The 60,748-nt window shown below is 35.0% G+C and overlaps 1 protein-coding gene across 1 annotated transcript; it reads right to left on the bottom strand.

Annotated features, from left to right (window-relative positions):
* Nucleotides 1-14,883: 14,883 nt before the first annotated feature.
* On the bottom strand, nt 14,884-51,261 carry LOC104847991 (UDP-glucuronosyltransferase 2A1-like). Its single transcript, XM_010603657.1, is given in 7 exon segments — nt 14,884-15,163; nt 17,559-17,778; nt 19,094-19,181; nt 20,760-20,891; nt 28,146-28,294; nt 47,180-47,827; nt 51,195-51,261. Coding segments are annotated over 7 exon segments (1,584 nt in total).
* Between the last annotated feature and the right edge of the window lie 9,487 nt (nt 51,262-60,748).

The following is a 60,748-nucleotide window of genomic DNA, read 5'->3' as shown; positions in this document are numbered from 1 at the left end:
CGCGCAGGCCGGGAGCTCACGCGCACGCCGCCGGGTGATCGCAGACAGGCAGGTAGGCAGGCAGCTGAGAAAAACCCCCTCTGGGGTCCTTGGGTCCTTCCTGGGTCTGTTGTCGCGCAGGCCGGGAGCTCCCGCGCAGGCCGGGAGCTCACGCGCTTGCCTTTTCTTGACTTCATTTCCTCATATTTTCTTAAAGCAACCCTGAAATTTTGTTCATAAAACAATGAATCCCATTTATTCTTGTATAATACTATTCTTTCCTGTGCCTCAGGATAGCATTAGGGAAATTCATGTTCTTTACTGGATACTTGGCCCACGATTTTGGCAATCACAGTGAGGCCAACTGATTGCAGAGCTATTTTCAACCTTCTTCACATGTCTGAAAATTACTGTGCCTGTGACAAACCCTTGGATGCAGCTACGTCTCAAATGTGCACTCATGGACAGCAGGCACTTGGAAGACCATGTTAAGGAAATGGAAGTTTCTGGAATTCTTGAGACCCACTGTCACCTGTAATTGATGTAGTGAATCTTAAATTATTAAAAACACTAATCCATAATTAGGGAACCCATTAATATTTGTAACACAAAAATGGCTTTTTTTGAATATAGGAACTGTCCCTGTCACTAGAAATTATTTATTTTTTATTTATTAATTTTATTGAGTTTATTGGTACATTTTAGGGATACAGTACAGTTACATTCATTGTTGGGATCATGTACCTCTACATGGCAAGTCTTGATTATCATTTTTTTCCCCTTACCTCTGCCCTCCACTCACCCCCCTCCTCCCCTCCCCATCTACAAACACTTTATTTTCATCTTTTCATTCCCTCACATTTTTTTCTTTTCCCTTTTTGTTCTTCCCCTACCCATCACACCTTCCCTGCACCTTTAGCTCCTTTCGTCCCATTTCTAAATGTCTAATGTAATCTTATTAGAATCTTATGCATTGTTGCAGATTATTCACTAGAAATTATTTAAAGAAAGCACACTAAAGGAAAATTTCTAACATCCTAAAATCCTAAACCTTTCCTTTACTCTGATTCTCTCTATGATACAACTATAAAAGAGAACATAAAATTAAATACATATACTGAAATAAGTATATATAAGAAATACATATGAAACACTTTTAAGCATAAATACTGTATTCATATGAGTATGTACAATGATAAGAATGTACTTTAGAAGAGAATATATTGCAGTAATATAGACAGTATTGTTAAATGTATAATACTACAATTTTTTGTAGCATGGGTATTTATGTAATACAGTCAAAATTTTTCCTTATTTCTTGGCTGAATTAAATCCTTTAGATTTAATGAAGGCCTTCATGTGTCTACATGTAAAAATTTAAGAAAACTTCAGTTCCCAATTTTTGGGCATACTTCTTCCTATTTGACAGTATAAAATCTGGTGTTCCATTTTTATGTTTGAAGATTTTCTTCCTGTGTTAAATTCCCCAGCAGGTTGTTTCACCTTTTACACAAAGAAGAGTTGCCTGGGCAGAAAGACAGAAAATGTATAAGAGATGGCACATTCTAGCACTAGTAGGAAGAAACATCCACTTTGTAATGAATGACATAGTAATACAACTGCAGAAGATTGTTTTGGTGGAGAAGTTGGAAAAGTACAGTTGTGAACCTTAAAACATTTTCTTTGGTCTTTTTATTGGCTCATATGCTCCTCTGAGTGATATGAGCACTAATACTATTATTCCATTTTTTCTTCTGGCCTGAAGTAGTGATACTTTCTGCTTCTGTTTATTTGTCACTTTTGCTAGTCATTATTAGTATTTTTACATGAAAGTTTATTTTGCTGAGCAGTTTTAGGTTCTCAGAAAAATTTAGAATGTACAGAGATTTCTCCTGCACAAAATTTTCCACACATACATCCTTTATCAACATCTTCCACCAGAGTAGGGTGCTTGTTATAAGGATAAACTTGTTTACACTAATACAGTACAACCACCCAGAGACCACAGCTTATAATAAGACTTGCCACTTTTGATGCTGCACATTCTATAAGGTTGGACAAAAACTCAGTTAATGTTCTCACTAGAGTCCTCTAAGGAATATTCATTGCTCTAAAACTCATCTGTGATACAACTGATCATACTTCCTCTTTGTAGTTCCTAGTAACCACTAAACTAGTGTCTCTAAAATTTTTTCTGTTCCAGAATATCAAGTATGTGAAATCATAAATCAATAAGCATTTTTCAAATTGACTTTTTGACTTACTAATACATATTTAAGATTCCTCAATGTGTTATCATAGCTTGAAAGATTATACTTTTTAATGCTGAATAATATTCCATTGCTCAGCTTTATTGGGCTTTAGTTCTTCATTCACCTGCTGTTTCTTCTGAGGTTTGTGAAATTATGATTGAAGCTGCTATAAACATTTGAAAGAAAAAAATTGAGTTAAAAAAAGATCAACAGTAGGAAAAATTTAGATAGATCTTTATCATATGAAAAGGAAATGAGAAATGGGATATGGAAGTGAGGTTTTTAAAAAATAGAAATGTGATGTGTAATGTACAGGTACCAAGTTCCTATGAGGAATGTGATCATTATATCCTATAAAATGTATGAAAATGTGTACACACACACACACACACGCACACACACATATATGAATGAAAGAGTCCAAGAAATGCAAACAAGGAGAGGGGTGGATGGTATTAAAATAATGAAGAAGTGAAGAGAACCACCCACTGCTGAGCCATGCAGGGAGCTCGGCTCCTCTTGCTCTACCTACAACAGCCCAGGGCCTCAATCAGAACATAGAAAAGAGAACCACCCATTGCCCAGGGTGTGGATGCCTCTACAACATCCACTCTACACCCATCCCCACTCTTGGGCCATGCCAGTACCTGGATCCATACTGCAGAAACACAGATTGTCATAAGGGCCATATTACTCAGCTCCAGAAAATACAAGGGAGTGAACAACAGCAATAAATGCACATCAGACCTCCATAGTTGGTAAGTTGGAAGGATCACCACATTCCACCAGAACTTTGACTATCTTCTGAAAAAGGGAAGAGGGAACCTATAATAGAACCTTGCAGAGGTCAACCCTGCAGGGGGTCAGGAAGCCCAACGCGGACCTTGCAACCAGAATTCAGCCTGAATCTCAGGGGTCTGCCATTGGCTAGCAGAGACTAATTGCCTTAGTTCTGCACATTACTGCCCATATTGTGACAGCAGAGATATACCCTGAAAGAGGCTTTTCAAATATTTTTTTCTTTCTTTTCCTCTTTTTTATAATTTTTATTTTAAAATTTTTATTTTTTCCCATTGTGGAAATTTTCCTTTTTGCTTTCTTCTTTTTCCTGATTGGTCTCTTGCTCCTCTCAAATTATACTTCATCTCCCTTTTTGTTCCTGTTCTTGGCTAATTCAGGTTTCCTTTTTTTTTCTTTCCTTTTTTTTTTCTTCTCTCTTTTTTCTTCATTCAATGGTCATACTTTCAAAGGAAAATTATCAAAATTTATAGCTTCCTTAATTCTGCTAAAATGTTCTATTCTTCTGTTTGTTCTTGCACTTTATCTTTCCCTCTTGTCTTCAACAGTTTCCTAGAGTCTGTGTGATCATCCTGTGTTGTCTGGCCTCACTTGAAACCTTCACCTAATCTTTTACCTGTCTATTCCTCTCCTTCCAACTTCTTCTAAGTCCCCATCCTGATGGGTAAAGTTGCTATATTGAAGAGTTCATTCACATAAACATATTTTGGGCTGGTCCTCGATTTTTATTTAATTACATGGTTAAAGGTGATAGATTAATAACAACCAAGTGGTAAATTTCTAAGCTATGCTTGATGCTATTGTGTTGCCAATTGTGTAATTGTGCTAAAGGTTTGTGTCTGATTTGATGAGTTGTCCTTTCTGATATTATGAAAATAAGGGTGTCTTTGAGTCATTAGAGACTCAAAACCTAGAGAACAGCTATATCAGGAAGATCAAAGTACTAACCCAGGAATTAAACCTAGGACAGCCAAACAACAAAAATTAAAAAATGAGCAGAAATTTAAGCAAGGCACAGATACAGACTTTCCATTCACCAACAGCAAATTCCAGGGGAAATGAGGTGGAAAAGTCTGAGATTCACTCACCAGCACACCCTCAACTCATAGAACAGGAAGTATCAAAACAGATCAATCAGGATCTAGAAAAATTCAAAACAGAAATAATTTCACAGATAAATATAGAGATAGTGAGCATAATGAAAACAATGATTAAAAACTTTAGAACAGAAATAGACAAAAATATAGATGAGCTCAAGACCATAATAGAAGCCGTAAATGCCCATCATAGGAAAGAAATGGAATCCATGAAATGGATTCAAACAGATATCCAGGAGATTAAAAACTCCACTGAAAGATTTTGCAGTAGAATAAATGAATGCGAAGATAGAATTTCAGATATAGAAGACAGGATTCTAGTCAGTGACCATGAAAAGAAAGATCTCTTAAAAAAAAAGTAAGGGATAATGAGAAAGCAATCAAACAACTTCTAGATGATGCAAAAAAGAATAACATAAGACTGATAGGAACCCATGAAGTAACAGGACAAACAAAAAAAGACTTAAAAAAGCTGTTCACACAATTAATGACAGAAAACTCTCCAGAGGGGAAGAGTTTCACATAGAGATAATTGAGGCATATAGGACTCCAGCTAGCCATGATGAAAAATAATCTGCACTTAGACATACAATAGTCAAGATCCCGGAAACCCAACAGAAGAACAAAATACTGCAAGCAGTTAGAGAAAGAAACAAATTGCATACAAATGAAAGCCCATCAGAATCACAGCAGGCTTTTCAACACAAACCCTCAGGTCAAGGCCTGGAGTGAGGTATTTCAAGCCCTAAAAGAAAACAACCTCCAAACCAGACTGTTGTATCCTGAAAAATTCTCTTTTAAAATGGATGGGGAAATAAGACACTTCTACGACAAAGAACAACTGAGAAACTTACCAAACCAGCACTACAAAGAATTCTAATCAATATCTTAGAAAAAGACAATGAAGGTCACAACACCAGGAGGCCCAACACAACATGTTGTGATATGTGTACACTCATGTTCATAGCAGCACAGTTTGTAATAGCTAAAACTTGGCAACAGCCTAATTGCCCATCAGTTGGATACTGGATAAAGAAGATGTGGTTTTTCTATAATATGGAATACTACTCAGCCATAGAGAGTGAGAAACTAAAGTCATTCATAAGAAAACAGATGCATATTGAGGCCATACCCTTAAGTGAAATAAATGTCACATATGTGTAAATACCAAATAGTTACTCTGCTATAAGAAACTAAAAGTATAAATAAGATCCAAATTGTACAACTGATGATAATGTGAAATAGGAAGAAAAGGGCTAAAGGTGTAGGGGAAGTGTGAAGGGTAGGTGAAATGAAATAAGGGACAAGGAAAATTATGAGAAAAGGAAAATGGAAACAAAGTCTTGGTAAATAGAGGAGGGTGGAGGGGGTGAAGGGAGGGCAGGGAAATGGGGGAAAAATGAGAACCAAGACCTGACATGTATGGGTACAAGATCCCAATAATGTATGTAACTGTACTGTATACTTAAAAAAAAAAACAATAAACTCAACAAGATAAAGTGGAGAAGTTATCCCAATAATGTATGTAACTGTACTGTATACTTAAAAAAAAAAACAATAAACTCAACAAGATAAAAAGTGGAGAAGTATCATGCATACGTACCAATTCCCCATGATATATGTGATCATGTACTAAAAACATACCAATATAAAAATTTGGGTAGTAAAAAACATGCTAGTGCAGGTTATTGTGTGACCATAAGTTTTGACATTTTTTTGCTTTATTATTTTAAGACAAGATTTCTCTTTGTACTTCATGGTGGCCTGAAATGTACCATTTAGCAGGCAGGCCTTTAACTCACAGTGATCCTCCTGTTTCAGCCTCCCAAGTGCTGAAATAACAGGAATGGGCCACCATTCCTGGTGTTAAATTTTTGAACATTTCAATTCAGCACCAAGGAATATGGTTGCCTGTCCATGTGTTTAGTTTCCTGTGAAGCCACCAAACTGTCTTCAGAACTGCATGCATTATTTGTATTCTTGCCTGCAATGAAGGTTCCTGCAGCTCCACATGTTTTCCTAGGTTCGGTGCTGTTGGTGCATTGCATTGAGGCTATTCTCACAGACATGTGCTGCTGTCTTACTGTGATTGTAATGTACAATTTCCTGGTAATATTTGTTGTGGAGTGTCTTTTCAATGCTTATTTTCCAGCTCTAATTCTTCTCTCATAAGATCTCTAGTAAGGTATTTGTTCTGCTCTCTTATTGTGGTACTTCAAGTGTTCACTGCATGTCACTTGTAAAAGTTTTTTGTCCGGTTGTCTTTTGGACACATTTTTTCCAGTCTTTCCTTATAACTCCCATAATATTTTCTTTTTCAGAACAAAAGATGTAGAACACATCATACATTAAATATCAAAACACATCTTCATAAATTCAAAAAAGTTAAAATCATATCACAAAAAATTTTATTAATTAAAAACTACATTAAAATTGAAAACACAGTGTGTGGGGGGAATTTAGTAATACTGCCATGCACATGAAAGAACAATTATTTTTATGACATACTGATTTCATTTCCTTTGGATATGTACCCATAATTAAAACTGCTACATCATATGTATTTCTAATTTACATTTTTGAGGAACCTTTCCACTATTTTGTATAGTGGTTGTTCTAAGTTACATTTCCATCCACACTAATTTGGGTCCCTGACAATAGGGAATATAAAAAAATTTTTTTTTTCTATTCTCCACATCCAAGCCAACACTTAGCTCTTGTCTTTCTAATAATTGCCATTCTTGCATGTGGAGCTGATATTGTGTTATGAGATTAATTTTCACCAACATGATTTTTAATAAAACTGAGAATTTATTTAGATGGTATTTACTGGTCTTTTGTATTCCTTGTTTTGAGATATGCCTCTAAATCCTTTTTCAGTGTCTTCAATGTGATTGTTTGTTCATTTGCTATTGAATTATTTGAGTTGCTTATATATTTTAGATAGTAACTTCTCATCAGATGTATGATTTTTAAATATTTTATCCAATTCCAGGGATTGTTTATTCATTGCTGATTGTTGCCTTGGCCATGTAGAAGCCTTTTAATTTTACTCAAACATTTTGTTTTTCCATTTTCTGTCTGTGCTTTTGAGGTCATAGTCAAGAAATGGTGACTTGCCCAGACCAGTGTCATGAAGAACTTTTTAATATGTTTTCTTCTAGTAAATCTGTAATTCATGTAAGCTTATTTTGGTATGTTGTGTGAAATAGTAGTCTGATTTCCTTATCCTGAAGGTGGGTATACATTTTTTTCCAGCATTAATTTATGGAAGAGAGTCTTTTTCACCCATTGTATGCACTTGGTAACTTTGATTAGGACCACCTAAATAGAAATATATCAATTTGTTTATGTCCCTTTATTTTGTATGTCTGTTTGTATGGCAGTAACATGCTATCTTGCTAAATGCAGTATGCTTGTAATGATTTGATGTTAAGTATTTTGGTGCTTCCAGTTTTGTCTTGGTTATTTGGAATTTATTTATGTTGTCCCATTTTAGAATTATTTCTTCCACTTTTTTAAAAAAAGGATACTTGATACTGAAGTAGATTTCACCTAATTTCTTGAATCTGTATATCACTTCAAGTAATATGGGCATTTTAACAATATTTAGCGTTTGATCTATAAACATGGGATACCTTTTCCCTTATCAGTGTGCCTCAATTTCTTCCCTGAATATTTATACTTTTCTGATCACAGGTCTTTCATCTCCTAAGTTAAATTTATTCCTAAATGTTGTATTTGTTCTAATAGTATTACAAATGGAAATGTTTTTCTTAATTTATTTTTGAATATTCATTTAACATATGATAAATAATGTTGAATTTACATATCAATTTTATATATTGCAACTTTAATAAAGTTTTTTTTTTCTCACTATTTGGAGTGGAATCTTTATTGTTTGTTTGTTTGTTTTTTTGGTGTTGTTGTTGTTTTTTGAGACAGGTTCTCACTATGTAGTTGAGACTGACCTGGAACTCACTATGTAGCCCAGGCTGGTCTCGAACTCACAGTGATCCTCCTTGCCTCAGCCTCCCAAGTGCTGGGATTACAGGCATGCACCACCATGCCCAGCTGGAGTGGAATCTTTAGAGTTTTCTGTACATAAATATTACTCATCTTCAAAGAAGGTAACTTTATTCCTTCTATTCCAGTTCACACATCTTATATTTCTGTTCTTGCCTACATGCTCTAAGATTTCCAGCATTAGGTTGATTTGCAGTAGTGAATGTAATCTTTTCCTCCTGATCTCAAAGAAAACTTAACTCAAGTCTTGTCAAACAGGACCTATGTCAATATTCATTCCTTCCATAACTAATTTCTCAAGGATTTCACCTTAAAAACGATGTCTCATTTGGTCAGGAACTTTTTTTGCATTCAACAAAGTGATCACAGTATTTTTAAATTATTCTGTTAATATGAGTTTTTACAGTCATTGATTTTCATATTTGAAACACTAATATTCTGGGATAAGTCCTACGTGGCACATGATCCCTTTAATTTGCTGTTGAATGTTGTTGAAAAAAAATTTACATTTGTTTTTATAACAGGCACTGGCCTATACTTTCCTTTCTTTTAGTGTTCTCATCTGCGTTTGTTATCAGAGTAGCTAAACTTATAAAATAAATAAAGTGTTGCATAAAGTCTTCAATTTCTTGGGCAGAGCCTCAGAAAACTGATCTTAGTTCTTTTAATGTTTAATAAAACTTATCATTAAAGCCATCAGTTCCTGTGCTTTATTTTATTGTGAATATTTTGATTACTGATTTAATGTCTTTAGTAGTCATTTGTCCATGCAAATATTCTGCTTCTAGAATTTAAATATTTTCTCCAGCTTATCCAATGTGTGTGTGTGTGTGTGTGTGTGTGTGTTTGTGTGTGTGTGTGTATGGGAGAGAGAGAGACAGAGGGAGAGAGACAGAGAATGACCTTTATGAATCCTTTTTTATTTTCTGACATCAGTTCTTAATTTCTCTTACTGCATTTCTGATTTTAAGTTTTGAGTTCTTTTTTTATTAGTCTTGCCTTTCCCATGTTTGTCAAATTGTTGAGATTTTTAAGAAATGCTAATTTGCTGATATCTCATATTGTACTAGTTTCTTTAGTTCTGCTCTGAACTTCATTATTTCTTCCTTCTGTCTTTGAACATGATTGGAGGTGCTTTTTGTAATTTTTTCAGTGAAAGCTTTACCTGAGCTTTTTATTCTTTGTAATGTAGGCATTCATCACTGTAAAGATCCCTATTAGAACTACTTTTGCCGCAGTTCATGTTTTTGAATGCTGTTTCCACTTTCTTTGACCTTTTTCTCATTATATATTGTCTTTCTTTTTCTCTAACACTTTTTAAACTCCAAATTCTTTCATATAAATATAGCCACACTTTTTATCTTTTTTGAGAATTTTTACATTGCATTTATTTTTCCATCTCAAAACTTTCAGCCTATGTGTATTATCACAAAGAGAGCCATGGAATAGCACCTGCATTTTAGCAAAGTGATAGAAAGTAGGTCAGTTTCAATGCAAGGGACCTATTTTCTTTACTCTAATACTTACACCTGCTTATATCTTTATGTGTAAGGAAAATACCTTTTGTTTCTTAGGGTTCTTGCTCATTTCTAAGAGCAGTGACCGCTGCTGAAGATGTAACATGGAATAATATGTAAACATAGATGCACATGTAGTAAAACAGGGAGGGTAGCTTTGCAAAGAACACGGCAGGGCATGGAGTTCACAGACTGACAGGAAGCTTTAGAAGTGCCATCAAGTGGAGTGTGATGACAGAGAGGAATATAGTCTTGTGATTTTGTTTGTTTGTTTGTTTGTTTGTTGGTACCCGGGATCAAAGTCGGGAACTTGAAATTGCAAGGCAAGCATCAGAACCTCTGAGCCAAATCCCCAGCCCCTGGAATATAGAGTTTTGAGTCGATTAATATCTTAGGTAATATGAACAGGAACTTAAAACACATATGATTACATAGAACTTGAAAGAAATATGTACAGCATCTATGTTCTGTCTTGTATGGGCATGAAATGAAAGAGTTCACTTCTTCAGTGCTATAAACTTATCTACAAGTATAAACATCTTTTCTTCTGCATTTGACTATTATCTGAATGAGTTTCTACTCAAAATCAATTTTTAAGGCCTGCTTTCCACTAATCCTTTGTCTTATGTTTTACCACTACCTTTAGGGATACTTTCACAAACTCCTGTAATGTCTCCTTCCCTTGTAAAATCCTACAGATTCATAAATCAGAGATATCCAATCTGTTATTGCACATTATAGACTCTGGTCTATGACACTTTGTGGTTATTCAAACCCTAAGCAGCACTATAATTCTGGAAAAATCCTCTCCATTTCATTATCTGTAAAATGTGTCTAGAAAAATGTCTTCCTTCTATAATGTTGTAATAAATTACTGTAGCTAACATTTTTCATTAAAAAATCTCATGGAGGGCCAGGCGTGGTGGCTCATGCCTGTAATCCCAGAACTGGGAGGCTGAGGCAGGTGGATCACTGTGAGTTCAAGACCAGCCTGGGTTGCATAGTGAGTTCCAGGTCAGTCTCAACTACATAGTGAGACCCTGTCTTAAAAACAAAAACAAAAACAAAAATCCTACGGAGTTTTTTATATCTTAATCTTCACTTTATGTTTCTATTACAGTTCAGGCCAGGGTCAGCAGAAAATGCCTCTGTATCAGAAATAAAATGTTATCAGGCACCGTTTTATGATACAGAGTTCAGTCACAATTTACTTCATGTACTTAAGTGCTTATTCTAATGTATTATATTCCACAGGTTTTCATTTATCTTCTACTTGCTCTCCATGTCTCTTTCTTAGATATGGAAGTGTGTTCATCTAGAAAATAAGAGTATTCATTTATTTTGTGATTCAGATATCTTTCTCTGTGCCCAGATAAAAGGAATCAGTGACAAGAAAGGTATATGAGAGCCTTTTTTTCATCATGACCTTTGATTATGTAACACTGATCTATAAAAATAAACAAGATAAGCAGGGTATTTAATTTGGGGAAGGAATTACGCAGCATGAGAAAAATAATTTTGTAAGGTGAAATTCAATCAGAAAGCCGAAGGATTAGAAAATAGGTAGGAAAGTATCCCAGAGCATGGCACTTGATATAAAAAGAGCCTGAGAGTGAGGGCTTTCTGATTGGTGGGATAGGAGAGGGTCCATACACTAGAAGGAAGAGGGATGGGGCAGTGGACCAGGTTAGCTAGAATTTCATCACTTTAAACCTTCTTGAGGAGAAGATATCAATGTGGACTTTGAAACTGAAGGTAAATATAATTTAATGTTTAAAATATTATTTTATGGTGTCGCTGTGCAAATAAATATAAAGAAATACAGCAGAAAGAAAAAAACTAATTAATATACAGTTTGGAAAAACTGCAGAGGCCCAGTACAAAGCTCATGATGAACTCAATGGGTATTTTTGAAGAAAATCCTAAAGCATTTCAGGACTTTGAAAACACATGCAAATTTGATGTTATGAGGGGAAAAAACAGTCATTGAACAGTATTGATATTAGCCACTGAGTAGAAAGCACTGCAATTTGGTGAGAAAACTGCAAGGAAATATTAATGACATGAATCTTGCACAGGTGAGTATCCATAAATCATATTCATGCACCACAGTGAATGCAATAAAATTTAACATCCATGAAATTTGCTGATTTTTCCAGGTACTCATTAGCTAAAGCCAGCTATTTAATACTTTGGTTAGGAGGCCATACCTTCAGTATTTAAGGTGGTATCTTAGAGGATTTAGTGTATTCTTTTTCTTTTTTTAAATTTATTTATTAATTTTATTGAGTTTATTGGTACATTTTAGGGATACAGTACAGTTACATTCATTGTTGGGATCATGTAGCTCTACATGGAAAGTCTTGATTCTCATTTTTTCCCCTTACCTCTGCCCTCCCCTCACCCCCTCCTCCCCTCCCCATCTACAAACACTTTATTTTCATCTTTTCATTCTCTCACATTTTTTTCTTTTCCCTTTTTGTTCTTCCCCTACCCATAACACCTTCCCTGCAACTTTAGCTCCTTTCTTCCCATTTCTAAATGTCAGTAATCTTATTAGAATCTTATGCATTGTTGCAGATTATTCACACCAGGGAAACTATTTGGTATTTACACATGTGTGACTTATTTATTTCACTTAGGAGTATATCTTCAATATGTATCCATTTTCCTATGAATGAATCTATTTTCTCTTTCTTTATGGCTGAGTAATATTCCATTGTATAGAAAAACCACATCTTCTTTATCCAGTTTCCAACTGATGGGCAAATGGGCTGTTTCCAAGTTTTAGCTATTACAAACTGTGCCACTATAAACATAGGTGAACATATATCTCTGTGATATGATTCTTTTAATTCTTTTGGAAAGATACCCAGCAGAGGGATGGCTGGGTCAAATGGAACCTCCAGTCCAAGCTCTTTGAGGTATCTCCATATTGATTTCCATAGTGGTTACACTAGTCTGCACTCCCACCAGCAGTGGAGAAGGGTTCCTTTCTCCCCACAACCCCGCCAACATTTGTTATTGTGTGATTTCTTGATAGCAGCCATTCTTTGTGGGGTGAGGTGGATTCTCAGTGTTGTTTTCATCTGCATCTGTCGAATGACCAGTGATATGGAATATTTTGTATTCTTTAAACTGTAGCATGATATACTATGCTGGTTTAAAAAAATCGCTTGAATATGAGCTTAGCACTCAAGGAGTTAAAACTCAAAATGAGGTCCCTAACAAGTGTGCTGTACCTTTTCCTTTCAAAACATGTGTTTGACCATATTGCAATTTAGAGTCACGTAGTATGGAGATGTAGTTCTTAAGATAGAAATGATTCCATCCATGCATGTGATGATGACTTACTCACACTGGAAGTTATGAATGTGCTGTTTATACTTTTCAGCTTCCTTGTTTCTGAATTCAGTTATGGAAGCACTTTTGTCTATTTAATGACTAACCCAACTTAGTGAAATACATCAGATGTTGGAAAATTATGTCTAATATCCAGCAGATTACTTGAATTAATCTTAATTCTCTCATGTTCAATAGTAAAGCTCAGTGAAAAGTTCTTAGAAGCCATCAAGACATTGATGTGATCATATTGTTTTAGAATTGATGCATTTGGGATCACCCAACATGTTAAAGCACCCTGTGCACAGGAAAGGCTTCCAGAGAAGAAGGAAGAGAAAGTTTTCAAACCCATGTGTGGTCAGTCCTCCTACACTGGATTTTAGCCCTTTGCTCCCATCCAGCAAATAGGCGAAGTGGGAAGGATAGGGGAAAGGAAACAAGGAGAAAAAAAACATGAGGAAATGAAAAAATGGAAATAAAGTATTTGTAAATAGGGAAGGGAGGAGGGAGTGAAGGGAGGGCAAGAGTATGGGGAAAAATGAGAACCAAGACCTGTCATGTAAAGGTGCAAGATCCCAATGATGAATGTAACTGTACTGTATACCTAAAATGTACCAATAAACTCAATGAGAAAAAAAAAGAAAAAAAGAAAAGAAAACAAACTGGCCAGAAGCAAATATAGACAGCTGCTCTCAAAATATGGGGAAACTGTAAAGCCAAAGCAGGCTGATATGATTAAATTTTTAAAATTTTTGAAATAGTAAGCAAAAGCATTTTCACAAAATTAATGTTGTAAGGATTTATTTGTATATATTCAAAAATGTAGTGCCAGAGATTTAGTGGCTCAGTGGCACCATGCCTGCCTCACAAGCACAAGGTCCTGAGTTCAATACCTGGCAAAAAAAAAAAAAAAAAAAGAATAGATAGATAGATAGATAGATAGATAGATAGATCGATAGATAGATAGACAGACCAGAAATTTAGCTCAGTGGTGCCATGCCTGCCTGGCAAGCATGGTCCTGAGTTTGATTCCCAATACAGAAGAAGAAAGAGAAGAATGGTGGGGGGAGATTGGAAAAATCATGCCATGATATCAACATTTAAATTTTTATTGTAAAAATCAATTATAAATTACACTGTACTGATTTTTAAATATAATGAATTAACACTAAGGTGATCGATCTTTTTGTAAATTAGAAATTTCACAAAATTCCATATTCTTGAACATTTCTTTTTGTTGTTTCCTTTACAAATTGTATTTGAAAAAATAAACTCTATTTATTTGCTTTTTGAAATTTAATGACCCAAAATCTGTGCCTCACTAGAGAGTATATAATAATATTTGTGAAAAAGACTAGGAAAGTAAGTGGATCATGGTTATCTAAATGGGCTCAATAAAAATTACGGAGACAGACCTTTCATACTGTGATGCATTATTACTGTGTAAATTCTTGCTCTAATTCCTATAACATTTGGCAAGCCAAAGAGTTTATTTTTATTGGAAAAGAAAGTCATTTCTCTTCCCTTCATCAATCAGTCCCCTGTGATGATGGATTGTTGACTAAGTGGTCTTTGGAATAGTGGAAATCTGACTCTTGCAAGTTCCCTCCATTCATCAAATTCCAAGTACACTGGGGGTCTTTCCCTGGACTCCAAATATTCTTATCATATCATTTAAAGTTAACAATTAATGATATTATGAATTGAATGTATTTAGAATTAATAGCTCCTTGGTAAGGAAACCAGGGCAAAAAGACAAAAGAAGATCAGGACATACTAGTTAACGATAATGTTGGAACCCAGTCTTTCTTTCTAGGTTGGCTGGATTCAATGGGATTGCCTAATTCAAGTCTTTCCCCAATTTAGAAAGATCTACTCCTTCTTTATCCTTTTTCCACTCTTAATAAACTTTTGATAGGTAAACAAGAAACACTTTGTGACCAAGAATACGACACTTGCTACACAAGCCAGCAGGAACCCAATCACATCCAAAGAGTGGTACTGAAACCAGGACAAGTCGTGGGCCGCAACACGAAGGTGCTTGGCCCCTTTGTGGCGCATGACAAACTCGATCCAGAAGACTGCTCTGTCCAGGGGCTTCACTGGCTGGTCATGGTGAATTCTTTTTAACCTCATGGCATTCTCTTTGTAACTAGGAGGGTAAAACAGAAAAAAAAATGGTTTTTGCTTGAATGGAAGTATGTGACATAGGTTATGTATCACACAGGTCAAAGTTAAGCACACATTCTGAAAAGGTTGAATTATTGCATTAACTTTGCTAACTGTTTAGGATTGTAAGGGTTAAAAAGAGGAACATGTAGAAGAAATGTGTTCTTAACACAATGTGGTCAAATAAGCATATAGGAAAATTCATATCCAGTTGTGAAAGTATGGCCTAATTTTCCTGTTAAAGGTTGATGTCATGTGAACTGTAATATCCAGAACCACAATGATGAAAGATTATATAATTTAAAGTATCCACAACATGGCCACGAACATCTGACTAGTTCACTTTACAGATAAACAGAACTTATATTGAATATTAATGAGTCATTTTACAGTTCTGAGATCGTTGTACTGTGATAATTGCTCCTCTATATACATTTTTATATTTGCAATTAAAAAAAAAACATATCTGTATCAGTAAGATCACCCCTGAGTGAAAATACTAGGATAATTAACAAAAATGGAATAGCCAAGTATGTGGACTCTAATTTGATAAACTAAATACAAATTTCTTTCCAGAATTATAGTCCTTATCAATTAGAAATAACAGTAGCAATAATGATAGAGTTAAGATCTCTAAATATTTCTCAGATAACATGGGGTAGAAGTCTATGTAATTAAAAGCAAGATATGTTTTCACTTCAAGTTTCCTGATAACTGTGCTAAAAATAGGAGGAGCTTTCGCTTTTGTTTGTAACTTTAGTAAGAGATACCTACTGGATTCATCCATATGAGAGAAGGTACAGGGTTTGGGAAGAGATGTCCTGGTGCTCGCATGACATGCTTGGGATTGAGAGAAAGAAATATGGCTAAGGTTTGCAAGTGCATATGAAACAATGGGCCTAAAGCCAGCAATTATTTTAACAGGCAATCCCCTGATTCCAACCAACCTAGAAAGAAAGACTGGGTTCCAACATGATCATTAACAAGTACGTCCTGATCTTCCTTTGTCTTTGTCCTGGTTTCTTTACCAAGGAGTGATTAATTCTAACTACATAATTCTGGTCATTCTCCAAAGCTTTCTGTATTAGCTCTGTAATTTCTGCTACCTTCACACCGGCTATTTTACTGCATCTCAGAACCTGATCTTTTAGTAGCATTATTCTAGCCCTGGACTGGATGGTACAAATCTCTTAATGCTTCTTCCTGACAATCACCAGCAAGCCATCCACAACACATTCTTCTCATTCACTGAGATCCACCAACGAGTATATTCCTTGCTGACACAGATGGGCATGAGGTGGATGCTCAGCACTACAGGATCACACTCTTCAGGTGTATTCAGTGTGACTTCTTCTGCTTGGATAGAGACACCAGGTCTTCAGAATTGACATAAGGCAACAACTGCAGCAATGATGGCAGCTTCATTAATATTTCCATCATGATTTAAGAAGTGGAGGTCCACACGTCTTTGCCAAATCTTTTCACAAGCAACAACTCAAAGAGATTCGGTGTCTATACACTTTGAATTTCTTAGACATCTTTCCAAGGGTCAATTCAGCTTCACCAAGAGATCTGACTGCCTGCCAGCTTCAAGAGCTGGAGGAGCATCTGAGAGAGTTCAAGGTTAAAGAAAAGAATACCTCCTGAATATGCCCTATTCAGTTTCGGAGCAACAACTTCACAGGATTTTGAATAATTTTTAGTATACTTAGAACTTTTAAGTGGTTATGTTTTCTTGCACCAATAGTTTTTAAATGAATAATAAAATTCAATGAATATTTTATGCACAAGAGTTAAAGAAATCATGGACATTACCTACTTTCGTATGTAAAAAAGAAACACGATAACTAGACAGTCAATTCAACACCAATATTAATATATTTGAAAAATAAAATATCATATTAAGAATTACAGAAACTCCTGATACAGTAGTCCTCTGCTGAAAACATGATTTCTATAGTATCCTGAAATATATGACAATTGTTCAGAAACAACTATTATTTAAAAACAGTATTAATAACATCTAATGCTGAAAATTATAGTTATTTTAGAATGATCAAAATCAGGCACATTATTGCTTAACATTTTAATATTTATTTATAAAATTAGATTATTCAGAAAAATTAATATAAAATATCATATAATCAATATAGCATTTAAAGTTTTTTTAGTCTGTTTGATTTTTTTTAAATCCTTCAATATTAGAAAATCACTTTAGCAGTTGAGGTTAAATAAGTGACTCTCTAGCAGTCATATTACATTATTTTTACTTTATTTGGAAACAGTCCAATTACAAAGGTACGAAATATTGCAGATTTTCCAGTATGCTGCAAAATACAGTTAATGGAAGATCAGTCATTACAGGCAGCAGTACTTACGATGGATCAGTGATGACTGTCCTCAAGGCATTGATAAGGTCTGCACTGGTCATTGTGTTCATGTTGACCTCCACAGCTGCTCCTTTGGCCTTCATGTGAGCAATGTTGTCAGGTTGATCTGCAAACATGGGGACTCCTACCATGGGGATCCCATGGTAAATAGCTTCATAGATCCCATTAGTTCCCCCATGAGTGATGAAGGCTTTGGTTTTGGGGTGACCTAGGAATAGAGTGAAAAGGGGGTATGGATAAAGACGTAACACTTTAGAAGAATTTCAGAGACAGAAAAGACAAAAAACTTTCAATAAGACAGCAAAGAAGGTGATATTTTCTATAGAAGCTGAACATATTGCTACCCTGAAAAGTGTAATCCCAGCAAAGGCAGTACTTAACTCTTTCCACTCCGTAAAGGAGGCCTCGCATGAACAGACATTTCTCAGACAAAGAAGTAAAAGCAGCAGTATATGAAAAAATGTTCCACATCACTGGTCATTCAAGAGATGTAGATGAAAACAACACTGAGATTCCACTTCACCCCACAAGGAATGACAGCTATCAAGAGATCAACCAATAACAAATGTTGGCTGGGTTGTGGGGAGAAAGGAACCCTTCTCCAGTGTTGGTGGGAGTGCAGACTGGTGCAACCACTATGGAAATCAATATGGAGATACCTCAAAGAACTGGGACTAGAGGTTCCATTTGACCCAGACATCCCTCTGCTGGGTATCTTTCCAAAAGAATTAAAAGAATCATCACAGTGATTTATGCACATCTATGTTTATAGTGGCACAGTTTGTAATAGCTAGAACTTGGAAACAGCCCATTTGCCCATCAGTTGGAGACTAGATAAAGAAGATATGGTTTTCTATAAAATGGAATACTATTCAGTCATAAAAATGAGAAATGAGATTCATTCATAGGAAAATGGGTATATATTGAAGATATACTCCTAAGTGAAATAAATAAGTCACGCATGTGTAAATACCAAATAGTTTCTCTGGTGTGAAAAGCTATACTAGTACATAAGATCCTAATGACATAATTGACAATGTGAAATAGAAAGAAAAGGGATAAAGGTGTAGGGTAGAGGAAAGGGTAGGGGAAAGGTAATAAGGGAAAAGAAAAAAATAGGAGAAAATGAAAAAAATGGAAATAAAGTGTTTGTAAATGTTGAGGGTAGGACGGGGTGAAGGGAGGGCAGGGACAAAGGGAAAAAATGAGAACCAAGACCTGTCATGTAAAGCTACAAGGTCCCAATGATGACTGTAACTGTACTGTATGCCTAAAATGTACCAATAAACTCATTGAGAAAAAAAAGATTAAATCCTGCAGGGCGACGAGCATCTTAACTGCAGACGCTCTTGTGCGAACCAAAGAAAGCATACGTCAAGACAATTAATGTCCAGTTATTTAACTAAATCTGTTGTAAAGTTGGAAGTAAAATGTGAAATATTCAAGTTATGAGGAGTGTTTAATGCATTTGCTTTTAAACAGTTATGGAACTTGTCTGCTGTCTTCTCCTCCCATGGTCTCACCGAGAAGGTCGTTCTGCGGAATCCAATCAAAAAGCCGAGTATTGGATCCCAATGTGGCTGGCTTCTTTCCTTTGTATCTCCACAAAACCTATCGAAGACAGTGCTGTCATTTTGCAAGTAAAAGCAGAAATGCTGTGTGTGCTAATCCCGAGAATTATTTAGAAATCACACAGCCATCGCACCTCTGGCGATAATAGAGCGGAAGATATATTAGCAGTGATTTGCAAACATTGAGATACATACTCGGACTGTCCACATCTACTTATTTGAAATGGCTGTACTAATATTTTACTAAGGACAGCACTATTATTTTGATAGATATCAGTAATTCCATATCCTATTATTAGTTTGCTATTTATCATGCAAAAGCTATTAGGAATGAGGTCATAAGTGAAAAATAGAAAATAAAAAAGAAAAGCAAAACAGCATATGGGGACTTAAGACATGAAGAAAAATATGATTGCTATGCAATTTATTTGCTAAATGTATTTTAGTCATCTTTGCTAACAAATGGAATATTTTTCCAACATTTTTCACCTTTAAGTTTTGTGACTTTTTTAGGATGGTATTTTCTTCCCTCCTCCTATCCCTTTTCTTTTTCCCTGTTTCTTTTTCCATTTCTCTCTGTCGTTCTGCCTCCCTCCCTCCTCCCTTTCTTCTCTCCATTATCTCTTTCTTTGTTTCTCCCTCTCCTTTCCTCCTTCTGTCCTTCCTTCCCTGCTTGCTTGCCTGCTTCTTGCCTGCTTTCATTCTCCTATATCTCTCCTTCCTTTTTTTTTTAAATTGGGCAGAATTAGGCAGTTTGCTTATCTTCCATTTTAATAAGGTGTTTTGCCTAGAGTCTAATGAGTTTTTACAGTTTTTTCTCTTGGGGAAGTAAGGCAATCTTTACATTAAATAGTAAAAGGCAGAAAAATTTAAAATAACAAGCATGTGACTAAATCTCCTAAATTTTGACATACACAATATAATACTTACCTGTATACAATGTATAGAATTTAACAAATATACAGGTAGAATGATTCACAGAACATAAATTCAAGTTGATTAAATAGCATAAATTGTAAAAAAAAAACCACATTATTTGACAGTTATATTAGAATTTTTAACTCCTTTTAACTTTAGAATATTCAACGAAGAAAAAGTAAGTAAATCTAGACTTTTACTTTTATTTTTTATTTTTTTAAATTTTTTTCAGCTTTAATTGAGTTTATTGGTAGACTTCTACTTTTAAATTGATTTTTACTTTGATAGAATATAAAACTCCTCAGAGATTTTGAGTATAGTTTTGAGTATTTCTCCTCTAGTCAATGTATTATTTCTTTCTTTTCCTGGAACACAACACTAACGTCTTTCAGAACATCGAGGAATAGTTGGTGCCAATAAAATTTTTAGAATGACCTAATATGTTCATCTCTATTCCATTAAAATCAAGTGATCACAAAAGTCAGTTTCCATACTAAAGCCAGTGTGATAAGATCGGTGTGGCAAATGATCACACGATTAAACTGGCCATTTTAAAGTTAGACACATTTCTATTTATAAAGATTATGACAGTTATAATCCATGTGTAGAGAGTTTTAATGTCTACAAGGAAAGCGTACTATTTGCTACAGTCTAAGCAGTTACTGAAAAGCTGCTCACCAGGACCAGAGGTTGCACTGACCTTCTGTGGAATCTGAGCGAGGCCTAAGGCAATGAGATTGGCCTTCTCTTCAGTGAGGTTTTGCACCATTGATCCCAGAGAAAACACCACAACACCGTCTTCACCTGAACTCTGGACAAATTCTTCCATTTCCTGCAGACACAAATTCTTTCTATTAAAGAGGTGCAGCATCTCAGGGGGATAAAATGAAAAGAGGTGTGGAAAGATACTATACAGTGTTGTGGCTTGTGATCAGATATCCACCCAAAGCTTCACGTACTCATAGGCGAGGCTCTTCGGAGCTGGCTGGATCTGGGGTTTGATGCTGGGGTTAAGGATACCTCACTCTGGGTGTGGGTGGCACAACTCAAAGGGCTGATAGCGTGGATGGAACAGAAAGGGACAGAAAGAAGCATCTCCTGCGGTTCCTGCCATTGCTGCTATTTTGCTGTTTGTGCTGCTGCCTTTGTTTGATGCTTGCGAGCTTCTGCCTGCCTTACCCTGCCATGGAGTGTTTCTCCTCTGGTGTGCCCCTCCGCCATACCACCCTACCTTAGAGCCTGCTGAGTGTGGACTGAAACTTCTACAAACTGTGAGTTAAATGAAACTTTCCTCCATTAACTTGTGGGTGTCAGGTATTTTGTCTCAGCAACAAAAAATAATTTGACATGTAGAATCACCTAGTTTAAGAAAAAACATGTTTGTTAAACATATCTAAAATAGGCAACTCATGATTACAAGTACAACCGTGGAATCAAATCACTACAGAAATAAACAGGCAACAAGGGGCAGTTTTTCTCAGGGGGATGGGGTTGTTATATGCAGGATTTACTTTTCCTAACTATGAGTTGTTTGCAAACTTATAGAAGTTTCATTGAAAGAAAGTACAAGAAAGATCCTAGTTCCAAACTTAAAGTATTATTACAAGGTATCATTAGAAGAGAGAGCTCCAGGTAACCTGTACTCAAAAGTCACTGCAGAATGTAAAAATTTAAAAACTGGCCACTAACTTTGTAGGCTTTCTTTGGTTCACACAAGATCATCTTGAATTTAGGTGCTCATCACCCTTTATGTTTCAATCTGTCGTCAATTCAACAATCTCTTTCCTTAGAGAAAGAAAGGAGTCAATTGCTGTTCTTCAGGGAAATAGAACATTGGGAAATAGGACATAAGGAAATAGAACAAAGTGAGAAGGCTGGGAACTTTGAGGTCTTGATATTTCTAAATATAAGTAAATGAACTAAAGCAAGTTATTCTGGCACTGAATGAACTGGGACTCAACAGGGGAGAATTGTTTTCACTAAGGTTCAGTGGTAAAAGGAAAAATCTCAACATATTTTTGTGAGAGCTGACTCTGCTGATGGAAAGAGATACAGCTTGAGTAGACAGCAGATCAGTAGTAAACACTGGCAAGAGCGATAATTCCCATCTTTCCTCTACAAATTTAGACAGGCCACCTTTGGATCCCCCCTCCCTGCTCCATCTTCTATAGAGCAAGCAGGACATGAGCTGCAGAACTGGTGTGCAAACACAGATTCCTGATTCCTACTTAGGCTCAAAAAATCCCTACATTTTCTATAATTTCAAGAAGTTATTCCTTGTGGGATGTTGCTATGTGTACATAACACATCTTAATTCCTGTTTTCATCCATTTTCTTCTCCTCCCTTCCCCTGCTTCCATCACTTGTTCCCCTTCTCATCTGAGAAAGATTTATCTCCCTATTTCCTATTATGTATCCTTTATTTTGCTCTTTACTTATACCTTGAGTTTATCATATAAATGAAATCATGTGATAAGTGTGTGTGTGTCTGATTTATTTCACTTAGTATTATGTTCACAAAGTGCATCCATTTATCTACAAATAATTCATTTATCTGCAAAGTAGTACTCCATGGTGTTTAAATACATTTTCTTTATCCTTTTGTCTGTTGATGGACACATAGGTTGCTTCCAAGATTCAGCTATTACGAGTTGTGCTGCTGCTAACAAGTATGTGGATGGAGCACTGTAATGATACACCTTCATCTCTTTTGGAGAGCTATCTAGAAAAGGAATAGCTGGGTTTTTACTTATTTATACTTTTGCTTCTAGTGTTTCTCTTTGTATTTTCCTGGGGGCGTAGGTGCATACAAAAGTGCTCACAACTTCTAGATACTATTTCTGGTTCTACAGAGTCTTATCGTGCCCTGTCAAGTTCTTCACAGCAAGGGTTGTTGATAGGGTTTGCTAAATGTCTGTTCATGCTAGTTCATCACTAGTTGTCAATGTCTCTGTATCGTCTCCTATTTTCTATTTATATTCTCTCCTCATCTCTTCATTCTGTCCTTCACCTTTCAAATATGCCTTTCCTTTCTTTTCTTGTACATAAATATTATCTTTAAAACCCATTTTACTTATTTTACTGCTTTGTTTTTGTGGTGGGATATATGTTTATTTAACTGTAAATGAGTGCTACTTATTACTTGTAATTCTTGCAGTGCCCAACCTTCTTTTGTCAAGTTCTCCTACATAAAAGATGTATTCATTGAAATTATTGCAGAAAATTTCCCAAACTAAAATGAGACACAACTACAAGAGGCACAACTGAAGTCTGGACAATTACTTGAAAATATTTGAAAGCATATACTCCAGTTAATCAAACAGTCAAGAAAAAATGGTTAGATTTGTATACACATATGCCCTGCACAATTTGCATCAACAAGATTAAAAATGATCCAAAAGGACCAATATCAAGGAATAAAATTGATACCATAGTAAACATTCTACCAGCTAAGAAAAACTGATTAAATTAAAGCTTTATTTTGTTTCTGCCAGAGCTTTAGAGAGGAAATAATACCAATGTTTTTTCAAAATTAACCAGGTGAGTAAAAGGGAAGGAAATCTTCTAAATTAATTTTATGGAGCCAACACTACTTTGATACCAAAACAAGTAAGAACATAAGCAAAGAAGGAAACAAACAAGAAATCAAGCAAAAAATCAAGCAAGCAAGAAGAAAAAGCCACATAGGTTTCATCCTATGGATGTATGGATAGTTACACATACATAAGTCAATAATTATTAAATGAACAAAGGATAAAAATCATATCACCTTCTTTATAGATGCAGAAAGTCTTTGAGAAAATCCAACATCTCTTCATGATAAAATGTTGATTAAAATAGATATTAAAGGATCTAACTTTAAACTGATAAAATCAATATGTGACACTCAAAGAAAGTATCATATTGTAGGGAAAACTAAATACATTTTTGAATTAGGAAGAATTCAATCATATCTATTCACAAGTAATATGACTCAAGGCATAGAAGACCCAAGAAACTCTGCCAAAAGACTCATATATTTTATGAAAAATTCAGCCAAATTGTAGGAAATAAATTCAACATGGAAAATAATTATCCCCTGCATAGCAATAATGAGCCCAATGAGTAAAAAATCAGAAATACAATTCCATTTACAGTAGCTTCTAAAAAATTAAATACCTAAGAACCCAAACAATTAAGTACCTTCAGAATACTGAATAAATTAAAGAAGATATTATAAAATGGAAACACATCCTTTGTTCCAGAATTAGTGAAAATGGCCATGTTTTCAATATCAACCTACAAACCCAAAGAAATTTCTATGAACACGGCAACAACATTTTTCACAGAATTTCCAAAAAAATCCCCAAATTCACATGGAATCAAAGAAGGTACAGAAGAGACACAGCAATCCTGAGTAGGCCAAATAATACTGGAGCATCACAAAACCAGATTTCATGTTATACTACACTACAAAGCCACAATAAGAGGAACAACAGAGCATTGGTACAAAGACAGGCGAGTAGAGCAAGGGACAGAGGAGAAAACATAAATAAACGCACCTACAAACATCTGATTTTTGCAAATGGACAAAAAAATAATATGCACTGCAGAACAGATAATGCCTCTGACAGACACTTCTAGGAAAACTGATATTTCCCATGCAGAAAATTTAAACTAAACCTCCGTTTTCATCATATACTAAAGTCAAATGAAAATGGATCAAGTATCTATATATAAAACCAGAAACTTTAAAATTCTTGGAAGATAAAACATGTGAAGTAATAGACAGGAAAAGTCTTTCTTAATAGGACTCCAGTAGCACAGGAGATATCAAGAATCAACAAATAGGGCTAAACCAAAGTTAAGAAATTTCTGCACAGCAAAAGAAATAACAGAGGGAAGAGAAAACTTACAGAATGGGAGAAAAGTTTTGCCAGCTACTCTTCTGAGAGAAGAGTACTCTTGAGAATATATGAAGATCTCAAAACAATTAATGCCAGGAAAAAATCCACCCAGTTGCAAAATGAACTGAATAGACACTTCTCCAAAGGTGTGTAGGTCCGGGGGACTTAGCTCCGTGGCACCATGCCTGCCTGACAAGCACAAGGTCCTGAGTTCAGTCCCTCCTCCCCCCCTAAAAGATGTACAAATAGAAAAATGTTTAACTTCTTTAATTGTCAGAGAATTGCAAATCAAAGCTATTTTCAGTTTCCATGTGACCTCATCAAAATAGCTACCATTAGGAATAAAAAAACCCCAAACCAAACCAAAACAACAACAACAACAACAACAACAAAAACAAACACAAAGGCTGCTTTGTATACGGGGAAGAAAGAACCCTCCTAGATTGCTGGCGAGAAGTACCTCCCTATCTAAATCATCGTGGAGAGTCTTTAAAAAGTTAAACCATCCTGAATATTTGACTCAGTTCCACCTCCTCTGGGCATATTTTGGAAAGAATTAAGAACAGAATACTGTAGTGATGCTCGATTATCCAAGTTTATAGCAGGGCAGTTCACAGTGTCTAAGCTGTGGAAGCTGTATTCCCATGAATACATGCATGGTTAAAATGTGGTGCACACACCCTGTCTAGTACTCTGCCTCGGAGAAGAATGAAATCATGTCTTCTGCAGAAAAACGCATGCAGTGAGGGACCAGCGTGTGAGGAGAAATGAGCCAGGCTCAAAAGCTTAAGTATTGAAGGATTACTCTGTGAGCTACGTAGGCGATGGATAGATAGATGCTAGATAGATAGATAGATAGATAGAGACGGGAGATGATGGAAAGTAGGAGATAGGCTCTTGGAGAGGGGAAAGGGGATAAGGTGGAGAGGGCGGGAAAGAAAGGAAAGGTCCTGAAACTGAAAATGAGAAAGACGTCATAAATGCATGTATCAATTTCTCAAAGTGAGCCTCTCCACTATGCATTACTAGCATACTCTTATAATAGACAACTATGAAAATTATTACACGTGGATTTATCAAAACATTATTAATAAATTGATCTGTCTCCATTTTAGACACCGTTCAACATTAGTTTTCTCAAGGTTCAGCCTTCCCTGATTAATACAGCTTAGAAATGTATTATAAACATAATATACAGTACCACTTTATAAGATAACACACTACATCTGCTGCTACAATAATGACATTTATGAGACAGTGCTTCTTGACATCTTGATGTATAAATTCCCACAGTAGAGTGCTACTAATTGTACTCTATTGATTTGAGATTTATTATAGGAATAAAACATAGTTTAAAAAAATACCTAAATTCTCTGAGTCATCATTTACAGTTTTGTAAATTCGGCATTGCCAAGTGTGGGACTGAGACTACTTCCATAGCCCTCTGGGTGAGCATCCCTCCCACAGACGCTTCTGCTCTCACCATCTGCGGTTATTTGGTCACCTGAGAGAGGATGCTATCTTCAGTGAAAGCAGACTGCTATTTTCAGCCTACTGAATGTCAGGAGAATATTTATGAGCCCCAGTAGTTGGTGTTTCACCAACCAATGTACATCTAAATGGTTATTTGCTAATGACAGTAACACAAACACAAACACATCAACACATGCACATATACAATGTATTATTGTAGGAATTTTTCGCAACTGTTTCTCATTATGTCTTTTTTCTGTGTGTCCGAGCTTCCATCCCAGATATAAGCCATTGATTTCATTGAGATTGCTTAATCAATACAGACAGATAAGCCAAGTTTGGATTGGAATCAATTACTCCTCTTATAGAACATGTTTCAGTTGTTTTCTTTGTGTGTGTGTGTGTGTGTGTGTGTGTGTAGCAAGGTTAGGAGGATGGATATAATAATGTGTCATGTATTATTATCTAGTATTCTATGCATAAATCAGGTCTCTTTCTACATATTTTAAACTTTGGGTTTACTAAGTTCTAAACAACTATACTTAATAAAGTTGCAACTATAATGACTGGCAAGCAAAATACAATCAGCATCCTGAAATGAAACTTTATACTTATATATACCTTACTTATTCTGAACAGAAAGCAAAAATTCTCCTGGGAATAACTTTTAACCTTCAACCTTCTAAAGGAATTATACTCATTGAAGCCAGGCATGGTGGTGCATGCTTGTAATCCCAGCACTCAGGAGGCTGAGGCAGGAGGATTTAAAAAAAAAAAAAAAAAAAAAAAAAAAGAAAAAGAAAAAGAAAAGAAAGAAAGAAATTATACTCATTGATTGGAAAACCAAATAAATGAGTATTTTTCTCCATCCCTACTAATAATTAATGCAATGTTCTTACCGTGTTTTACTCTGTCACTTTCTTTTGCTTACCAATACTGCTCTGCTCAACATTTCTTTTGTTTTCCTGCTCAACATTTCTGACCCTGCTATTAATTGAATACCTTTAGACATTTTATACACTTTTTGTTTTTCACTCCAAAAAATCTGACATCATAATCATCATAATCCACTTAACAACTGATTCTCTCAATGTGATGATTTCATTATTTTTATAGTGCTGTCTGTGGACCCTGAGGTCATTTAGTGCCCAGTCTTTCTAGGCATCACCTAACAATCCCTTTGGCTCCTAGAAGTAAATCTGTACTTATCACCCTCAACTCCAGGTATTTTTTCACTAACTGTTTCCTAAGAAAGTAAAGGTCAGTACTATGCAAATAATGTCCTAAAGTTAAAATCTAGGAACACTGTCAGATCTGGTGTTTTCCATCAAGGCTTATTTCCTCTTACTTCTCAAAATCCTTGCAATTCACCAAGAATTCTCATGAAAGTATCTTTGTCTATTAAACACTTTGTTAATTAACCCTGTTTTTGACTCTATCAAGCTTCTAAGGAAGATGATAATAGTCTCCTTAGTGATCTCCATGACTGGCTTCCCGTCTCTCCACTCCAATATCCACACTATATACACAGATATGTTTAGCACATCACTTGAATCATTTCATCTTTCACCCCAAATGGAGAAAGTCCCAATATCATTTATAAAAAACCACCATGATGAGAGAAATAAATTTGGAGTGACATGATTAAAATGTTGAAGCCTCAAATTTCGAAGAAAAGATTAAGTACTATAAGGTATGGAAAACATTGTGCATCATCAGAGACTTACTTTAGGTAAAGGTTTGGCAGGTTTGCAGTGCAGTCCTCCAACAAACTCAAAATTAGGCAAGAACGGGCGAGGAAATTCAAAATCCCAGTATGTCCGCATTAGCCAAATTTCGGCTTTGCTCATAGTCTCACATAATGTAGTGGGTTTGCCTGAGAAAATGAAATTTGGATGGAGAAAATTAGCACACATAGTTACTGAGGGAAACAATTAGAAATAATTTCATTGTAAGCCATTACAGAGAAAAAATTAGGTCTTCTAGAATAATTAAATATTAAAATGTTGGAGGAGAAGGAGAGCAAGAAGAGTGGGAGAGGGAGGATGGGATGTGGCCAAAGAAGGAGAAGGACAGGATTAAGGGCAGTGAAAGAAAAATATGCATAATTTAATAATAGTAACACTTCCTACACTTACACCTACAACTACAGCTACTGAAAAGTTTAACACTACATATTCCTCTCTAATTAAATGGCAGAGACTAGATTAGCTCCGTCACATAAGCCACAAGTCACCTCTCATGGACTTTTCAGTCTCCATTCAGGAGCATGCATTCGCTTACAGCTTTGGCTCTCTGTGATCACACACAGCATGGAAGGATCTAACCAAACGCAGTCCACCATGTTTTCTTGAGTCAAATCTCATCTCCTAGACTGATTTGTCATGATTTTCTCAGTAAGAATAAGAATTGCTTCTCTAATTCAGAGCCAGTGTGAGCCCCTTGGGAATATGAGATGCATGCAGAGACATCACTAATATTACATCCTCACTGTTACTGTTAATCCATGTTTTTGAAAAGGACACATCCTGGGTATTAGTTTCACAGTTCTGAGAAGAAGAATGTGTGTTTGTAAGTAATAAAAGGAACTATTCCTATACTTAAAAAAAATTTTCCAAACTAAAAAAAGAAAACTTCAAACAAGAATCCTTTCTTCCTTGTGGTTGTGTTAGGAATGCTGATGATCATATACAGTAAGGACAGATGGCCTTTTCTTGCACTCATCACTTAATAATTCTTGAATATATGTGTAAATTTACACAGTCTAATACATTAACTTGATAACTAAGAAGTGTTGCCCACCAATACTTAGCTTGAAATTATAAAAGATTGAATGAAGAAATCCACCTTATATTTCCACAGTAAATCACTCATGCCATTCAGAAACCTTATTTCAAGTGTGCCACTTCCTGCCTTGATTGCTAATGCTTTCTGTACATTTTATGTGCATAAACTTTAAGTGAAATTTTAAGAATGTTCTTGTTTAAAGTATTCATTAAAATTTCATATTTAAAGCACTAGTTCACAATCGCTGATATTAATGATATGGGCACATTCTACAAATATTTGAGGGTAAAACTGAATTTCCTGTGAAATAGTTTATGTACTGTGAGAAAAACAGTTGGATAAACAATGATCAAGTATTTATTACCTTAGTTGCTGGAAAAATTGAGTTCCACTGAATAAAATAAGAAATACCTCCAGGATAGGTTTGGGGTCAGATAAGAAAATTTTAAACACAGCTAAATATCCAAATGGCAATATAAACTGCACAGGTGAATTTATAGGTGGGTTGAATATGGGAGCCAGAGCTGGGCGTGGTGGCGCACTCCTGTAATCCCAGCACTCGGGAGGCTGAGACAGGAGGATCGCTGTGAGTTCAAGACCTGCCTGGGCTACATAGTGAGTTCCAGGTCAGTCTCAACTACGTAGTGAGACCCTGTCTCAAAAAACCAAAAAAACAAAACAAAAACAAACAAAAAAAAGAATATGGGAGCCAGATCACAGGGAAATGCATATGTAATTATTTGGATTCAAATAGTAATTAAAGCCATTTCATTTTTTGAGAAAGTCAAATAAATAGTTTCACATGAACAACTTATAGAATCCCCCCCTGAAAATAAAAAGAGTCTTTTTTTTTTTCTTTCTTTCTTTTTTTCTTTTTTTTTTTTTTTTTTTTTTTTGATATTAGGGATCAAATTCGGGACCTTATGCATGTGAAGAAGGCTGCAGAACCACTGCACTAAATCCCTGGTAATTCCAATGCATTCTGAAGGGATACATAAATTTAAATGTTTAACATTCGCACCAGAAGAAGGAAAAAAAATGTTTAAAGCTAATAAAATTTAAATAGGTGATAAAATTGTGAAAAAGCTATTATTAAAATACAAGGAAAAATGAAAAATCAATTTTACTACAAAAAGATGTCATTTCCCCCGAAGTTATTAGTTAACTGAATTTAGTAATATTTTATAAAAGATATGAAAAAGTTAGATTTGTTATAAGAATAAGAAAAAATAAAAATTTAATTTAAAACAATTAAATTAAATGGTTTACCTTAATAAGAAAAAGAAAAATGCTATGGTCATTTAAAACAATAAAATATTCAATATTTTTGGATAATTTTAGTGGTATTTACTCCATATTTTACATGGTATTAGTAAATTAGAAATGAACAAAAAAGCTCTCTTACTAACAAAAGAAGCAACAAAATTAAAAAATAAATATTTCATCTTGAAATATTGTGAATATTCTCATCAGCACGAGAAAAGTCAAAGGTATGTATTAAATGCTTGTTAGTTTAATTGTATTTTATAAACTACTACAGTTAAATAAGAAAAAAATATATATCCAAGCAAAGAAGAGCTAGGAAAGCTATTATTAATCTACCTACTATCTTTCTATTCATCTAGTGATGCTTTGTTATGTAGCAAATGTTAAAGAATGGACACATAAAATCTTACTTGCTATGAGAGGAAAATGGAATTAATTAGATACTAATAATCAGTGACTCTTTGAAATGAATGAAACAAAGCTCAGATCAAATAAACTGTATCATAAAATAACACAATTCTCAAAATAGTTTATGTCAGCTAATCACTGAAATAGACCAAGACATTTTAAAAATTCTTATATCTTACATAATTTTTAACCAGTAAGAAGTTGCATGTCCTAGGAAAGGAATTTCATTGTACTAGAAGTATTTGCTGTCCTATATCCAACAAAAATGATATCTTCTACTGGATTAACCTGTATTTGTGTATGATTTTTGTTTGTCTTCTTTTAAAAATAATCTGTAAAGTTTTGAGGTATGTTACAAAGTATTTAGTGATTATATAAAAAGAGTACACATGACAAAATAATTCTTGTCTTTTTTTCCTAATTATGCTAATAAAGTCATTATTATCATCACTTGTAGTTTTACAAAAAAAGGTTCACAAATATCTTTTTTTATTTCTCTAGGCTTTCTTCAGCTCCCAAAAGTAATGCTGAAAAGTAGCTCATTATAAAAAGTAGGGTTTCTTACCTAATGCCATGCTGTAAAACTCATCCCCCAATTCGAAGTCATACTGCTGGAGTAAGAAGTCAAACAAAAAGAAAAAAATTGTATTTTGCACCCTTTCCAGAAATGTCATTCTGGTTGGAGTCCCCCAGGAGAGCAGGCACATAGAGGGTGGAACTGGAAACTGCCCGCAGTATTTCTCTATGGCTTAGCCCATGGAGAACTTCAGCGGGTGTTCAGGAAAGGGACTTCAAGTATCTCAGCCACTAGCTCTCCGTAAATCACCACAGGGTCCGTAAGCCACACATCATACTTGATTTCCCAGAGCTTCTTCGTGATGACTGGTTGTGGACTGTATTCATACTGTGATGTCTCAAATCTTCAGTTGCACTAAGAAAGACATTTTGCAGTGTTGCTGCTGATTGCCAGAGTGGCATGGTTGGCATGACATTCACAGCTAGTTCTATAAACTCATTTAGCACATTCTCAGACTTAATTTTTCAAGTGGTACAGAGATCACTTCAACACAGAAGGCTTGTTGTAGTCAATGAAAATACTGTTTGAAGGAATCGAAGCTGTCACTTCTTTATTTCACTTAAGATTATAGGCTCAGTGTGCATCCATTTAGCTATAAATGTTTCTAGTTTCTCATTCTTTATGGCTGAGTAATACTCTATTTTACAGAAAAATCCATCTTCTTTATCCAGTCTCCAACTGATGGGCATTTAGGTTGTTTCCAAGTTTTATCTATTACGAGCTGTGCCACTATAATCATGGGTGCACATATATTGCTGTGGTATGATCCTTTTAATTCCTTTGAAGAATCATACCACAGTGATATGTGCAGGGAAAGGTGAAGCGGATGAAGGGAAGGGAGGGTTATGGGAAAAACAAGAACCAAGATATATCATGTAAAGGTACAGGATCCCAATGACAAATGTAACTGTATTGTTTGCTTTAAATGTACCAATAAACTTAATGGGAAAAAAACCTGTCACCTCATGTCCCCTTTGTATGAGTTCCTCAAGAGTAGTCTTTAAGTTGAGCCAGTGACTCATTTCACACGGCCACACTAGTAGCTTCCCACAGACAGAGTCCACAGCCAGCTCGGCAGAGCTGCAGCACCAGGACTGCAGAAGCCCACTTCCCAGGTACCGTGCTGGCTTCTCCTCAACACACTGCTCTGCAGAGGTTCAGTGTGTGCTGAGATGACTGGCAATTTAGAGACAAAATAAATCAAACATTGACTTCTAGAGCTAGGAAAGGACACATGTGCGCAGTGAACTTTGTCAGCACTACAGAGTAGAGCAGCTCCTGTGTGACTCTTGTTCAAGAGAAGAGAACAACTTAAATGTGTATGAAGAACACATCTAGTATCCTTATAACACTACTTTAAATGTTAAAATAGACAAAAACTGATATTTAAGTTAATATTTTCTAAATAAAATAGAATTCTTAAGTAAATAGGGTAAAGACTATGGCTGGTCCATTTGGAGAAAAATCATTTTGTCTTATAATTGGTTATATTCTGCTCTAGATGCTAGACACATATTACAATGAAAGAAAGAATACACTACATTTTTTAAAAGGTAAAGGAAGGGCAGGTGTTCAAGGGCAGGAAAAAGGATAAAGTGAGCTCTCATTAAGATTTATTAGAGAAATTAGCTTTTTACACTCCAGTTAGACTCTAGGGATTAAAAAGAAAGGCCTCTTTCATGTCCCCCTTCTTTAAAAAGAACAGGCACAATGAGAAAAAAAAGAGTAACAATAGCTCCAGATACATCTGCGTGTACTCTGTTTGATAGGGTTCTTACATATGTTTGTTCATCTGTGTGAGTGATGTGTGCTAATAATCATTTAAAGAAACTACAGATGCTTCATTTATGAAAATTTTTTTTGAGTTCACCAATTTCTTTTCCTTTTCATTTTTTTGAGATCTCCATAAAAAAACATTTGTATAGGTTTTCAAAGTAGCCAAAATTATTTAAAGCACCTATAGATAAGGGCTGACAGTCTCTAACCTTACATAGAACTTACAAATAAAAGCCTTAAAGTGTGACAGCATGAGAGTGATACACTACTGCATAGCTGTATATGTTTTTCTGTGTTAATTTTCAGATATATGTTCTATTTTAGTTGGTATATTTAAATAGACACTCATGATATTGCCCAAATACTTTTCTTCACAAGACTAACAGTGAGTTAACAAGATAAAAATAAAAGTATCTTAAAGCTCATAATATACTTCCCTTCAGCTTGTTAGCTAATTATATATATATATAGTGTGTATTGTTTGTCTACAATAAGTTGAGTTTTTGTCAGTTTAAAAATAATAAATATAGCTTAAAGTATTTTAAATTGTGATTTGCTTCTCATGAGACATCTAAAACAATTGCTAAAATATATTTAAGTAGGCTACAATTAAAAGTTTAAGCTTTCTGTGTGTAACTATAAGCTTTTCTCAACTTGTTAAAATCCAGAGCTTGTGATAAGAGTTACATGTTAAGCCAACATGAGACCACTACCCAGATGATATCATTCTAAAGCTTGTGTGATATATATGCTATACATGTATTACAATACTTGGAGATGCTTAAAATTTGAGCAGTCCAGATAATATTACACACAAAAAATGAAAGCCTAGACATTAGTAAGTTGTAAGATGCATCTATAAACAGGTTCATTCTTCTTCAATGGTACCCTATTAAAATTAGGTAAAATATTTTATGTCATTTAATGTCTTGTGATTAGATAAAGATAGTTAACAAGCTATTCTGTACTAAGATGAACATTTAAATATGTTTCAGAGATAACATTGTCATCATTATTGCATGCTAAAATGCTATGTGGCCCTTGATCTCAAGTTTTCTGTTAACATTCTTCAGGGATTCAACTTCTAAGACAATCAGGATTGGTTAAAAAAAGAAAAGAAAGGAAAAAGTAGATCTTTGGCTAAACTTTATAGCACTTAGTACTTGATATGCAGATCAGATTATAATATTTAAACTCACTGTTCCCATCTCAAAACTGGTGTAACTGACCTTGTAGGTGATCAACAGCTAAGATTACTGAGCATAAAAAAGAGCTAATATTTTGGCCCTGGCCCTCTAAGGTCAACAAGGATTCAAGACACAAGGAAACTCTATCTGATATCCTACAACCAGAGTCACCCAACCTCCTAAGCAAAGAGATTGTTGGACCCCAAAGGGCAGGAGTCAATCTAAATAAAGTGTGGCAAAAACCAGATTCACCAGAGATAACATGTTCCATGTTTTTACAGAAAGCCATGTGGTTAAGCAAGGTCTGAAGCATCCTGGTGGCTGACACTGAAAGAGAAGCTCAGAGGCTCTCAGCTTTGTTCCAAAAGCAATGCCTAAAAATATAGATACCAAGGGATTAATTTTAATTAACATAGGCCTTACTTTAACTTGGCCTTTAAACATCTAGTGGAAAAGTATAACCAAGAGATAGATAAAAATACTACCATAACAATGCAGTCTAAACACAGAAAGGGGCTCCAATCACTGCTGGAAGACTCCAGCTACACCTGTAGACAAGCCTGAGTCAGCAGGTTGTAATTGCTAATCCAATAGCTTAGGAACAGTATCTGAAATGGCTCCTCCTTCAATCCACATTTCCATTCTATTGCTCATGCTTTGATCATATATATGTTCCTTAATATCTTGGCAAAGTTTGTTTATTGTCACCTAGAGGATGCCAACCCCCAAGTGATCACACAGACAAAACCCATGCTAAAGGTGCCAAACTCCTTCTACCGAGGCCTGTCTGACAACCCTCTCTGCTACAAACATCCATCTCCTGCCCTTAACAATGACCCCACTCAACTTGAAGAAGCCAGATCAGTCATTGCCCATGGTGCAACAGCAAAGGGATGGATATCTTGCAGGAGGGAATGTAGAGACAGTGATGAGAGTCTGGCATAAATAATACTCAAAATAGGATACCTTCACAGTTGACATATCATATGACCCTCTTAAAGTCCACAGTGAAATGATTAACCCCATTTTAAATAGGAAGCACTGTAACTTGTCTGAGACCAGACAGTCAACAAATGAGCCTATACCCAGAACCTCATGGACTTTCAAAGACCCTTCATATTTTGTAACGTTCCTATTTAAAGAATGTGCCCTGTAATCTCATTCAGCACTTACCACATACTAATGTGTGTGATACACATACAGGGAATGATAATTATTATAGAACACATTCACATGTCTTGAGAAACACTCATGAGAATTAAATGTGTTTTGAAGCATATAAATTTTTAAATCACCCCCAAACCAAAAATTGCACTGTAAAGAATATAAAAACACAAAATTTGACTTATGAACCTCTAATGACCATGCTTTTAAAACATTATATGTAAATTTCAACCATATATATATATATATATATATATATTATACACAATACTTTCTCTATAAAATTCTATAGGAATTTCAAAAATTTAAGGGATGGAAAAATGATTGAATAATATTTCAATGTAAAGAAAGGAACTCATTGCACAACTTTTGCTTGCGACTGTTAGGATGAATGGCACATCACAAGCAGGATGTTCCTGTATCCGTGGCTTGCCACACATTAGTGTATTTGTTACTTTCTGGGTTTGAAATGATTTTCTTCCAAGAGTCTTCTTGGATTTCATTGTCAGTCTTTGTTCAAATATCACCATTTCATTGAGGCCCTTCTTATTCACTCTATTCACATGTACAGCCCCAATCTCTCAAATCCTTGTTTTACCTCACAGCATACATGACAATCTAGCAGTCTACATTTAATTTATGGAAGTCATTTCTCCTCTTTTTTTAATGTAAACTTCATGAGAAGAGAGATTTTCTAAAAACTGGTTTTGTTCATTGTTGTATTTCTGTGACAGCCACTGGAATGGTGTTCAAAACATTTTTTCACACCAACAAACGAAGAATGAATGAGAGAAAGCAGAACCAGTTGGCTGTAGGAGGAAGTCAAACGATAGACAAAGGATACTATTTGGCACATTAATTATCTAACAACACAGAATCAACATGTAATCCCTGCTATTAATTTACATCTGTAGGTACTACTTTCAGGTTTGTATGAAAAGGTACTGCTACCACCACCACATCAAAACCACCTTTCTGAAGTCATGAATGTGGGATTGTTTATTACACCATCACAGAGTTGTACATTGAATCGAAAAACAACATTTGGGAGTTTTCCTAGTTCTTTGTGAAAAGTTCCTAGAGTGTCAGCAGTTGGTTTATGGTTCATCCACACCATTATTATGTTTTGGGTTAAGGAATCTATACAGCTCTTGGTGGAAATAGGTATCTCTTCAAAATCCACCAAAAGATAGGACTGGAATTGATGAATAGAGCTGCTGAGGAAGCACGTACAGTCCCGTTGTGATTTTTTTGAATCAACTCTTACAAAATAATCTTAGTATTTAACCAGTTGCTACCATCTGTAGGCCAAATTAGCATATTTCCACTTAGCATAATTTCAGTCAGAGTCCAATTAAAAACCAGGAGCTGCCTGAATAATTCAGACTTCTTTTATTATTTTTTGTTTTTAGGAGGGGTTTCTCTTTATGTTCTTTTCTCCAGCCATTTTACATCACTCATGGCTCTGTAGCTTCAAGGGAAGGCAAGCGCCTGTTACTGTTAAGGGGATATATTCCTGTCCTTATTCCTGCACTCTCTCTATCCCCCCTGAAGTTAATAGCTTTGTAAAGATAGTAAGGTAATTCTACAACCTCTGGATTCACTTCAAACCTGCTCTAATTCTTTCACTTATCTAATCCTCTCGTTCTAAGTCGAACCCCCCATCCTAAATGGTAAAGATGCCATATTGAAAAAAATATTCTCTGCAAACATACTATGAGCTGCTTCTTGAAATTAATTTAATTCACATGAGTTAAAGGTGATACATTAATGAGTACCACAAGTGGTCAGTTGGCAAGCTGTGCCTGATCCCATTGGGCTGCTGAATGTATCAATTGGGACAAAGAGTGGTGATTGATTTAAAGAGTTGTTTTCTCTGATATTATGAAAACGAGGATGTCTATGAGTCATTAGAAACTCAAAAGCTAAAACGCAACTATATTAGGAAGATTTAAGTAATACCCAGAAATTAAAGAAGGACAACCCAACAATAAAAATAAAAATGAGAAAACACTTAAGCAAGACACAAAAACAAATATCCAGTTCACCAATAGCAAATAGTAGGACAAATGAGGATGAAAAGTCTGATAGTGAACCAACAGGACTCCCTGGACCCATAGCACAGGAGGTAACAAAATTGATCAATCAGGCTCTAGAAAAATTCAAATCAGAAATAATTTCCCAGCTAGCCAGAGAGATGATGAGCAAAATAGAAGTCATGATTCGAGACTCTAGAGCAGAAACTGAGAAAAAAATAGATGAGCTCAAGACTGTGATAGAAGCCATGAAGACTCAGCATAAGAAAGACATGGAAACAATGAATGCCCAACAGAGGAAAGAAATGGAATCCATAAAACAGATTCAAACAGATATCCAGGAGATTAAAAACTCTATTGAAAGTGTACGAAACAGAATAAAAGATTGCGAAGATAGAATTTCAGATATAGAAGATAGGATAGCAGTCAGTGACCGTGAAAAAAGAGGTCTATTAAAAACAGTAAGGGATCATGAGAAATCAATCCAACAACTCCTAGACGATACAAAGAAAAATAACATAAGACTGATAGGAATTCATGAAAAAACAGGAGAAAACACAAATGATATAAAAAAGCTCTTCACAGAATTAATGACAGAAAACTTCCCAAACAGAAGGGAAGAATTAGACATACAGATAAGTGAGGCATATAGAACCCCAACTAGCCACGATCAAAAAAAATCTACACCTAAACATATAATAATCAAGATTCCAGAAATCCAACAGAAAAACAAAATACTACAAGCAGTAAGACAAAAGAAACAAATCACATGCAAAGGGAAGCCCATTAGAATCACAGCAGACTTTTCAACACAAACCTTTAGGGCAAGGACAGCCTGGAGCGACGTATTCCTAGTCCTAAAAGAAAAGAATCTCCAACCTAGACTTTTGTATCCTGCAAAACTCTCTTTCAAAATAGATGGGGAAATAAAATACTTCCACGACAAAGAGCACCTGAGAAATTTCATGAACACCAAACCAGCACTGCAAGGAATTCTAAACAATATCCTAGAAAAGGACAACGAAATTCACAATAACATGAGGCCCAACAGACCAAATCAAATAGGCAAGGCAAGAAACTAAAAGGAGATGGGAGAAAAAGTAAAAAGAGTCAACAAATGGACAAAAACATGACAAGAATAAGTCAAAATATATCAGTTGTAACCATCAATGTTAATGGCCTCAATTCACCAATCAAGAGAAACAGATTGGCAGAATGGATTAAGAAGCAAAATCCAACAATATGTTGTATACAAGAAACACACCTAGTGCAAAAGGAAGTCCATAGACTGAAAGTGAAAGGATGGAAAACAATTCTCCATGCGTCAGGAGTCCAGAAAAAAGCAGGGGTAGCAATCTTATTCTCAGATAAAGTAAATTTCAAACCAAAACTCATTAAGAGAGACAAAGAAGGACACTACATCCTTGTAAAGGGAACAATTCAAGAGGAAGAGCTGACAATCATAAACATATATGCACCAAATATAAATGCCCCCAACTATATAAAACAAATATTAAGTAACATGAAAAACCAAATAAGCACTAATACAATTGTAGTGGGGGATTTAAATACCCCACTATCACAAATTGACAGATCTACTAGGCAGAAAATCAACAATGAAATAATAGAACTGAACCAAGCTTTGGAACACATGGACTTAATAGATGTTTATAGAGTATTCCACCCCCAAAAACCAGAATATACATTCTTTTCGGCTGCACATGGATCATTCTCCAAAATAGACCACATACTGGCTCACAAAACAGGTCTAAATAAATGCAAAAAAATTGAAGTCATCCCCTGTTTATTATCAGATCATAGTGCAATCAAACTAGACATCAATAGCACAAGAAACTATAGAAACTTCACAAGCACATGGAAACTGAACAACACTCTCCTAAACAATCAATGGATTACAGAGGAAATTAAAGAAGAAATTAGACAGTTTTTACAAATAAATGAGAATGCCAATACAACATACAGGAATCTTTGGGACACAATGAAAGCAGTTCTACGTGGAAAATTCATAACATTGAATGCCCACACTAGGAAAACAGAGCGGGCTCAAATAAACAACTTAACGATGAAACTTAGACTCCTAGAAAAACAAGAGCAAGAAAAACCCAAAGCTCGAACAAGAGAGGAAATTATAAAGATCCGAGCAGAAATCAATGCAATTGAAATTAAGAAAACGATACAAAAAATAAATGAAACAAAGAGCTGGTTTTTTGAAAGAATAAATAAAATTGACAAACCCTTAGCTAATCTTATCAAAAAAAGGAAAGAAAAGGCTCAGATCCATGCAATTAGGAATGAAAAAGGCGAAGTCACAACAGATCCGAAAGAAATCCAGAGGATCATGAACACCTACTTTGAGAACCTGTACTCTAATAAAATGGAAAACACAGAAGAAATGGACAGATTTCTAGATACTTATGAATTACCAAAGTTGAACGAAGAAGATAAAAACATTTTAAACACCCCAATCACAATCAGTGAAATTGAAAATGTAATTAAAAACTTACCAACAAAGAAAAGCCCAGGCCCTGATGGATTCACTGCTGAATTTTACAAGACATTTAGAGAAGAACTACTACCATTACTCTTCAAACTTTTCAATGAAATTGAAAGAGAAGCTATACTTCCAAATTCATTCCTGGAAGCAAGTATCACTCTGATTCCCAAACCAGAGAAAGATACAACCAAAAAGGAGAACTACAGACCAATCTCCTTAATGAATATAGATGCAAAAATCCTTAATAAGATACTAGCAAACAGAATACAGAGGATTATTAAGAAGATCATCCATCATGACCAAGTCGGATTTATTCCAGAGATGCAAGGGTGGTTCAACATACGAAAGTCAGTGAATGTAATACATTATATTAACAAAGTCAAGGACAAAAACCATATGATCCTCTCAATAGATGCAGAAAAAGCATTTGATAAAATTCAACACCCATTCATGATAAAAACCCTGCAAAAAATTGGAATAGATGGTCTATACCTCAATTTAATAAAGGCTATTTATGAAAAACCATCAGCCAACATCATATTGAATGGCCAAAAACTGAAAACCTTCATGTTAAAATCAGGAACAAGACAAGGATGCCCACTATCGCCACTTCTCTTCAATATAGTTCTGGAAACATTAGCCACAGCAATTAGACAAGAGAAAGAAATTAAAGCAATAAAGATAGGAAAGGAAGAAGTTAAACTATCATTATTTGCTGATGATATGATACTCTACATTGAAGATCCAAAAAACTCCACCAAAAAACTTCTAGACTTAATTGACAGATTCAGTAAAGTATCTGGATACAAGGTGAATACCCAAAAATCAATAGCCTTTCTATACACAAATAACAGACAGACAGAAAGAGAAATAAGGGAAAAAATTCCTTTTACAATAGCATCCAAAAAAATGAAGTATCTAGGAATCAATCTAACAAAAGAAACAAAAGATCTCTACACTGAAAACTACAGCACTCTGAAAAAAGAAATCGAAGAGGATATAAAAAAATGGAAAGATATCCCCTGCTCCTGGGTAGGAAGAATCAACATAGTGAAAATGGCCATACTACCGAAACTGCTATATACATTCAATGCAATGCCAATTGAAATTCCAACACTATATTTCACAGAACTAGAAAAAAGAATCCAAAAATTCATTTGGAACCACAAGAGACCTAGAATAGCAAAAGCCATTATAGGCAACAGTCACATGGCACCAGGTGTAACAATTCCCAATTTGAAACTATACTACAAAGCCACTGTGATAAAATCAGCATGGTACTGGCAAAGAAATAGGCCTGAGGATCAATGGAACAGACTGGAAGACACAAAAACAAATGCAGATGTACTCAGCTACCTCATCTTCGACAAAGGAGCTCACCATCCTCAGTGGAGGAAAGATAGCCTCTTTAATAAATGGTGTTGGAAAAACTGGATATCAACCTGTCACAGATTAAAATTAGACCCTTATCTTTCGCCATGCACTAAATTAAAATCCAAATGGATTAAAGATCTAAATATTAAAACAGAAACATTAAACTTGCTGGAAAGTAAGTTAGGCAGAACTCTGGAAGACATTGGTATAGGAAAAGACTTTATGAACAAATCCTCAGTAGCACGGGAACTAGCAGAAAGAATCAACAACTGGGATCTCATCTTACTAAAAAGCTTCTGTACTTCAAAAGAAACCATTAGCAGAACTAAGAGACAATCTACAATGTGGGAAAAAATTTTTACCAGCTGTACCTCAGACAAAGGACTATTATCAAGGATATATAAAGAACTCAAAACAATCAGTCCCCCCAAATATAAAGACCCGATCCAAAAATGGGCATCCGAAATGAACAGACATTTCTCATACAAAGAAGTGAAAGCAGCAAGAAAATATATGAAAAAATGTTCCACATCACTGGTCATTCGAGAGATGCAGATGAAAACAACACTGAGATTCCACCTCACCCCACAAAGAATGGCTGCTATCAAGAAATCACACAATAACAAATGTTGGCGGGGTTGTGGGGAGAAAGGAACCCTCCTCCATTGTTGGTGGGAGTGCAGACTAGTGCAACCACTATGGAAATCAATATGGAGATACCTCAAAGAGCTTGGACTGGAGGTTCCATTTGACCCAGCCATCCCTCTGTTGGGTATCTTTCCAAGAGAACTAAAAGAATCATATCACAGAGAAGTATGTGCACCCATGTTTATAGCGGCACAGTTTGTAATAGCTAAATCTTGGAAACAACCTATTTGCCCATCCGTTGGAAACTGGATAAAGAAGATGTGGTTTTTCTATAAAATGGAATATTACTCAGCCATAAAGAGCGAGAGAATAGATTCATTCATAGGAAAATGGATACATATTGAAGATATACTCCTAAGTGAAATAAATGTCTCCCACATGTGTAAATACCAAATAGTTTCCCTGGTGTGAATATTCTGCAACAATGCATAAGATTCTAATAAGATTACTGACATTTAGAAATGGGAGGAAAGGAGCTAAAGGTGTAGGGAAGGCGTGATGCTGCGGAAGAATTAAGATTACTGACATTTAGAAATGGGAGGAAAGGAGCTAAAGGTGTAGGGAAGGTGTGATGCATTGCGGAAGAAGAAAAAGGGAAAAGAAAAAAATCTGCGAGAATGAAAAGACGAAAATGAAGTGTTTGTTGATGGGGAGGGGAGGAGGGGGTGAAGGGAGGTCAGAGGTAAGGGGAAAAAATGAAAATCAAGACTTGCCATGTAAAGGTACATGATCCCAACAATGAGTGTAACTGTACTGTATCCCTAAATGTACCAATAAACTCAATAAAATTAAAAAAAAAAAACAGGAGCTGGACAAACTTCTCAGGCATGGTGATAACCACTATTGAAGACATCCTATTATGGATCTTTTGGGATGAAAAGAAACCTTTGGTGTAGATTTAGGTGGATTTTTTTCAAATACAATCATATCTAAAGTTATGGCTATACTTATTTATACTCAACTGATTCTATAGTTTAAATAGAAAATGATGCAATTTAATTCTTATATGCATAACACAATTACTTCACAATAAAAGTGAACTCTAATCTCATTTTAAAGAAAAAAGGAGAGTTCATAAGCATACTGTCTCTACACTCTGATAGTAACTATGATATATAAAAGGTTCTTTCAATATAAGATATCCCAAAAGTAGGTTGAGAATAATTCTTCACTACAAAAGCTACTTTATTAAAAAGTTAGTCATTCTCATTGTAAGTGATTTTTGTATACTTTATCATAGTCAATCCTTTTCTTAATCCCATGTGACCAAAATTATGCACTGCATTTCCTGGAAATCAAAACCAAAGTTGATCTGGGTTCCCAAAGTGCATGACAAAACAGCACAGTAGAGAATATAATCATAATTCTTCATGATACTTGATTCATTGCTAGGCCAACATTACTATTACTTCCTCATAGCTCTTATTTAGGAGTAAAAAGGAAAATAACAACTTTCCCTTAGAGAAAGTTTGTCTGAACATCTCATGATGCTTTAAATCAACTGACACATTCCTATACATTTCATAGGATATGTCTTTCTGCTCTAAGCGGAGCGATTATTGTCTCAATCTCTTGTTACTAGAGACTTTTCACTTTGTTCCATTTGACAACTTCATATACAAATGAAAACCTAGGGTCTGTAGGAAAACACAGGACTTTTTACTTACATCTGTGTAGTAAATTAAAGTAGGTAGATCCTGAAGGTCAATGTGTGCAAACTGAACTCTCCATTAAGTGATACGTGACCCTAGAGAGCAGCTTCAGCTTCCTCAGCTTTACTTTCCACAAATGTTGAGGAGACAAAAGCAGGAGTTTGCTATATTACTTTCTAAATTGGCAGCAATATTTGCAAACTGATTAGTTCAGAAGAATGGTATAATAATATTAGCAGTTTAATAAATTTTCTTAAAAATTAGCAGTTTAGTAACTTTTTTGCTGAATCAGTGGCCTAGTTATTGGTTATACATCCATTACAGCTCATACTGAATAACAGTATAAGCAAGTATTTAATGATGCTATTTAAAAATATTTTGCTCTTGCCATTAAAAGAAATAAAATTATTTTAATAAGATGATATAAAACAGAAATTAGTATTGAAAATTAAGTGGTAGGCTTCCTTTGTATACTATTTTACTCTTAAATTTCAAGTTGTTTCAACGGCAAAAAATACAAAGAAGTCAGAGAAATGGTAAAGGAAGACAGAAAATGAATGCTATCATAATTAATATGTTTTTGTTTTCTGCAAAGTCAATGTAAATTTGGAGACATTGGCTGTACTTCTGGATTTCATTTGATTTAGAAATAAATAGCCAGAAAACAGTGCAAATATGTTAATATTAATGGCCATTTCAATTGGCCTAGTTAAGTTAATTTTAAATAATTTTTACAAGATATATATTGCTGTCATGACCTTCCAATAAAGTGTAGAGAAAGTACAATATTACATAAGGGAGAAAAAAGTAATTTTATGTAATGATTAAATTTTCCAATCATTGACATTTAAGCAAGCAAAATATAAATTAAAAATTGCTCATTAATAATGACCATGATAGCCTTAAAAGATTAAAATGCATATCCCAGAACAACAAATGCATTGTAGAAATCTTTAAATTACATGGGATTAAATAAATCGAAGATTATAATAAGTCAGCTTGTTAATCTTTGGTGGTCCATGGAGGTCAATAAAATCTCATTTTATTGAAGTAAAGAATAATAGTGCAGTCAGTTAATAGCAGATATATATGTTTTCTTTCCTTTGAAGTAATACTTGGGTATTATAGGATTTAATCTTATTTTTGTTAATATGAGTATCTTTTATCTTATTGTCTCATTTCCTATTTTCTCAAAATATTTAAAATTGCAAATTCAAAAGTTAAAAAAAATGAAGATAAATGATATTTAGGTACTAACGTACAGAGATACATTTCCATTCTTAGCAAAAGTAATAACTCATGTAAAATATGTCTGATGGGGAGATTTTGCTCAGAAAGTTAAACACAGGCAAGAAACAGGATAATCATTTAGAAGCTAAAAGCATTAAAAGGAAAAGAAATATCCAAGAAAGTTTAACAAAAACTATTGGATAATTGATAAATATTCATCTGAAATTTAAATTAGAGAGAATAAAATATCTAGAGTAAAAGGTTACAGAAGCTTTGGTATGAGATTTTATTTTATTTTATTTATGTTTTTGGTAACGAGGATTGAACTTGGGACCATGGGTATGAGAAAGATTTTAGTTTGAATAATACTTCAAAATGCTGGCTATGGGCCAGGGATTTAGCTCAGCGGTTAGGTGGCCTGCCTTGCAAGCTCAAAGACCCAGGTTCAATCCCCGGTACCACCCCCCAAAAAATCCTGGCTATATGATTTTTATTTTAACATGCTTGATATTCTGAAGCCTCAATATTCTCTCCTGTTATAATGAGACTTTCTTGTAATAGAAGAAATTCATTGCGAGGAGGAGAGGAAAATATATATAAATCACTTATCACAGGGTGTAGTGAATTGGAACAATTCAATACATTAACATTAGGGTATCTACGAGTTTGAGCCAAGCACTCATAACTTGGAACAAAACAAAGAATTTGGATATCATAGTATTTAATTCCTAACAATTGAAGGATTCAGGATCTTCCTGTTTTGTTACTATGTGATCTCATGATGTATTATTCTTCTCCGTGGTCAGCTCTTTTCCAGGTACATGCTCTTACATCATACCCCTTGAACATCGCGCTAACCTAGTATCAGTTCCATGCACTGTCTCTGCACCCATCCAGATATAGTATAAAAAAGGTAAATCTTGGCATCATATGTCACTTTGAACATTTCCCAGTTATTTATTAGGAACAAAAACCAATGACCTTAAGCTTATAGAGACTGAAAACATTAATTGAACTAGTTCACTCAGTCTTGAAATCTTGCCATCCTTTGCAATGTTTTCTCATTTCTTTACACTTCACATTTTTCAGCTTCAGAAATCATAAGTCATCAGTAATACCACTAACACCTTGTCATATTTCAAGCCTCCAATTTTGGGCATGATTTCCCTCTCACGCTTGCTCAGCAGGAAAATTAATTTCATTATGTAACAATTTCCTCACGCATTTCTTCATCTCCAAAGGTGTTCCAACTGCAAGCCTTTCCTTGTCAGGCCATGCATATTTCCTCTACATACTGTTCGGTTTTGTACACATTTTAATTGGATAATTACACTGTAAAAGCTTCTTTGTGTTTCTGACTTCTCTGCTTGACTGTGAAACCTCGGATTTCTTATCAGTCTTGGTGGTAATCTCACTATCTAACAGAATGTGTAGTAGAAAAATCTATTATGAAATAGTAAACAATAAAATTTAGAAGTATCAGAAATAGCAAAAGCCTATTTGATATTTAAACAAACATTTAGATTCATTTGAGTGATCAACATAGATGTTTTGATATTAATAATCATTGATTATAATTTTCTATCATATAAACACTATACTATATTGAAGATAAAAATTAATATAGGCCATTTTGAGCAATGGTTGTGTTTTGTCATAAATTCACACCTTAGAAAAAAGATAATAAAGCTTTGAGTACTTTGTATTTTTATTATTAGACTTTATTGATCAAAGATTATATATATGTATATACATTCTTAGACATGAACACAAATCATTAATATAATAGCTTTGTCTAAAGTTCAGTTTCCTCTAGATGTCTTCAATCAGCATGACAATTTTCAGACAATTTCTATCTTCCACAGAATATGTAAATAAGGTTTAATCCCATTTTTAAACTGAGATAGTTGTCATCATATTTTATCCAAAAAATTACTTAGTTGGTTTCTGTCAGGCCATAACATTAGAATATAGCTCACTGTATTATTTCACTATGTTTTTTAATCATTTAGTTATCAAATTGTAATAATAGAGAACACAGCGATATAAGAAATTTCAAAATAGACAGATGGAAGTGGAGGACTCATGATTTAAAGATCTATTATTCATATTCAAATAATAAAACAGAAATGACTACATACCCAGCGCTTTACTATAGTAGGAATCCCATGGTTTCCAAAGAGTTTCAAATATGCAGTCCTGTAGGTGGTAGGAGATGAAATTTCTTATTCTGTCAGCAAATGTCATCTAATCAGTGAGCTCTGATAAAATAGCAGGAACATAGGAAAGAGGGTATGGTACTTTCCCACAGTGCTTTTCCACATTTGAGGCTGGAGAAAACCTCAAGGAATAGATGAATGGAATTCCCAGCTTTAAAGCTACTATATCACCGCACGGGAATACTGGATCTGACAGTAGGACTTCAAACTTGCCTTTCTTCAGGTTTTCCATCAACTTTTCATTTTTCAGAGCACCATCACAGATCTCTCTAGACACCATGTGGAAGTCCTTTATGACTTTAGTCATCTCCTGATAGAATCTCCAAATGGTCAAAGGAGATGGCCTGTTTTCCAGCCATGTCAAAATGATCACTTTTTCTATTTTTTCTTTTTCAAAAGACACTTTATATACTTCAAACGTCAGAGATGGGTGAGATGATGGTGTGATGAAAAGTGCACCAGAGGCAACCAGAACAGTCACATTATGCTCTTTTTTAATGAGCTCATCTATGATGATCTTAACATTGAGCCAGTGGCTGCCTTCCATTGGCCAAATCAGGATGTTCCCACTGAGAGTAGTTCCTCAGAGGCTTATCTGAAGAGACAACAGCAGAATGCTGCTTAACAACATACTGATCCATGTCTTGATGCAGAGGATTTGAGGAGATTGGCAACAAATGAGTGACTCTGTCTTGTAAGCAAAAAGACAAAAGAAAATGACAAAAATTAATCTCAGTATTGATCCAAACATTTGATACCCTAATAGGCCTCCTCTCTACTAAATGAAGTTAGGAGTGCTAGATCCATAGCTGATGGCAATTACAGATTTAAGATTAATATCTTTAACTCCTTTGCGTTGTGGTAGCTTGTATTGTGATTCCTATTCTCTAATGTTTCTTTTGAGCCTTTTCTTTTCTTTTTTGATAGGTTGCTTAAGAGTTTTTCATTTTTTTTATTCTTTTGAAGAACCAACACTTTACTTTGTTGATTTTTTTGTATATTTCTCCTAGTCTCCTTTGCATTAATTTCTGCTGTGATTTTTGTAATTTCCTCCCTTTATGATGTTTGGGTTTGTCTTGCTCTTCTTTTTCTACAATTTTGAAGTTCAGAATTAGGTTGCTCATTTCAACTCACTCTGTTTTCCTGAGTATTTACTGCTATGAATTTTTCTTACAGGACAGCTTTCATTGTGTCTCATCAATTCTGATATGTTATATTGGCATTGGCATTTAATTAGAGAAACTATTCTCTGTGCTGCATTGGTTGTTGAGGAACTTGTTGTTTGATTTCCATGTGTTCATGAAGTTCTTGTGGTTTCTTTTGCTATTGATGTCTAATTTCATTGCACTATAATCTGATAATATACAGGGGGATAATTTTAATTTTTCTACATTTACTTGAACATGTTCTGTGAATAAGTATTTGGAGAACAAACCACGTGCAGCTGAAGAAATGTCTATCCAGATTTTGTGGTTTGGAACACTGTGTAAGCAACTGTTAAGTCCATCTGTTCAAGAGTTTGATTGAGTTCTGGCATTTTGTTGTTTATATTTTTGTCTATTTGATACAGCTAATTGTGACAGTGGGGTACCAAAGTACCCTTATTTGAGTTGTCATATCCATTAATATTTGTTTCATATACTTAGGTGTGCCAATATTTGGTGCAAATATATTTATGATTGTCATGTCCTTTTCTTACATCATTTGCTTTACAAGGATGTAATGGATTTCTTGGTGTCTTTTAATCTGTGAAAATAGAATAGCTACTTCTGCTTTTTTATGTTCCATTTGCATGGAGCATTCTGTTCCACCCTATAACTTTCTGTTTGTGAGTTTCTTTTTGAATTAAGCATGTTTCATGTATGCAGCATATTGTTGGATCTTACTTGTTGACTCTTTCTTCCAGTCTATTTCTTTTGATTGGTGAATTCAGACCATTAACTTTGATGGCTATAACTAATATATATCGACTTCTTTTTGTCATGACCTTTTCAAAAAACAGTTGGATTCTCCCCTTTTGCATTTAATATCTTGTCTTTCCCGATGGATACATTCCACTTGACTTATGGGGTTGTGGCCCCCATTGTCTTTTCCTAAGTTATTGTTCCAAGTTTTTTGGAGTGCTGTTTTTTTTTTTTTATTTCTTCAGAAGTTCTTTGTCTTGAAAGTATTTTATTTCTCCATTGATTTTGAAAGCTAATTTTGCAGGGTACATCATTCTGGGTTGGAGATTGTTTTCTTGTAGGGCTTGAAGTACATCTCTCCAAGCTCTTCTTTCTTTCAGGGTTTGTATTGAGAAGTGTGCTGTGATTCTTATGGGCTTTTCTTTGTATATAAATTGTTTCTATTATCTGCCTGTTTGTAGTATTTTGTTCTTCTGTTGTGTTTCTGGAATATTGAGTATTATATGCCCAGGTGTAGGTTATTGATCATGGCTAGTTGGAGTCCTATATGCCCCAGTCATCTGTATGTGAAATTCTTTCTCCTGATTGGGAAGTTATCTGCCACTGCTTCAGTGAACAGTTTTAATCTTATGTTATTTGCATTATCTCCTGTTTCTTCATAGACTCCCATCAGTCTTATGCTATTCTTCTTTGTATCATCTAGCAATTACTATATTAATTTCTCTTGATCCATACCTATTTTTAAGAAACCTTTCTTTTACTGGTCACTACCTGCAATGTTGTCTTCTATATCAGAATATATCTTCCTCACATTGGCACTTTCTGCTGTATAAATTTTCAATTTAGTAATCTCCTGGATATCTATTTTAATTTGTTTTATGGATTCCACTTGTTGCCTTGCTGAGATTTCATTATGTTCCTCAGCTCTTCTATTTTTTTTCTTATTTCTGTCTGCTCTAGGTTTATTCATCATGTCTTTCACCTTGGACACCATCTCTTTGTTAACTGTGAAATTATTTTTAATTTTTTTCCAGATCTTCTTTTGTTGTCAGTTCAGGGAGTCCAGCCAGTACAGTTTCAGATTGTGCCATCACTTTGCCCCTTGGAGTTGCCTTCAGTTTTCTGGAGATCTGCTTTTGAGACTTGTTTAGCTGTCTTCTCACTTTTATTATTGCATTTTGCTGCATGCTTCTGCAGCTGATGCCCACACGAGCATCTGGACAGGGGAATTTTGAGACTTCTAACACACCATATTCTGAAAGTCTTTAACAATAGCTGTGAGACTGAAATTTTTACATGTACATGTATCATTTCATCTATAAAAGATAAATTCTTTATTGCCCATGTGTATTAGCTCAATTCAAAGGCACACAACAATAGGGATTTCATGAAACCAGTAGAAAATTTGACTTACCTAAAATTTCATTGTAAAACTGAACCAATTCTTTTCATTCAATGTCTAAAAGCAAAAGTAAAACTATAGCATGCATAACATATATTTTAACCTCTCCACGAAGGTCTTTTAACCACTTAATCCTGACATAACAATAGAACATTGGAAGGAGGAAATAGAAGCCCTCCATGGTACTTTCCGTATGTGTAGCCAGGAGAGAAGCAGAGTGTACATGAAGGGTATGTTCCTGAGCTCATCCACCAGCTCACCACAGGGGAAGATGGCATCTGCAAAGACATGGAACTTTGATTCTTACAATTTTGTCAGAAATTTCTTGTTCAAACCTGAACCTTTACAAGTGCTTTCATAATCATCAAAAAATTCCTAGAGCATGTTTTGCACTAATGGCCACATATTCTAGTAGTTTTTCTTTGACGTATGATTCATCCAGCTATCAATTAATTACGTGAAAAATATCTTCATTTCTGCTGAACTGGCACTTGCAGGAAAACCTTCAAATTTTATACCAGAGTAACAGAAGATGAAGGCATCAGAACTGTCACCTCATCTCCTCTCTGTAACAGTTCAACCAGTATTACCTTTGTATTCATCCAGTGGCTAAATACCAGCACATTTCCAAAGTTCTCATTTCTAAAGTAACAGCACAGCTATAACAGCAGCAGAAGAGTCTTCATTTTCCTAGACATCCTGCTGGAGGTGAGTGCCTCCCTTCACAGTGTGCTTCCTGCTTTCATTACTTATGACATTTATTTATATCCATGGAAAGGAAAACACACATTTAAACTCTATATTTGTCTGGCTAACATCCTAGTTACTTTTCTTGTTGCTGAAACAAAAGACCCAGGACCCAAAGTTTATTTTGTGCACTGTTTGCAGTGGTTTCAGTCCATAATTGATTGGCTCCGTGGCAGGGCGTCTTCCCAGAGGGCAAACTAGTGCATTGGCCTGTGCAGCAATATTAAGCAAGCAACGGATATTATCAGCATCTTTACCCCTTTATCTTATCTAGGTTATTAGGGGCACATATTGCTCACAACCTCAATCCTAGTGCCCTTTATCTTTGCACTGCATTATGAATCAATTCCAGTATCACATACTATAGATCCAGCCACTCCTGAGAAAGCCCCATCTGGAGTCTCATTAAGCTTTAGAGGACATCTGGACACATGGTATAACAATCAATAAATACACTAAATGACAACTCAGAGCAAAAGACTGAGATAACAAGGGTAAAAAATTAAAGTTCATGGCTCTCATGTCCTGAGAAACACTTTTATCATTTTTTTTTATTATTACAGATTTTTCCCCTGTGAAGTGTATGTAGATAACCCATTAGTGTGAATCCGGGTGTAATATAATTCAAGAAAATCCATATGAGGAGGACTGGAAATTTAGAGGTGATTTGTGTCACCAGAGGATTTCAAATACTTAATATAAATTTAGAGATAAATCATAAACAGAAAAGAATTCCTTGGATACTGGATTCAATGAATTGATTTAATAATTTGGTTTTTGTAAATATATTTGTGAAAGACACCTGGTATATTTACAGTCATGCTGTATATATATATATATATATATTTCAAGTATTTTATTTCTAAAATAAGAAATTCTGTATCCTGAGGATCAGAGCAAGATGGCTGACCAGGAGTGTCCACTCGGCTCTACATAAACAATGACCAAAAGACGAAGAACAGCAGTCATTTTCTGGACAGCATGGAGTGTAATGACAGAGTGTGGTGCTGACGGGACAGACTTTAAAGAACACTGAGATGGTACTGGTCACATAATACTGAAAACTAGGTACACACCATCTACCCCTTCCCATCTCTGAGGATAACTCAGTGGGAAATGAGTAAGGAAGAGGTGTGAGTCAATCCCCATTTTGGCTGTGAGTATCAGATGCTACATTGCTGGAGAAGTCTGCATGTCTCCAAGGTCCTAAGCCCAATTTGGGGTGCTGAAAGTTTAGTGTGCTACTTCACTGCTTTGAAGAATGAACTGAGGACACACCCTGCTCTCCTTGTCCTCAGAAACTGATGAACAGCACCAACTTGAGGCTCCACACAGCAGCAGTCATATGAAACATCTGGGCATGTGGTCAAGCTTGGCCTAGGATGTGAGGCTGTTGACCTGCCCACATGGCCATGCAAAGTTCCTCAGCAGCCTTCCCTAACTAGCTGAGCTGGGAGAGGTATCCAGGAAACATGCGGATATCTCAGATCACTGGAATCAGTTCAGAATCAGCGCAGAGTCAGCCAGACATTTGTACCCATAACTAATAGGTTTCAGATGCAGGCAGACAGCCTCAGCCGATTACCCTGAGCACTGCAAAATAGAGAGGCAGGCCATCTTGAGTTCCTCTGATCCCAGAGTGCCTGTGAAGCCAAGAAATGTCCCCATCCACCTATCTCTGATCCCAGGAAGGAGCCAAGAAAGGTGCTAAGACTATGAGAAGTAGAAAAGAGAGAGGCCTCATTCATACATTATCTCGGTAGCAAAGAGACTTCAGTAAACAGGATGGAACCCCTGAGGGCAATTTTGCAGGTTTTGCTTGTCTGCTGGGCCAACACAGCACCCTGGCTCCTGGCAAACCTAAAACATTGACAGTACCCACAAACACATATACATACATGTACACACATGAGCGATAATACTGCACCATTTCCATCTGCATCTACTGAAGCAGACACACAGCCTCCTCCCCCACATACACAATTGCTCATGTAACCTGCTCAAGAGCAGTAAACCAGTGCAACACACCCTGACCTTCCAGAAGAGCACTGCATCCCGTATAGCAGTTCATTTGAACAATTCCCACTGCGTAGGCCAGAGAATGGAGGCATCCTTAGACATCGCATGTGCTGACCACTCCTACCACCCAAAATACAGACTGGGCATCCAGCTCATGTAGCCCATGCAATTAGAAGTTCTGTTGAAACCAGTGTGTGCAATTACTGGAAGCCACCTACTTGCTCTATCCACAGATAGCAATGTAGGGACAAAAAAGCGAGCAGAACATTAGTTACTATGATAACTAACATGTAAAATGAAAAGTTTTCTAAGCCCAGATTTTAATGTACAGTGATATAAAACCTGAAATAGAAACCAACATAATGCTTGTAAAGGGACTTAATATGCAAAGAAGTAGAATGCTTGGAATAGAGTTTAATAAATGAAAAATATAATTAAATTGTCAAAGACAGCATCAATTTAGTAAGGAACCACGGAGTTTGATGATATGTTGCTAAGTGAGATGGAATAGATCAGAAAAAGGAACAATAATTAAAATGAAAACAAGACTGAAACTTTTGAGATAGCATTAATTGCAGAAGTAATCATTTGTATTATAAGTGTGGAAGAAAATAATGCCAAAGATAGAGGAAATCTTCTTGACAAAATAATTGTTGAAAGCATTAGAAATCATTGGAAATATAAACACAACCACATCGAAGAATCTCAATGGACCATTAATACAGTTAATCAAAAACATCATCTTCCAATATATTCTAATGAAACTGTCAGAAATCTAAGACAAACCAAAATGATGAAACCAGTAAATTTAAAAGTTTTAAGTGGTATATTTAAAAATCTGTATTGGACTAACAACAGACTTCTCAGCAGAAATCATTACAGAAGTGAACAGTGGGTGAAATGTGAGCTAGGAATATTATGGGTAGCAAAGTCATCCCTCAGATATTACAGGTAAATAATATCTTTCCAAAACAAGAAAAAAATGAGGAAAATTAGTATTATCAGGCTGACCCTACAAGAAATGCCTGAGAGAATCCTGCACTAAAACCAAAAAGATTGCAGTCATCATGAAAATATAGGGGAATGCATTGAATAGCAAAGCATCTATGGAGAGAAGAAATAGATGCTGGAGCAGTGCAAAACCCAACACACCATAAATATGATTTATGAGAGAGAAACTGTGAAATATATTCATGGCAACCAGAAAAACGATAACAAAATGTAGGAGTAGAGTATTTGTTTACTTATAAATAATAACTTTCAATGAAAACAGATCAACATTTTTCTCTAAAAAGACAAAAAATATGAATAGTTCAGAATAAAAACGAGACAACTACAGGAAACTGACATTGCGATAATGACAGGTGGACCAAAATCGAAGGCATGGGAAAAAATACAGAAGCAGTACCTATGTTTATGCCAGTATATAGAAGAATTACACTGTGATGCAAAATGTCTACTTTTTTAAAAATTCATTTTTTATTTCTACATTTTAGGTATATGATATGATGACATCCAATCTCCCCAGTGAACATAGATGCAAAAATACTCAATAAAACACTGTCAAACAGAATGCAGGAGATCATCAAGGAGATCATACATCTTGACTGAGTGTTTATATTTTATGTAAAAATTTTCCATATTATATTCTCTCGATGTTGTATTTTCATATTCTTATAGATGCAGATTTTCTCTGGAGAAACAATGTGATTGACTTAATTTTCATTTTATTAAGATATCCCTACCTTTCACCATGTTTCTTATGCTAGTGAATAACTTTACTCCTGTGAAATGACTCTTCATACCCTCTCTCTCTATTTATGTTGAGCTGATTATCTTACTGCTTGTTGATTTGCACTCATGTTCAGTATATAATGGCTGCCAGGCCTCTATGACATTAATTCCCTGGTAGGAAAATATTTGACAAAAATTTGACCAAAGTTTATTTGACAAAAATTAATTTTCACTTGTGCATGTGATTTAATATTGGTGTGTGTTATTGTACTATATTACTTCAAGTTTTTATGTAAAGTATCAAATATCTCCACGAGTTCTTCGGAAATTTCTGCTGCAGTCTATTCCTGTCATTCCCTCAGCATCAATGTTTCAATTTCTTTTCAATGAATTTATGGTTTAAAAGGGAGGGATTCCTCTGCATAAAATCTTCTCACTAGATTGGCAGCAATTTCCCTGTATGCACTATTCATTCTTATCTCCTGACCCTTACTTATTAAACACTAGAATTGCTGCACCTGCAAGGCATCAATATAAAATATTAACCTTTCTTCTTAATCTGAAATCACAATTCCAACCTGATAAACTACTATAATAATGCAAGGCAATAGTCTAGAACATGATAAAAGAGTTCAAAGCATTCTAAGAATCAATATATTTTTCTCCTAATAATCAGAAAACTTTCATTCCTATCTTTCCACTTAATAATGAGTTGCCTGTATCTCTAATTAAGGTACTACTCTGAACCTTCTATGTTAGGTTCATTAAGAGTTCATTATGGCACTCACTATGTTGATTGTTAGTTTCAAACTTTCACCTTTTCTGGTTAATTTTTACCATTTTATCTCAGCTTGTTTGTATTTCTGATACAATAACTTTGAGCTACTCTCATTATAGCTTAGCATTCTGGTTTTTTTTTTCTTTACAAGACAAATTTATTCTTCATCTGTATCAAATGCTATTCAGTACAAAATTGTACAAGGGAATATTAGTTTATTTGTCAAAGAATGAAAAGTAATCATACATTTTTAAAAATGATCAGTTAGATTTATGAGTATATTTTTTTCAATTAAAACCCATGAACTTTGTATTGGGAAAAATATATATTCACCCTAAACAAGGTACCAATTAAATGACCAGCCTAGTGCTGGATTGGGCAATGTGTATACGGAATGGTGATGACTGAAGCATGAACCTAGGCAACAGAATCAACTCTTTCGACGCCGCCAGACTTACAGACACTACTGAGATCAAAATTCCAACATGGCAATTCTGAATGCATGGCGAGACATAAGCTGACAACACTGAGGGCCCATGGGCCAACTATGAGTTCACATTTGTCACCAACTCCCTTTGCTGCTGTGTTCAAGACAAAAACTATTCTCTTACTTAGGGAAATGCTACAGCATCTTTTGGAATGAGAGTTAAGAGAAGTTTTAAAAATTGTTACTTTTACCTCATTTCAATTTATTGTATCTGAAGTGGAGCTCAGTTTAATCGCACTGAACATGGACTCTGCAGTCGTGTCTTTTACCAAGTGGCTGAAGTTTGAGGTTCAGCTGCAGATGCTGAAGGGCGGAAAGACACATTCCTTACAAGGCCTCATTTCCTTCACTGTTATTCAGTAAGGTCTCGTTTATTGTTGGATATTGAGAAAATGCACGGGATACAAGCAGTCCTAAAGATGTTGAATTGTACATGAGAGAAAATGTTGGAAAAATTTTACTTGCAATATCTTTATTACTTATGTACAATAATAAATATAACATTCTACATGACATTTAATTCAGATGATAGCTAATTATAGAATTATTCTATGATATAGATGGTTGAACTTCATGTATTATTTTAAAAATTAATTTCATGTTTTTTTTTCTGTTTTAATCCCTGGGTTTCTGTGTAGTCCATCCTTTATCCATTACATTTAAAATAGAATTGTCTCAGGTATTGAAAGATGAAAGGTTTTACATCAATTCTCTTTTTTCTATGTTTTTAGAATTTCTGTTTAAACATTTTTAAATGCCTGAGACTTTGCAAATCGGCAGGAATCAAAGGAACCCTTCTCCATTGTTGGTGAGAGAGCAGACTGGTTCAACCACTACGGAAATCAATATGTAGATACCTCACAGAGCTGGGACTAGAGTTTCAATTTGACTCAGCCATCCCTCTGCTGGGTATCTTTCCAAAAGAATTAGAAGAACCATATCAGTGATATATGCACACCCATGTTTATAGCAGCCCAGTTTGTAATAGCAAAACTTGGAAACAGCCCATCATTTGGAGACTGGACAATGAAGACATGTTTTTTTCTATAAAATGAAATACTACTCAGCCATGAAGAATGAGAAATTAGAGTCATTCATAGGAAAATGCATACATGCTGAGGATATACTCTTAAGTGAAATAAGTAAGTCACACATGTATAAATCCTGAATAGATTCTCTGGTGTGAAACACTATAATTGTACCTAAGATCTTAATGTTATAATTGACCACATGAAATAGGAAGAAAAGGGCTAAAGGTGTAGGCAAAGTGAGTAGAGTAGGGGATAGGAAATAAGGTAAAAGAAAAAATATGAGAAAATGAAAAAAAGTGGAAATAAAGTATTTGTAAATAGGGAGAGGAGAATGGGGTGAAAGGTTGGCAGGGGTAAGGGAAAAAAATGAGAACCAATACCTGTCATGTAAAGGTACAAGATCCCAATGACAAATGTATCTGTACTGTACACCTAAAATGTACCAATAAACTCAATGAAAAAAAATCTTGAAACCAAGTCTTTTGCTCTTTCTATTCCCAGCTTCTGTATATTTCCCCATTTCATATTGTATTGGTATTTTAATTCTTTCCATTACTTTTCCATACTCATGTTCAGTCCTAAGCAAACCTTTGTCTTCATATATTACTGAGAATCAATCTCAATTGTAATTCATCTCTCTCCCTTAAAAAATGATATTTTGACATCTTTCACAGAGATCTCCTCTGGAATTCTTTGAAAGACTCAACAATATCCTATTGGAATCCATTTTATTTGAATAGGTGTTTCTGAAAATGCAAAGTGAATTATTAAAGCTTCTACTTTTCTCCAAAAATAGCCAAAATTTCAGTGGCATTTGTTTTTCCCAGAGTTATGATATTTTACATAAATACACACTGAAATAGAATTGTGTGAGGATTTTGATATTAAGTTGTGTATTCACAAATGTCTAACCAGGGAAATACAAGGATACAGTAAAAAGGCAAAGGTCTCTTAGAATATGGAGGACTGTTTAACCACATTTTGATCCTTGGTGTTTGAATTAAATAGAATAATCTCACTTGTTGAGCTTTCTGTCTCTAGGCTTCAGGCAGGTCTATCTTCTCTTTCATTCAGTTTTTATAATTCCCTATCTTCAGTTTTTTTATAAATAACAAGAAAAGGAATTGTGGCCACACAGCCAGTGAGAAGCAAATCACACCCAAACAGTGTTAGTGGAACCTGGACAGGTTGTGAGCAAGTAGCTGGAGGTGCTGGGCTCCTTTGAGACTTCTGGCAAATGAAATCCAGAAGACAGCTGAAGCCAAGGGATTGATAAGCTGATCATCATTAGTGATGGAATACCACACAGAATTCTCTGTAGAAGAAGGAAAATGAAAAACATGTGAACTTATTGGGTAGACTAGAAAAGTTCAGATTGTCATATAGGTAATAACACACAAAAAGGCAGAAAAATGAATTATTTTCTTCAAGAAAACACTATGATTCTGAAATCATAATGTACAGACCAGAATTTCCAGAACACAAACATTTTAGATATATGAAAAGAAAAGTGAGAACAGCATAAGTATTTCTAATGCAAAGACTGGAAGCAGGGGCAAGGAATTTAGCTCAGTGGTTCCGCCGCCTGCCTTTCAAGCTGAATGACCCAAATTCCATACCAGGTACAAAAAAAAAAAAAAAAAAAAAAAAAAAAAAAAAAAAAAACCCAAAAAACAAACAAATAAAAAAGACTGGAAGCATTCAGTTGCCAATTGCATAATAGGTAACAAAAATTACATGTATATCTTTGGAGAGTACAGAGCTCGAATCATATGGTAAGCAATTGTTAATGAACCTGTTGTACAAGGTTCAAAACTACATCAAAACTTAGATTTAGGAGGTAAGCCCATGACAATCTTAAAAACTGAAACAAAGAAAACAAGTTCACCTAGATTAACACAAAAATAGTTTATAAACTTTACAAAAGTTAAGCAAAACAATTATTTAAAAAATAACAAAATTGAAAACAATAAAGATTTGCATAAGTGAAAATATCTTTCATATTCCTGTACTGAAAAACAATATTATAACTATGAATGTCCTTTTATAGTCATGTTATACACTATGTCAACCTCCTAATTGTATTTCTTGCGTAAGTTGACAAATTCAGCCTATAATTTCATATCAATAGACAAGCAATCTATAAACATCCAAAACTGCCTGAGAGAAGTTCAAAACTAAAGGATTGCCCCTTCTTTATTTCAAATCCAACAAATCTACATAAATCAAGAAATCATGGAGCAGTCATTTGTGTGTGTGTGTGTGTATGCATATATATTGATATATGCATATATACATATGCAAAAGATTTTACAATCTAGAAATTGTATTATGCATAGTTGTTCATTTGAAGTTCGAAAGGATGCCAAATGCTTAAATAGGAAAAGCAACAAGATAACCAGGCGTGTTGGCACACACCTGCAATCCCAGCATTCGAGAGGTTGAGGCAGGAGGATTGCTGTGAGTTCGAGACCAGCCTAGGCTATATAGTGAGTTCCAGTTCTGTCTCCACTACAAAGTGAGACCCTGTCTAAAAAAAATAAATAAATAAAATTTAAAAAAAGAAAGCAAAAAGATACACACAAATATGATGATAAAAATGATCATTGACATCCAAAGGAATGAAATTGTATTCCTTATCTCAAACTACATCATTTTTTTAATAAATAAAGGCCTCAATGTCCAAACAGTAAATATACAACTGTCTATAAAAGTATGGTTAAGTATCTGTGATCTTGAATTTGGAAATAGGTATGAAACTAGAAGCAAAACAACCAAATAAATTTGATAAAGTTAGACTTCATTAATATTAAACCTTTGTTATCAAAAGATGTCACCAACAAAGTTCAAAGAATTCACAAAGCAGAATAACACTTTTGCACTTCATAGATGTAAAGGATGTTGTATTTTGTCATATCACACACTGCGTATCTAGAGTATGTCTTACTGAAGGGGCCAATTTGGAAGCAAGTAACAAATTTTCCATAGGCCATAGCCCTGCTGTTCCCTTCCTCTGGAACTCTCTGGCCTCCAGGACACTGAGGAATAAATTTTGTTCTTTAGAAATTATAAAAGCATTTTCTTACAGAAACACAAATTGACTAAGAATGTTCCTCTTGCATGTACCATTCTTCCTGTGTTGAATTGGTAACTAAAATTCGTGAAATGCACCATTTGTATATATAATGTTTTCTTCTCTTCTGGTTATACTTTGTATCATTACAAGTGATTTCTGTTCCCTTCTTTTTGTATCCCTATTGTCATGTCAGAATAAGTGGATAAATGATCTTTATGGAGAAGGAAAACTATGACAATTTATTTTGAATTTTCTCCAAAATATTTAAGGATGAGAATTCAAAAAATTTTTTTCAAAGTGAAATTCTAGGAAA

The sequence above is a fragment of the Fukomys damarensis genome, unplaced genomic scaffold (genome assembly GCF_012274545.1).
Source record: "Fukomys damarensis isolate Sample0158 unplaced genomic scaffold, DMR_v1.0_HiC HiC_scaffold_35, whole genome shotgun sequence".
NCBI lineage: Eukaryota > Metazoa > Chordata > Mammalia > Rodentia > Bathyergidae > Fukomys > Fukomys damarensis.
Note: the sequence above shows the minus strand (reverse complement) of the source record. Positions and strands in the feature narration are given on the sequence as shown.